This window comes from Diplotaxodon limnothrissa, linkage group LG8, assembly GCF_057381915.1.
Source record: "Diplotaxodon limnothrissa isolate DT_005_m linkage group LG8, D_limnothrissa_male_GT1.1, whole genome shotgun sequence".
In the NCBI taxonomy this organism is placed as follows: Eukaryota; Metazoa; Chordata; class Actinopteri; order Cichliformes; family Cichlidae; genus Diplotaxodon; species Diplotaxodon limnothrissa.
This window is the reverse complement of record NC_140603.1, coordinates 2,931,000-3,003,088: the sequence shown is the minus strand read 5'-3', so window position 1 is coordinate 3,003,088 and position 72,089 is coordinate 2,931,000. Positions and strand designations below refer to the sequence as shown.

The following is a 72,089-nucleotide window of genomic DNA, read 5'->3' as shown; positions in this document are numbered from 1 at the left end:
AGGGGAGGGGAGAGAAGAGAAGAGAAGAGAAGAGAAGAGAAGAGAAGAGAAGAGAAGAGGAGAGGAGAGGAGAGGGGAGGGGAGGGGAGGGGAGAGAAGAGAAGAGAAGAGAAGAGAAGAGAAGAGGAGAGGAGAGGAGAGGAGAGGAGAGGAGGGAGGGGAGGGGAGAGGAGAGGAGAGGAGAGAAGAGAAGAGAAGAGAAGAGGAGAGAAGAGAAGAGAAGAGAAGAGGAGAGGAGAGGAGAGAAGAGAAGAGAAGAGAAGAGGAGAGGAGAGGAGAGGAGAGAAGAGGAGAGGAGAGGAGAGGAGAGGAAGAGAAGAGGAGAGGAGAGGAGAGGAGAGGAGAGGAGAGGAGAGAAGAGAAGAGAAGAGAAGAGAAGAGAAGAGGAGAGGAGAGGAGAGGAGAGGAGAGAAGAGGAGAGGAGAGGAGAGGAGAGGAGAGGAGAGGAGGGGAGAGGAGAGGAGAGGAGAGGAGAGGAGAGGAGAGAAGAGAAGAGGAGAGGAGAGGAGAGGAGAGGAGAGGAGAGAAGAGAAGAGAAGAGGAGAGGAGAGGAGAGGAGAGGAGAGAAGAGGAGAGGAGAGGAGAGAGGATAGGATAGGATAGGATAGGAGAGAAGAGGAGAGGAGAGGATAGGATAGGAGAGGAGAGGAGAGGGGAAATCTTCAGAGTTACTGTGATAGTAATCACAAGCATTTCTTTTTTGACTTTATAAATTTGACTTTAATTTTACATGTAGAATATAATATATAAACGTGCATCGTGTACTGATTGTGCTCTTGTCCCCCTCCACACTCTGAGTTTGGCTTTAGTAGATGAGGCTTTGTTTTCAGTGGTGAAGTAAAGCTGTTAAAAAATGTGTAAATTGTTCTTGTGAATTTTTTGTGAATGTCTCTTTTTTATGTTATTATTAAAAGTAAACCATTTAAAATGCATTTAGATGTTAACATTAAAGCTGGTATGACTCAAACGATTTATAAACTGATTAAATTAATTAAACTAACCAATTAAACTTAACTCGTGCAGACACTTCCTGGAAGTTATAGTGTTTCAACTAATTACTACGTAGTAAATTACTGCAATAAATAAACTTCATCAAGTGCCAGTTATTCATTGTATTGATTATTTCTATTTAACAATCAAATATTGAGAGAAACAGATGTAATACCCATTCATAGGTAATAGTTTACGAAGGCGTCTGTTTTATTTTTGTTAAAAATCAGAGGCATGTGTTGACTTTTACAGCGACAAGCAGAGTGTCTGCCCTGTGCCAGGTGAGTTTTTACAAATCAGCAAACAAAATCGTTAATCAAAGCCAGAAACACAAGACACAGGAATAACTACTTGGCAGGAACGCTCAGAGGTAATATGATGAGAAGAACCTGGCAGAGACCCAGAGTCACAGCTGAGCTTACATCCACAGCCTCCTGATGAGCAGACGACTCGGAGGGTGCAGGTGAGGCAAGACCCGCCCACCGATCCACCTGCAGGGGAAAGTACACCCTGACATATACTAATGAGCATTACTGCTGAAGATGTTTAATGCTTGTCATGATCCTGGGTGTGTGAGCTAGCATTTTGGAGTTTTCTCATTTTACGTTCTTTTTCTGTTATTTAATGCTTCTGTCTGATTCTTAGTTTGTTGTAGTGTTTGCAGAGGAAAAAGACCCACTTGCTTTGTGCTCCTGTGGTCTGAGTTTTCCTGTGGTCACCTGGTTCACGCAGTACAGTTGTTCTTTGGGTTTTCCATCTTTTCCTGGGGTTTAGGTCCTAAATTGCAGGTCACACAGCAGACTGTGACAAGGCTCCGCTTATTTTAAACATTTCACACTTTTTTTACAGCTCATTGAACTTTGCACGTCAAGTCAACAAAGGGATTTCTCAAACACACGAACATATGAACTGTGATGTGATACAAAGTGTAAGATATTTAAAGTGCTGCGTTGTTTTCACTCGACATGATTTGTGACTCTTCCTTGCCTCAGTTGTAACTTTGTCACCTTCATTATGCAACAGTTAGGTGCAGTTAGGCACCACCAAGACACGTAGCTGTGTACGTGCACTCTGAGCACAAGAAAAACAAAACATGAGCAGAGTGATCTGCAAGGGAGAAACATTCCCAGCCTGAAACACTGTTACTAGTTCAGTGCGCTCCTGTTAATGGCCTATAAGATTACAGAGAATAGTGTGAATAATATGATTCCTGATGAACAAGACGTTGGAGATGCTGGGGAGGAGAAACACGAGGCAGACATCTAACAGGTTGGCATCGGTCAGGAAAGGGCACAGGGATGTTTGTGTCCAGCATAAAGAACACAACAGGGAATTGAAATATATCTTCACCGTCTCAAAAGCCCGTTTTGCATACATCTCCATTTTTTCAATTAGATCCTCCAAATATTAAAATTGTAAATATACAGTCTTTAAATGTTGTTTTTTTGTTGTAGTGCTGATTTCTGGGTCATTCCTTATATTCAAACCTCCACACATAATCTTCAAGTCAGTGTCTTTTTCTGTAGCAATTAAGCAACTTTTTTTTTGTCTCGCATAAATTTTATGGCGCTCGCCAAATCAAGAAAAACAAATCACCCTGCACCTGTGTCTTGTCATTAAGGAAGCACAATTATAGCATTTATTGGATTTCAGCGCCACTGGAGGACGAATCAAAAACCACAACAGTGGCATTAAGCAGAACTCGATCCAGCTGTCTTTATGCTCTTTAGCAAGTTTTAATTGGTGGGGAACACGAGAGAGGAGTGAGGCAAAAACATCATTACAGCTGAAAGTACCACAACAGGGTATTGCTGAGATTTAATTACACTAGGCTATTGTTTAATTTGCCTCTCAATGCTTCAATTAAACAAAAAAGGGAATGTGAGGGTTCAGGTTTCAGGCTCATCTGGGCAGGAGAGCAGAGAGTTTCCCCAGTGAAGTTCATATAACATCACACAGTGGAGATCAAATGGATTTGTCATCGTTTGACTAATGACAGGAAAGAGGAATAAACCTGATTAGAAAATCATCAAGAATCCCTCTGTCTCTGCTGATCATCTTTGTGTGTGTTGTGTTTCTGCTGTAGAGAGGCCTCGGAGCCCGTGCTGATGTATTTACTGTTTTATTGAATGGTGCAAATGATGTGATCTGAGGTTGATGGAAGCCAAATATAGCAAAAGCTCTCCCTCTCTTCATAAGAAGGGAATGTAAAGAAACTCCTCAAACCATTTCCCTTATTAGTTTTGTAGTTATTCAATCTCCATTCCCCTTTCTTGTGAATAATACCCTTTAATCTGCATGCAAAGAAACAAATTCACTCAGGGAGTAATAGGAGAGAAACTTTTAGTTCTGTTGTGTGAAAGTGAAATTTCAAGAATCTTGCACTCGGAGTCACTTTGCTCATTTTCTGCTCAATGGTGTTTAATGCTTGTCATGATCCTGGGGCCATCGTTCGTTTGTTTCTGTGCCATTAAAACAGCACGCAAGTCAACACCTTTAACTCCCAACTGCTTTAATCACAGCTGTAGATAAGAGTAGTATGTGGTGCAGTGCTGTCACCTCACACCAAACAGATTGTGGGTTTAGATTTGCTGCTACGGTAGAGTCTCTGTTCTCACAGTCCAAAGCAGGTATGTCAGTGATTATAAACTAGTAGATTTACCTGTGGTCAGAGATGTGAAGAAGAGAGACAAGTATACGAGTGATATGTGACAGAAAGATCTAGAAGATGGTAGTGAAGTCAGCATTTTGGACATAAATATTGTTTTTGTAGTGGTTGTATTAAAAAAGACTGAGGATGTTAACATTTTCATTGGGAGTGACCGGGTTAGGCAGCATTGAGCACGTTAGAGCGACAGGCTGAGGAGTTTGAGGAAAGAAGGAATAACACAGATGAGGTCATGAGAAGGCTTGGTGAGGATGCCAAGGCTAGGGCGAGTTAGAGGCAGATCATCTGCTGCGCCAAACCCGAGAGCAAGTAGCCAAGAGAAGAACGAGTACTCTGTGTATGTGAGTGCAAAGACAGACATGGGTAACGGTTTAAGTCAGAGTTTGGCCTTGTTAGTCTGCTGCCACATAAAGGACCCATACGGAGGAGACTTTAGGTTTTTCCCGTCTTAATCACCAAACAGATGGTCCTCCAGTTCATGCTTTGACGTTGTGCAGTACCTGTATGCTAAAATGACCACATAACACAGCCTGGCTTTGGGTGATACATGGTAGACAGTTACAGAAAGTTGTGCCATAGTTCAAGACTCAGTCTTCTCTTTAAATTGTCGACATCACTGCTTAAGAAGGATTTTAAATTCATACGTTTCAGGAAACTCTCAGACGAGCTTCACAGCGACGAGAAACAAATGCATTGGCTAGTTTTACATTTTAGCAACATCATGATATAAGTTTAATGTGTTTGTTACATATCCTGATCAAAATGACTGTAAGATGGGGTTCTCTTTCAGACGGGCCTTTAGTTCAAATCTAGCAGGGCATATAGAGAGGCGTCTACTGTCAGACGCCACGAGAACTTCATTAATTACATTGAAAAGAATTGTCCAAGCTATTGTCCAAGAGCCAAGGGCAACTCGTGGAGACCTGGAACCAGCAGGTACAGTAGTAATGCATTCAGCCACCATCACCATGCAAGACTCCAGTGCTTAAGGAAAAACATGTTGTTGCTGCACAACATTTAAACAAGTCTGTGAAATACTGGGAGAATCTAGTTTGGATGCTATAACACACACCATGTGAGCCCCAAAGGCCTCGCCCCAACAAAGTGGACGTTTCAGCGAGGCAGTGATCCCAAACGCCAATAAAAATGCCAGTCACCTGACCTGAATCCAGCTGAAAATCTGTGGAAAGACCTAAAGCTCACAGAAGGGTCCCACGGAGCATGCAGAAGACTGTTTGTGTGGAGCATGGTCCCTGTCTCTGACCCAGGGTTTGGGGCGTTTACAGGGTTTCGCTTTTTGTTCTTTATTCTGTATTGTTGTCGTTCAGGCTCTTTGTGTCAGTGTTAGTGTTATGTTGCAGTAATCTGTGTATTACCTTTATATCCCATTCTGTTCCCTCAGTCTGTGTTTCAGCTTCTGTGGGTCAAGCCGTGCACGTTGGCCACTTGTGCTTCATCTGTCCCTTTAGTCTTCAGTTAGTGTCGGCTGTGTTTGCATCTGTGGTCTGTTCCCTCATTATTCTCTTTGTGTGTCTGTGGTCTCAGTCTTCCCTGGTGGCTGTGTCCTTCCTTGTGAGTGTTTCCTGTGAAGAATGATCGTTTGGTTTTTTCCTCGCTGGTTTTCCTTGTGAAGAGATCAGCAATAAAACTGTTTCACCTTGTGTTTGTGGAGTCCTGTGTTTGGATTCTACCTGCCAGTCTCACAGTTTCACCGTACAGGAGGCCTCTTCAAACTGACAAGTATTAAATACATTTAAATAACCGTGTTCAGTATTTTCCCCTCATGTGATTTCTCATTATTACACATAACTTTTTCATGACTTACCAACAACATCACTTCCAGCTGCTGAACTCTAAGCACTGTACCATTGGTCAAATATTCTAAATCACAGTTTTGCAAATCTCTGAACACAAATTGCATCATTTAGCACATTTTGTTCACTTGCCTTCAAAATGCAACCCATCCATGACCACTTAGTGTTGTTGCACCTGTTCAAACTCAGTTGTGAGAATAATCCGATCGTGTGTCGTGTGCCCTCGAGCTCTGCGCTCATTTTCTGCGTTCCTCAGATGGAGATCGGCAGGAACACTGAAGAAAAGCAAGAGCGACGCTAAGAGGCGGCCTGGGCAGCACCTGACAGACGAGCACTTTGTATTACAGAAACAAATATTTCTTTTCCAACTTTTTCTGTGTGCAGTGAGTTGTTTCCTATTATTCTAACATTGCATGGCTGGACTTATTCTACATACTTTATAAAACAGGTATATACAGCATATACATATCATACAGTAAATGTTATTTCAGACAAAAAACAAACATGACATTTTATAGCTGTGTGTGTTTGTTTGGCTTCTCGAGTCATTTTAACCATTTATAATCCACATCATGCAGAGGGATAAGAAAATAACTTTGTCAGGTTTAAATTCAAGTTGAGGAGCACCAAAAAATCCCATGCCAGTCCCACTGATGAAGGTGAGTTACTCAGTAAGGAGCAGAGATAAAGGTGGAAATGTTTACCTGCTATAACTCCGACCAAAATGAGTGCAATGCTCAAGAACACACCGGCGAGCAGCAGGACGGAGACAACGGTGTCATTTCTGCAGGAGCTTCGCTCATAAAGATCAAACTGCAGATGAAAAATGCGGTGTGTGGGTGCTCTGTAATCACAGCACATTTTCAGTAACGTGGTGATGTTACATGTTACATGTACTAAGCTGTAATAGTAATAGTACATAATTTCCTCAGCGAGTAATAAAGTCTTCTGATTCTAATTACATTAAAGCTACCCTTATGCTGCGACTTGTGTTACTCTGGTTCTTCAGCTGTCGGTGCCCTGGGTGAATAGAAAGAAGGGAACATGCTTTTTCTCGTCCTGCACACTTGCACTATAACAGTCTGATTTCAGTTCGTGTCCATGGAAAACAGCGCACACGATGTGTCCTTTGGTTACGTGATGCACCAGTGCGGGCAGCAGTGAATATGGCTGTCTGTCAGCAACCCTTGGCTTAACCTTTAAATGCATTGGGTGCTCTTAAACATGATGTTTCAGTGTGTAGGGTTAATGTTGTCAAAGGTGTATTTTAGCCCAAACCATTAATACCATTACAGGCTAACAGCAGGTTCACAGCTGGTTTATAGTTTTACTTGTTTTAACATGTTTACTCTAAATATCAGTGGAAACTTTACAGCAACCCTCAAGACACAAACCACGCATTAACCATTTAGTAAGCTTAGAATTTAAATATCAGTCTATTAAGTAAATTAAGGCCACGTATGTAAATATATGAATTGAATTACATTCAAATTTTACACAGTTTCTTACAAACACTAAGCAGGTAGAAAGCAGTCAGAGTTGGTTCAGTGTTAGGTAAAATCCTCCCAGAGAGCCAAGACTGCATCAGTGCCACGTCCTCTGAACTCACACAGGTTTGTTTTTTATTCTCTAAGCAGATTCATTATATGACTTGTTGGTGTCAACGGTTATTAAAAAGGCGAGTTTGCACCAAGAGCTTTTTAGGATTTTCAGAAATTACACTTGTCAGGCTGTGATGTTTCACTGAAAAGCCTAAAAGGCCCTGTATATGAAATTATATGTATATGTGTATGTATATATACAGTGCTTTCAATTGTCTTGTTTACTGTCACCATCAGCTTTCATTTTGTGTGTCATAATGTAACACTCTTTGTAGACAGACATGAAAAGGACTGTAGTTAATGTAGCCTAGTCCGCAGTGTTAATTGTTATTATTATGTTATTACTATGTTATTACATCATCTCTGGTGCTGGATTGTGAGCAGTCCACTAATAGATTGGCAGTGTGTGCTCTGTCCCTCCTACAGTCCTGTCCTGCCTTCCTCATGTATCTACCACACTGTTGAAACTGTGCTTGGAGACACAGAAAACCTTCTTGCAAACTGCACCTCTGAACGTGCCATCCTGATAGACTTCCTGTGAAGCGTTTCACAGTGAACCTAAACGTTGTCAAGCGCACCAAGACTGAAACGTAACTCTGCTGTTTAAACGTATCCAAACATCTTTAGGTCTGAAGCACCAGGGAAACATGCTCTGTGTGAGGGAACCCTTCATTTGATCACTGGCAGTTTAGATTTTAACTCTGTTATTTATGGCTCATTAAAATCAGAGCATGTTTGTTTTCACAACAAACTGGTTAAAGTTTTCTGTTTCTGTCTATTTGTTAACAGAATTAAAAGTTGAGGCACAGAAAGTAAGTGTGTCTTTACCGTTTAAGATTTGTCATTGCAAAATGAATCTCGTCGTTCTCTAAATTATGTCATTATATAAAAAGATAAAGTCTCTCAGCTGCAGCAGTGTTATAGCATTACCACACAAAATAAAGCCCCTCCATCAGGATGCACTTGATAAGCTCTGTGTTTGTCATTATATTGTAATTATAACAGTGAGTGTTCTGACTTTGGTTTAATGAATCAGATTATTACATTATTATTACACTTATTGAATTTTCACATGAAATATAAAATAAAGCCAAACTAATAACAGCACTGATTAATTATATTAGAACAGCTGACCATGTTATTAGGTCATTTTATTGTTTTTACACATGTAACTACATTTTATTTCATATAGAAAAAATATGTTAAAACACATTAGATTTTATGTCAGTTAAAAACAACTAGGGTATTTTCATTTACTATTTATCATTTTACTATTTATTTGTATTAACTTTTACATTATTCATTATTACGTAAACTTTTTGTTTTTAGATCATGGAGAAAATTCTTTATTTTTATGGGATGGTACATTTCCAGTATAATTCTGGTGGCCCATGTGCCAGAATATTACAGGTTTTTGCAGTGTGGCACATCAATGTGGGAGGGACTACGAGGCTGATTCTAAACATTTTAACGTCTATTATTCTCCAATGAGCAGTAAAGGAAAACATTCAGAATTCCCAGGAGTGGACATTCCAGTAAATCTATCCAAAGATCAGACGGCAATGATCAGAGAAACTGCAAAATCACAAGAGGTCTCAGACTCAACAGACTTCAGTTAGCATGCCACATGTTTAAGTTCTGACTGAACAGGTATGATGTGTTTGGAAGGCCTGCCACTTCTCTCTACAAAGCACAAAGTTGCATTTGAACAAAGGACCAAACGTCTGCAACGATGTTGTTTGGACAGCTCACACCAAAGTTTGTCCGTGATGCACGGCTGCATGTTTGGAGGAAACCAAACAGCACGTCAGCAGAAACACCTTAAACCAATACCGTGCACACAGATGATGATTTGGACTTGTTTTGCAGCACCTGGGCACCATGCAGTCGCTGAGTCAATCATGAACTCCTCTGCAAAGCACTTAAGAGGAAAATATAAAGACATGGCTCTGTGAGCTACAGCGTGGCTGAAACTGCATCATGTAATAGGATGTAAATCCCAGGCACACAAATCTACAAGAGAATGTCTAAAGAAAAGAAAAGCAACAAGGTGCAATGGCCCAGTCAGCCCAGTTGAAATGTGGTGGTGGGTCGTCAGCAGAGCAGTGGAAAAACAAATTGTGACAACAAGCATCTTGATGGAACGAGTCTAAAAGCTCAGCATAATGCTTCTCATCTGCCTCCCTGCTTCCTCTGTCACAGCCAGCCGCTGACTGAGTTCCTGCTATAGCAGAAAACTACAAACCAGGCTATTATGGCTGACATGTTGTCATCACTGTCTTGTCCTGTCCGGACAAACAAAGACGGATGTGGCTGAAGGGCTCAGTGGTGTCGAGACACCAGCAGTGTCCTGTCTCTCTCAGCAGGGCCTCAGGATGCAGCAGAAGAGCAGGAGCTACATTCAGTCCTATTCACAGCCTGTTAATGTTCAACCACAGACAGGAACTGATGCAGTGTTTCTGCCGGGGAACGATACTGTACCCGTTTCATTTGTGTGCTCATCACTGGGTAATCCGAGTGGACAGAAGATCTGAACAGGATCAGTGTTTTATTCTATTTGACAAACACAAATCAAAATCTGGTGTTTCTGTGTTCACAATTCATCACTTTGGCCAAAAACCAAAGCGCGACAGTCTCATACACACTGGCAATATAGAGCATCCAGAGCAGGTCGGACAGGCTCCTGTCTCCTCACAGAATCCTGGTAGTTTATTTAATCAACTGAAGTCTGATCTGTTTACTAAAGTCATCATTTATTTTCAAGTTTAACAGGAAATTTTACAAAAACTATTGAGACCATTATGATTACTAATGAAATGATAACTTTATGGTACCGGACCAAATCGCTAGATCTTTAGATATCATTGTGCATCAATAGAATTTTATGAACCAGGAAATAATGAATAAAATAGGCTGTAATCACGAGCAGCTAATTGTTTTGATTTTTCAGGCACAAGTGAAAAACTCTCTGCCTCCTGTTTAAAGAGCCCACCGAAACATTAAAGCTTTTCTGAAAAAGTCAGCATCATACTGTAATACAAAGATAATCCTTTGGTACTAAACCTGTGAAACAGAAGCCATGAACCGTCTGTAATGAAGGTCAGGAAGCTCTCTGCAGGTGAAAGAATGATTACGAGGTTTACATACATGCTGAAAAAAATGTGTCACGGGTCTCATAAACTAAACCGACACAGCACATTTTCTGCACATGTCGTGCACTCTTTTAATGTGCCGGTGCTACGCTACAAAACTGCAGGTATCCATCTCCAAGGTGATGGTCAGTACACCCAGCCTCCGCACGGCCGGTAGCTCCATACGATCTGTCAGCCCCGACTGCTCCTTCTTTCTTCTGTCGGAGGTGATTTGTCCATCGTGTAGAACCAGATACCATTTCTGATGATATTTAGATATCGATGATTTACAGAGAACAGTTCACGTCTGCAGTTACGTAGACTGTCGTGTTATTACTGTCGGCTTGAGCAAGAGCTGGATCTCATTGCTCTGTTTAGTTTTGGAGTTTAGTTTCTTTGTGGCTCTGATGATAGTGTTGATCACTAAAAGCTTAATGTATTTACTGTGTGTGTGTGTGTGTGTGTGTGTGTGTGTGTGTGTGTGTGTGTGTGTGTGTGTGTGTGTGTGTGTGTGTCCAGACAGTCACCAGTGTACTCTTTTACCCCCTGCTGTTTCTTTTGTCCCCAGCCCCTCAGGACTGCTATTCCCAGGCTTTACATAAGTAAATTCAGACATCTCATTTCTCTGTGTCAAAGAAACTCTGTCAGTTTAACTTTTGTTCTGGTTTTAATCATTTAAACGATCTTCCTGAGCTCAGCTGACGTGTGCTGTGATTTTCCAGGGATTTTTGCCCACAGTTGATCCAAAGTAATGTGTAAGACTGATTAAAGAACCAGCAGTATGTCTGCCTGCAGTTATCTGATATTTGTTTACCTCCTTAAGTGTAGAAAGAGCGCCATCAGTGTGCCATCACATGTACAATGCCACAACTCATCCATCTTCCCGTGTCTTTGTGTATTTGACAGGACATGACAGGACTGACGACACAGCAGCAGTAATGTCCATGCATGCCTTTAGCTTTCTGCTACAGCGAGAAGTCAGTGAGTGGGTGTGAAGTGATGGGAAAAATAATCTGCATTTTCAAGATGACTTTATCGGAGCTCGTCGTGCTGTGTGTCAGGAGGTAGAGCAGGTGGCTCGATCCTTTGCTGCTCCAGTTCTACGCGTCCAAGAACAAGATACCGAAGCCAGAGTTGGTCACTGGAGACGCCGATAAAATGTGTGTGAAGGTTTAATAAACTGCATGTGTGGATGGGGGAATGAAAGCGCTTTGAGTGCTCGTGCAGAGCAGAAAAGTGCTTACCACAGACAACTTTTGTATGTAATAACATGAATAATGTCCCACTGCATCACACAGTGTGCTGAATTCAATGCAGTGTCAATACAACCTCCACATTCTACTGCAGATACATGTACAGGTAGAAATGGAGTTCACACTGCTATAAACTCATCACTGCTTTTGTTAGCAGGCTGCATTAGTGTGCTGTCTGTACAGATGCTTGCAAAGAGCTGCAGCTGTGTTAGTGATATAGCTGTTCCTGCCCTGCACACGGTTTGCACACATTTCTATCTGCACAATGGGCAGATAGAAGCTGTCTAATATTTAACTGAGTGAAAACAGGTAATGTTTGAATTCCTCAAAGTCTTCATTAGGCAAAGAGTGAGGCAGACGTGGCATTTAAGTAAATTACTTTCCGTTTTAAATTCATGTCACATCTGTCAAATCAAGACGATAAAAACAAACAAAGAAACCCACATACAGCTGTCCTGCATGGCCCTGATGCATCCAGCGCACGTTTCAGCAACTGAAAATAATTTGTCACACCATCAGAAATGATTACACCACACATATATACAAAATAGATTTTTAAAAAGTAAAAATGGATGTTCTTTCTACCCTCTGCGAGATTAAGACATGAGCAACTTCATATTGTATCAGTTGTAAAACTTTATAATAATGAATGCAAATTATATAAAAGTTTAGTTACTAGTTTTTACTGTTAGACGAGGAAATGATAAGAATAATGTTCACTAATAGATGTGAACCATTTATGATCATTATCTGGATGTTTTTAAGTTAATAATAGTCATTTAACACTCAGACACAAGCGTTTGGCAGGATTCTGATGAAGTTGTGTTTGATCCTGGTTACAAGATGCAGCCGCAGAGCTGAGCGCCACTGCTGTCACTGAAACATCAAACTAAACACTTTGATTTTAACTTGGTAACATTTTTATTCATTTTCCTGACCAGGTTTTTAAAAAGAGGGTGGAGGGGGGACTGCTCAGTCCTTAATATGACACGTTTAACAAATGAATAGCTCTAACAGGGAAGTGCCCTTTGTGGTGAGTGGAATCCCTCCTGGGTGTGCGTGGAAGGTGTGTGGGTGAACTGTGTGGGCTTTCCCCATACAGAAGGCCTCTAAAGACCAACCTACACACTCAGGATCCCGCCTCTCTCCGAGCCATGACATCCAGCTGGAGCCTGTCAGCAAAACAGCCAACGAGGCAGAAACCATAAAAGAAGAGGAGAACAAGGAGAACAAAAGCTGTATGAGAGTGAGAATGCCAAGCAAAAAGAAACGTGCATGATAAGGAAAGTGTGATGCAGACGCAGATGCACAAAGTGTGTGTCGGTGGGACCATCCTGGTGTGCAGAATAGGACAACTCCTACACTCACATTCCTTTATATTATATGGAAGTCAACAGGAACGACACACACATCCCCGACAGCTGCACGCTGATCGGGAAAAGCAGAAGTACCTGTCGCAGGAAGATACTCGCAGGGGGCGTGAAGCTTCCCCCGAGTGAGAATGCAGCGAGAAACCTGAGGAGCAGCAGCAGAGAGCGTTGTGTTTACTCGTCAGGCCGAGGTGGTCACGGGGCAAGAGCAGCAACGAGACTCGTCCACAGAGGATCGAAGAAATCCCACACACTCTCTTTCATGTTATTAAATGCATATTTCAAATACTGTCAAATTATATATTATACTTCATGTTTCTATTTACTTTACTAGATTCCAGAGTTTCAGGGTTGAACGTTTTCTTTTTGTTTTGTTTTTCAAAAGAAAAACAACAAAGACAACAATAATAAACCATAAAAATCCTCCCTGTGTGTCCTGTGTTTGTGCTCATTGTTCCACTGAACACAACATTAATTAGTGCATGCAGTCCTTTGTATTCTATGACTAGCTTGATGACACTGTAGAATTGTATGTATTCTAACAAATTAGCAGTTGTTTAAGTTAATAAAACCAACAGCATTACTAGCACTAGGATTACTAGTTAGCGCTGTGAGACGATTGTCCAAACTACTGAACTAGCAGACAGATCATATAGACTAGCAGGATGAAATATTAATATTACCCTGAAGAAAGCCAGCTGAGTTACATAAAGATCAAGAAATGAATGCAATAGCTCGTATAATTACCTGGCAGGGTAATTATACAAATTTTGAGCATTTACTGAGACTGAGGTGCTTGACTGGAAATGAGGTCAGAAGGATGAGCTTTGTAGTTGCCTTCAAAGAGCTGTGTTTGTCCCAGAGGGAGAGGATAGGTCAGATGGCAGGGTCTGCAGCCTGCCACAGTCTTTATTTAAAATGTGCCGCGAACGAGACGTTGTCTATACATGTAGAAAATGTAATATCTAAATAAATTAAGATGAAATGATCAAAGTGAATCAAAGGAATTGAGACTCATGATTTCTGAACCCTGACCTTACTGAGACGCTCTGGCTCTCCTCTGCGGTACCATCACAGTGCCCAGTGCACAGCTCCTAGCGCGGGGCTGCTACATCTCTCTGCGCTCTCCTCGCCCGTCTTCTCTTCTTTCATTAGTGCTCCTGTGTTGAGAGGCCACTACAACGGGGCAACAATGACCCCACTGTGTTACCAAGCTTTGTGTGGTATTTTATTCATCTGTACCCCTTCATCTTCCTATCCATGTGACCCCGTTCCCTCTCACACACATCTCGGTATAGTTCCCCTTTCTTCCCCGAGTCCTCCCATCTTTCTCTGCTCTTTTCCTGAATCTCTCTCGCTTCTCTCTTTTTATTCAATGAGGCATTAGTCAATTCACATTTTTCTGTTGTTTGCATGGACGCCTACAGAGTTCCTCTAAGACACTGGCGAGGGCAGAACAGTACAGAGAGCACTGTTCCTTATAGGTCAGGCTGTTATTCTGAACACTAACCTCAATTAACCTTTTTAAAGAATTAAACAGCCTGAACTTGGACTTTTACTGTTTGGCATGTTCTTTGTTTGTTTGAAAGTATTTTAGTTGAGCACACTGAGCACCGAGGCTCCAACAGCCCCGGGTTTGCTGCTGTTTGCAGAATGTAATTACAAATATTGCCAGCACCTTTATGTCCCTGTGTTTTATGTCCCCAATCATATTTTGAAACTTTTAACAACGTTGACATTATGTTGGTGAAACCAACAGTTATTTTCATTGAAAGTTTCTCTTACAAATAATTTTAATAACTGAGGATGAAATCAGTTGGGAAATAAGCCCAAATGAGCATTAAGGCTGAGGTTAGCACATTTTAATAAAATCAGCATTGTTCAGTTTGACCTACACGAGGTGCTTCTACCTCTCCTTTGATATCACATGTGCTGTTGCAGCTGAACAGTGTCTGTTCATTCAATGCGTCACACACCCATTCCTGTTTCTAACAGATTCCAGGCCCAACACAAAAAACCTTGCAAACGTGCTTAAACTGACCCCAGGACAGCTTCCTCGTTACTGAGAGACTCTCGTGTGTTATTCAGTCAGAGGAAAAAGGTTGTTTACAGGCCAGAGTGTGGACATGAATATGTTAGTTAGTTCCTTCCTTTCAAAGTGAATCAATAACATTAATGAAGGATGAAGAGATTCATCATGCTGTATTTCTTTATTGGCGTTCAGCTGTAGAAGCAGGAGAGACGTACAAACTATGTGGATACAGCTCCACCTAGTGGTAGCACCTAAACACAGTCCACCAAAATAAAAGCGCTTCAGACAGACAGACAGGGACCCTTACTGGATGCTACTTAAAGTGACCTGACACCTTTGTGTGTTGTTTGATGTGTTGATATTCTGCAAATCAATTTCCCAAATACGGACTATTATTGAACGTAAAGGATTTAAATTGTAGTTGCATTTAGAGCAGACAGTAATACATGTTTGGATGAACTCAGTATTGGAAAATGATCTTTTGAAACTACACAGACCGACTGTTTACATATTACAGCAGTCTCCAACAAATCTGAAAATGTGCCTCATGGGATCACAGATTAATGTCGTAAACCAGTGAGTGGCAACGGTTCTTAAACACAATGAATATAAACAATGATTGACATTTATAATGAAATTATGGAAGAAACATAGGTGATCTACGAGTAACCAAAGCAGTAGAGGCTGAGATATTCTGACTAAGATTCAGACGCACTGATAGGTTTGTAGCTTGAACCCATCCGCTGGAACGTTGAAGGCAATATAATTACACTGCAAAGCAAGACACAAGTAGGCAAGCTTCTTCATGTTTCTCGTGCACGGGAGAGAACCGGACAGGCACCGTTCCTTCGCTTGACCCCAGTTGCTCTCGTCCGTTCTCCCGTAACACTGTCCTTTTATTGAGGTTACATGAATATGCATAAGTTCATTAACATATGACGTCTACATACACACAAAGAGTACCTTGCCTCTGTGTGTGTGTGTGTGTGTGTGTGTGTGTGTGTGTGTGTGTGTGTGTGTGTGTGTGTGTGTGTGTGTGTGTGTGTGTGTGTGTGTGGACTGCTGATCAAAGGGTCAAACATCCTTGGTCAGGAAGAGGGTAGCCTCCCCCTCACCCTAGATGGTTCATCCTAGATAACACGGTGAGGAAGTCCTGCAGTTCATCTAAACAAAGAGCACTTAGACTAGAACAGACGCAACTACGTTAATCCTACCATAAAACAATAAGACACGGTATGACCTCTCATGCTCCCAAAGTGCTGTCTAATACACACAAAGTTTGCAGACTATCAAGGATCAAAACCTCTACCAATCTACAACTAATTACAAAACTCTAAGCATATAGAAGTAAATATTTCTAAGCATAAATGACAATCAACAATACAAATCTAACACGCACTAAATCTGATTTCTGACCCTGCTCAGTAAACGTGTTCTGCCTGTTTGTCAGCCATGTGACTGTAGTCACCTGACTTATGCAGTCACCTGTTCCTCATTCCCCCGCTGCTCAGCAGTGTATGTTATAAGGCTCTTCCCATAACCAGACCCTTGTTATGGATCTGCATTATCAGGCTGATTTTCCTGATCAAATCCCGACTGCTGTCACGTTCTAATGTATCATTGAGTTGTTACTGGAAGAAGCCAAACAAACAAAGTCAGAACGTTAAACTGCCCATAAATCGTATTCCATTGCACTGATGTACAAGCCTCCACAAACAGCTGCGGTCGATGAATTTTATGAGGGGAGAATATATACAACAATCCCGTTACTCTAAACACTAAAGCATGTCTCATCTGAGCAAAGCAGATTCTTGCACTGCACGGTGATGATGGTGGCGGGTGACTATTGCCGTGCAAAGCACAGCATAACTCAAAGTGAATGACTGTGGAGAAAAGTCTTTCACAACATTTAGCCAAGTCAGAAACTACAGTTAGGAAACACCTTGATTCTAGATGTACAATCCTGTTTCCAACAACATGCAAACCACTCGTTGTGCTCAAGGAACAGAGGCCAGATTAGACTCTGACCACGTGATGGACACAGCTTTATGGCTGCTCGTGTTCAATGATGAGTGCTGACAGCATTAGGATGGATTTTAATGTAAATATTTTGCAGCATTTTACACATCTGCTGTGTCAAAAAACACAAATCAATCATACATGAATTAACAACATTATCAGATGATATTATCAGAACAGCTCCAGCCTTTTGCCTGAACCAGATTCTGGTTCAGGCAAAACACACAAACTTAAAGTGTCTGCAGCAAAGAAGGAACACATCTCAGAGAGGCTCTGATCTGCTGAAACAGTGCAAAATCAGAACATTACAAATGGCACGTGACTACAGCGAGGACCGACAACAACAGCCTGATAAAACAAATCACCATGATACTCTGTTTCACCTTTATCTTATTTTGACAAAAGACAAAATCTGAAAAGTAGCTGAAAGAACAAGACGTTGTTGTAACGCAGGATCTAATCATCAGTGATTAACTCTGGCTCGAGTTTGTCTCTTTGCTCTCTTCTCCTTCAGCCGCCGGGCCGGAGGGGCCTGGTTCTGCCTGCTCAGAGGGGTTTCTGTCTATTACTGTCATATCGTTTTTACATCACAATATAAAACACTCTGAGGCAACTGCTGTTGTAGATTGGCACTATGTAAATACAACTGAATTCAACTGAAGTGAATCTGAGACCAGTCTTTGCTTAAAGGAGACCTCATTTCATCTCCCCTCTTCGTGCGTGTCTACAAGACTAAACTGTTTGTTCACATTTAATGAGGACAGGCTTCAACTAAGGAGGTAAAATTAACTCCACTGAGCAAAAGGCTGTGAAATTGTACTACTTTTCAGTTTTAAAGTTCACTTTAAAATAAAGGGCAGTTTCTTTAACCCTCTATTAGTGATTGGACCCCAAGTCTAGCCCTATATTCTAGAGAACGTGTTAGTTTGTTTTTGGTGAGTGGTTTGTTCCCTGATACTCAGCAGAACATTTTCTAAACCACAGAAATATCCGGACTGTCTCCGGTTAGAGTTTAAAGTTGGGGCTGTCATGGATTAAACTTGGGCCTCAGTGGGCTTACTGTGATCATGCAAAGCTGCTGTAGTGGAGTCCCAGAAAGAAAAAGAGTTGTAAAGTACACGATAGAGCCCCTTTTGATTTTTGATTCAAGCCAGCTAATTAAAAGGATTAAACATCCTGTTTGTTGACGCTCGATCATAAACCGTTTATGATCAGTCAGGCTGTTTTAGCTTGTGTCACAGGAAGTTTTCACCCAGACTAAAGGGGGTGAACTTCTGTGCTTGTTGAGCTCCGATCTCAGCCACATACAGAGCCCCAGTTTTCAGGTCTAGGTCTACCAAGTGGGGCTTCACATCATCAGCCAACTGGATCACACTGACCACTCTGCACTGGCCAATCATGCCTACAGGCGGCGCATCCAGCAGTGAAATCTGATTGGTGTTGAGCTGGACAACAACAAAGTACTTTTTGTCTGGGGTAAGGCGCACAGAATAGGGTGCATCTTCAGTAAAGCAGCTCCCCCACGTCCCCAGCCACTCCCCGGTGACAGAATTAAAAACCTGGATCCTCTTGTTTCCTCTGTCAGCCACCCACACCCTCTGGGCCGTGTCCACGGTCACGCTGTGTGGGATGTAGAACTGAGCTAGGCCTTGTCCTTTCTCTCCATGCATCCACATCACCTTCTGCTCTTTGGACAGCTTAATGAGGCGGTTGTTCATCCCTCCATCACCGTCCACAATATAAATTTCCCCAGAGTCGTGGACAAATATCTCGGCGGGCTGATCAAACTGCAGGGGGTCCAGTCCAGAACCTGCTTTTCCTGGCGTTCCAAGCACCTGAGACGAACAAATCGAGAATCAACAGGATGTTTTCTATTCCTAGAATCACACTAGATACTTCAGAAACAGCTTTACTTAGCACCAAATCACCTGTAGCAACTTTCCTGATGGCGTGTAATGTTTGATGCAGTGACCATACGGGCCGTTCCCCACATCTGTGATCCACACGGTGGGGTTCGATGAAGCTGCATCTGCTAGAAATATTCCATGAGGCTTCTCCAGGGTGGTTGTATTCCAGGACATGAGGTAATCTCCGTCTGTAGTGAACACCAGCACCTTCGGGGCGTTGTCACCTAAAGGAAAGCACAGTGACATATATGCTGCACTGCATCAGACTCCACATGCAGCCAGCATTTAACAAAGCTTGGTGTCCTTTAGTTTTAGTCCCTGCTGAGGACGTATGGCTGTAAAAGGTCAATGATGTGAGCTGGTGTTTGTCCATGAGGAGCTCTACAAGTCAGCTTGATGCAGCGACTCTCTTACTAACAAGATCTGCATGTGAACTGTATGATGCTGTGCATGTGTGAGAGAGGGAGAGGTCGCAGCGGTGTGGGATAAGCTGAAAGATGTGCTGACATGCTGGGTTAAATGGACTGAGAGCTGACATGTGCTTCATTTAAAGGAGGAGAAGAGAAATAACTGCTGATTATTACACGACTGACTCCTGACCACAAAACTGTGACACTGCAGAATTTGTTTGTCCACAAACTGATGCACTTGTTAAACAGAGAACTGCAGCACAATGTCAAACCCCTCGTGTGTACTGACGTTTTGTAATTTTCTGAGTGATTTTTTCTTTTTTAAAATCATCTTCTTCTTTCGGTGTATCTACTCAGATTACAGATACCTTGATAATACATTCACAGATTCAAAACTGCGCTGTATCATGTACTAAATACCACACACAGATGTCCCTCCACACCACAGCTGACCAGCCTTCGGCCGATGGTGATTTTTCGTTTTTACGGGCCAAGGTTTTTTGGTTTTTGCTTATTTTGTAATGGCATAAACAATGAAAGGTGGTTGATTGGACAATGTGCCATGATCAATTCTGAAATGGACCAATTACAGCCGAGGAGGTCAGATGCACCCGCCCCCTTGTCTTATCACAGATACACAGAAGAAAATAGTATTGATTCGTCCCAGACTTCAGCTACAAAGCTGGAGTTATTCTGTCTTTACGCTGCACAGCTGCCTCTTCTCTTATCTCCCCCTCCCTCTCCTGTTGCTACTTCAATCATGAAACTGATCAATGATCAGCTGATCGGCTTTTCTCTCTTGTTTGTTTATCGCCCACTCTGTGCCAGAAAGAGGAAACCAGCAGATGTCGCGCTAAACAACAGCAGCACGTTTAAGCTTGATCAGCTGTTGTTAGAATTTATTTAATATTAATTTCTAGTATCAGCTGATGTTTGCTGGAGCCACAGCTGTAAAGCTGCTGGTCATGATGTCGGTTTGGTTATCTGGTGAGAGGGAAACATGAAGATGAAACCAGGAGATGTCCTTACTGGATCATCAGAGCTGTGATGGAGAAACAGGTTTACCTTTTAGGTGACATGGATGAGTTGAAGTTATGAGCTGTTTCTGAGAGACAAATAACACCAGGATCCTTTTCTAAGTAGCTGACAGCTGGTAACTGTGCAGGGGCGGGTCTAGCAAAGTGTTGCTAGGGGGGCAGGTAGGGCATTAACAGGGAGAGGGGGGCACAAAGAAATACTTTTCTGTCTTATTCTTATTTAAAATGTCTCACTTTTAATAAATATTTATCTGAATCTTTAAACTAAAGTGGTCATCTGATGTAACCTGTATAGAAATCATACATATACCAACAAGACTGTACATCACTGTCACTGCAGTGTTTCATTCAAAGGCTTTGTAGCTTTTCCTACAATACCTGGGGGCTCTACTCAAAATGCCTGGGCCCATTTTGTGTCCCAGTCCAGCCCTGCTCCACACTGGGTTGCGTTGGCAACATCTATAAAAGCATCGCTGCCACCTGGTGCCCTTACACTCTGATACAGTGAGCTACTTCATCTGACCTCAGCAGCACTGTTTTACTACCTTTATTATATTTGTTGTGTTTAAATTAACTTCTGTAATGAAGCAGTTTCCAAATGTCGACCTTATCGTAACAGATAACAATTAAGATCATCTTCATCTGCACTGACACACTGATGACGCAGTCACCATTATGATGTTTGACTCTGAAGTACTTTACCAACAGAGTGTGATTACCTCTCTGAGCCACATACACCACCCCAGCATACTGGTTGACTGCCACTCCAAACACGTCTCCGGTGTAGAGCTCCGGGTTCTTGGGCCAGCTCAGATCCAGTTTGTACAGGGGTCTGCCCAGCAGCTGGTAGTCGTGTCTGAGGCTCGAGCCGCCCGGCTGCTGGCTGCTCATGGTCCCGTAAAGCACCATCATGAGCAGGACCAAAGAGGCCATGCTGGAAACTATCAAACACGTATGACTTGTCTTTGTCATCAGCATCAGTGGTTTTGCTGTTGGCGTGTACTTCATTTAACACTCTCGTTTTAAAGCTGCCAGGATGCTGCGTACGTGTCCGCGCAGGACGCACAGGCGGAAGTCGGCTTAGCTACACGGGCTACGGAACAAGCAGAACCTTCGTACGATACCTGCTAAGATATTATACGGTTAAAAGCTCGCGATTGTCTTATATATTTGAATCCCACCGACCAAACAGAAAGACACTTCCTCTTCAGCACTAAACGAAAACAAAACAGGCTGTCACGTGAGACAAGCACGCAAAGCATTTCTGTTTATTATGTCGCAATAAAACCGCGTGAAGAAAAAGAAAAGAAAAAACTAGATTCATTCGAGTTCAGAAATAACCACTGAATAAAGATGAATTTAAAAAATAGACCCATGAGATTTAATATATAACGTAGCATAAACAAGCTAACATATGAATATCGTTGAGGTTTTATTTTTACAGAAACATTTCTATTTCCGGTCGCTTGAATCAGCAGCAGGAGGAGGAGGATGCTCGGTGATGCCTGTGTTTCCCTGTCTGGTTTTATGTGTAATGAATGAGCTGTAGTCAGCGGGATTTACAGACAGCGTTAAAGAAATGACCTCTTTTGCGTGTATCTTTATGACTCTGCGTTATTTACATATCTGTGTTACAGCAACAGAAGACCACAGTGGGGCCCCCACAGTGGGGGGCACAACTGTCAGCTAAGAACAGGAAACTGACGCCACACTTCGGACTCACCAAAAAGAAACAGAAGATTGAAAAACACTCAAAAGGCCTCCGCAGTAAACAGATCCGTGGGATGTGCTCGGAAGAGCAGCTCTCACACAAAACTGTGACTCTGTTTGTTGCAAGGAAACCGGGTGTTACTGTATTTGCTGTTACTGTTTAAGACAGGAAAAAACAATACAATTATTATCTAAGGACTACACTGTGAAACAGTAGAAGAATGTTAAATTCCAGAAATACTAACTTTCTGTCAAGGTCTGATGGCTCTTCGTGTATTCACTGTGGAATTCAATGAGTCTTGAAGCCAATGGACAAGAATTTTACAAAATTGTTTCAGAATTGTTAGAAGCGCCTAATTTAATATGTATTCAAGAAATATGGTTGAAATGACAGTTTGATTGTGTCAGATATTGGTATACAATCAGGAGTCACAGACAGACTAGAAAGGTGAAGAATAGGACATACATGTGGTATGTCTTATCCCAGAATAGGACATGGTATAATATTATGAATGTAATCAAGGTATGGACAGATAAACATAGTGTGACGATATCATGTCATTGTGTGGTCTATTATCATAATCCTAGCAACACACCGAGAACTGATATACTGAATGACGTTGGTGTCCCCATCAGAGGAAATGTGATGTGGGGAGTCGTAGCAGAACTCGTTCATGTGAATGAAGAGATTGAAAAAGTTCATAAATGATCATGATTGTGTGTATATTAGTAAAGGGCACAAGCTATCCCAATCCCCTCAATCAAACCAAGCAGTTATAGTGTAAATAGTCAATTCAGGTAAAGACCCAACAAATCTGTTAAGCTATAGATCCATGGCATTAAGATCAGGGAGCATAGAGTTGATGATAACAGAGGCTCCTCATCAAATGTGGTGAGGGACTTCTGCAACTCAGAAAACAAGCAGTAAATAGCAAATTGTAAAAGTTGACATTAGAATTCCTGTTTGGTAGGACAAAAGAAGTAAAAATAGGTGCCGACTGTCGTATGATGTGTCGTATATTACTTAACATAAAGAATAATGACGTTTTTGAAAAGACTGAACAAATGTAGGAAAATTGCGTTATGCTAAAGATGGGGCGCACTGGGTAGAAAAATGGAATGTCTCTGAAATAAAATGCAGCCTGCAGGAAAGGAAGTAGAAGACTGTGCAAATAAGTCGGGATTTATCCTATATTTATTTATTTTATCAGTTAAAAAAATCATGTCTTTTTAAAAAAAATACTAAAAATCAGTACATTCATGGTTACAGGTGCACGTGGTGAGATTTCTACATGCTTGTTTGATGAGAAGCTAAACTGGTGTTAAAGAAAGTTAGACACAAGTCTAGTTTCTGCTTTGTGTGTCTCTCAAGTCGAAGTAGACGGGAGGAAAGAAGAGCTTATCTGCCCGTACGTGTATGTGTTCAGGGAATATAAAGGTGGACTTGTTGGCAAAAATGAATTCAGTTTATAGAAAATTAGCACCAAAGGAAAAAATATAATTCATAATCATATGCAGAAGATTTGATATGAATGTTGAGATAGTGGACACACAAATACATCTACAGAGAATCCATTAAGTAGTAAGTAGTTTTGAACAGCATGCAGGGCAGGAACCCAAAGCAGGAGATCATATAGGACTGACCCATACACTACACCCATTAACACCCCGTCTTTACTCTATTATGACAGAAAGTGTTAAAAATGCAATAAGTGCGAGTGGGGAGAGATTTAGTAGCGTGATTGAAAGGATCGTAATCAGAGGAAGCACCACAGATTATGTTATTATTACAGGAGCATCTTTGAACTACAGGATTGAGAATACAGCTCGTTTCCTCTGCTAATCTGTCCACACGCCAGTGCAGGCGGTGATGCTGCTGCATGCTTTACCGACGCCGTTAAAATAATTAACAGAAGAAGAAGAAAGCCGACCCAGCACCACAGTTGACCAATCAAGATGCAAGCTAGCTGTGATGTCACGACGCTGCTGTGGCTGTGCAGCGAGGCGACTCTTGCTTCCTTTACAGTAATTTTCTTGTAATTATTTTATTCGAGCTTTTGAATCTCAGTGCGAATGACAGTCAGTGAGGGACAGAGGCGCGTTTCATGTAGTGTAAGCCGTCGAAGGATCGACTCCATGGAGGTCGTGGACAGCCCGCTCAACCTTGTAAGTTTGATGTTGCAATAAGAGGCTATCTTTACAGCAGCTAGGAGCTAGCGGCTAGCCGCTTTGTTGTTAGCTTTGCTGCTGTTGTGCTGCGACCCATTTGCTTCGTAAGTCAGATGTTGGAGCAGAGACTGGCGTTACTCTCAAGGCGTAAAGTCGGGAAAAACAAGAATATATGGATCTGTTTTACTCGTTAGCAGAGCCATTCAGGCATCACTAGCAACATAGCGCAATGCTTTTATGCCTCATAACACACCGCTGCAGTCCGTTCACGAACAGAGGCTAACCAGCGCTCTGCGCATGGTTTATTTAGTCGGTGACAAATACACAACCGTGGCCGAACAGACCGGCACGGTTGGGTTGCTGTTTACACTCATTGGTGGAGCTACTTCGACTTTCTGAGTTGGAAATCCAATTTATGGGAACGTTTCAGTTACCTCGGAAATCAGAACCAGAGCCGCGTCATCCCCATTCACTCCAACGGAACGTTTCGTTTTTTACAGCAATGGCGGATCATGCAATAGTTAGCAATATACGCTAACCGCACCATAGAGATGCAGAAGTGAAAGAGAAGATGTTTAAAAAATAAAGTGCACCCAGGTCAAATTTACTCGTGGGGCACAAATCATCAGGAGATGTAGGTGCTGTATGTACACAAAGGATATATATCAGGATACTGAAGCAGTGGACAGAGCCTGGTCAGTTTCCTTCGTATGGTTTATGTAGTGAGTCACAAATACAATAGTGGGATTACAGATTAAAATCTTTACCTTCATTGTCACGATCCTTGTTTGTTAACTTAAGGTTCTTGTGGCTTCTCCGACTTTCCAAGTATAAATTGGTTGAGGAGGCGTTCCAGATGAAAACGGCACCTTCTGACGTCAGCTGGATGCTGACTCTGGCCCGCTTGTCAGCATTTAGCAGACACATAGGCCATCCATGTCAGCAATGCACAGTCAGGGTTTTAGATGATTGATCAGGAGCATGTCTGCGACACATGAAACCCTTCTCCATTTGATCTTAATATTTCCTCCTAACTTAGCTACAGCTCTGAAACTCGGTCATCCAGGATTACAGTAGAACTACCAGCTAGTGTAACATGTCAAGAACAAAAAACACAGTAAATCACATAAAATCCAATTTATCGGATCTGAAGACTTAAAGTCTTCAGATTCTATCGGATCATCAGTCTCATTTTCATAGCATTAATGTTCATGTATGACAAGAAGTTTTCTTACAGTAAAGAGGGGAAGCTAGTCTCTGTTTCGTATTTTTGCTTCATATATTATCCCTGGTTTCATTCCACCACCTCTTTAACATTCTCGTAACACATTGCATTCCCTGTCTTACGTTCTTCAGGCTCACCAGCAGTGCAGACAGGCCGACCGTTTGGTAGCTGCTGGGAAGTATGAAGAGGCCATCTCCTGCCATGGAAAAGCAGCAGGTAGTCTCAGTTTCACACACACACTCCTTACAGTCTTCTTCGACCACAGTCTTTCTCCTTACAGTCCTGCCATGTAGTGCATTGCTCCTCTGTAGATGCTCTGCAGAGCGGAGGTCGTTCACTGAATGTGCTTTGGACTCTTTCTGGACTTGATCTGCTTTTATGCAGAATCAGGAAGTAACCAAACAACGAGTAGAACGTTACAGTGCTGACTCTCCTCACATAAGCAAACTGCATTTCACTTCCTATATACTTTTATGTTGTAGCCATGGTAACATCTTATAAGAAAGCGTCTGAGGAAGGGTGGTGTTGTTGGGTTTGGGGTTTTTTACTACATCCACTTCACTCCAATCCAGCGCAACAAATACTGTCCCTGTCTTATTGTGATGACCATACATTAAACTGATGTTTAATCCAATATACTGTGTGTGTGTTAGGTGTGTATTCTGTCTCATCTCTCTCTCTCTCTCTCTCTCTCACTCTCTCACACACACACACACACACACACACACACACACTGTCTCACTACCAGATTTTCTGACTGAGGCAATGAAGGCACCCGTGTGTGAGCAGGTGAGACACTCAGTTTTATCTTTTTATCTCTCTGTGTTTGATCAGTGATGGAGTGAAACATATTCTCTGTCATGTAAACATGCTGATTCAGATTCACACACAGTTCTAACACCACCTGTAGCATGCTGTAGATCATCTAGACCAGCGGTCCCCAACCTCTGGGCCGCGGACCGGTCCGTGAGTCGTTTGGTACCGGGCAGCGAGAGTTGAGGCTCGGGTGTGAAATTTATGGTTTTCAGGGTTTTTATCGTTAACTCTGTTTCCCCGGGTCTTTTCCCGTGTTGTAGTTGTGTCTTATTTTGAAAGAAATATTTACATGTTACCATAGCGACCAGAGAGCATTAAGGGGCAGAGAGGAGGATGTTACTCTCAATGTTGTTGGCGCATTTCAGGAGGACGCTGCTAAAAAAGTTACACAATTACACAGTGAATTCATGTTTATTATTATATTTACCAAATACCAGTTTTTGTCTCGGTCGTGTCATTTTATTTTGTTCTATTTATCCGCGACACCTTGAAGGCCGATGAGTGAAAATATTGTCTGACATTAAACCGGTCTGTGGCCCAAAAAAGGTTGGGGACCGCTGACGTAGACCCCAGAGGAAAACTGAAGCCATGACAACTCAAGTTTGTTTGTTTTTTTTAAAGCAGCAGCTGAAGTTAAGGGTCACTTCCTCTAAAATGTCCATCTTATCATCAAAGAAAAATTTAAGGGGAAAATAAACTTAATGTAATGTTGAACATGTAACATCAGGAAGACAGCGAGACAGTGGGTGAGGTGTAAAAGCAGGAATGACAGACGGAGTTTCAGGCAGGAGTACATCAGTAGCTCTGATGGTCAGTGGTCATGTTGACAGTTGAAGAAGAGCAATGAAAATAGAATAGAATAGAATACTTTTATTTAAATCAGTAGACGTGAGACAGAATGCATGTGTGAATGAGACGGGTGTAACCGCAGACCCTGTACATCACACTGCTGTGATGTATGGTTTGGAGACAGCAGCACAAACAAAAAGAGTTGAAGATGCTAAGACTTCTCATTAGGCCTGACCAGGACGGACAGGATTAGACATGAGGGTGTCAGAGGGGCAGAGCAGGACCACAGAGCAGATTCAGGGGTGTAGTGACAGAGGTGACCTGCACATGTCTGCTGTAAATAAAAACTACATTGACATGTGGTCTCCGTGGCCTCTTCTTGGTTGGATATGCTGAGGATTTTTTTTATTAGCACTACTACTGTTAATCAGTCTCTGTGCAAATCTCAATAAGTAGTAATCTGTAGTAGTCTTAAAAACAGACAAATCTTAAACGTAGGAAAGTCAGAAGTCACTCACCCACCTGCCTGATCGTCAGAGTTTCAGAGCTGATTGTTTGTGTATGTCTTGTATCAGGAGAGTGATTGTTTGTTCCTTGACTGTAGGCTCGTTTGTCCATGGAGCTGCAGAGGGACAGTCACATTAAACAGCAACGGTTAATCCAAGAGCGCTGGAAGAGAGAAGCTCGGCGAGAGGCGGTTAAGACACGACTTGGTCTAGTGCAGGCTACCGGGCCAGGGTTCTTTTCAAAATCTCCGTCCACGGGCAGCAGCCGGCCCTATGCCTCTCCAGGCGCCTCAGCTGCAGAGCTTGGAAGCGTCGGGGAGAGGGAGTATGACACCTTACTATACCAGCTTCAGACTCGGCAGACTGGAGGAACACAGATTTTAACTCCAGTGTGTTCGGGATCTAAGACCACCAAAGATGACAAAACGCGCCTGGAAGAACAACAGACGACCATCGAGAACTTGCGACTCCTGGTTGACGGCCTGACGAACGAAAACCAGCAGCTGAGAGCCGAGAACGAGCGGCTACGACTGGAAAACATGAGGCTGCACTCGGAGGCAGCCGACTTTGTGGAGCGCTCCGAGCTCTGGGTGCTCCCACAAGCAGGTGGTCCTATGGGAACCGGAGTTGGACAGGGAGGGGAGAGTAAAAGGAAGGGAAAGGAGATCGCAATCCCTCAGCTGCCACCGTTGGAAATGCCAGCTCAGGAAGACCTGTGTCTGGATGACCTGCCTCCTCTGGAGCTGCCAGAGGACATCCAGAATGAACTGCAGGAGCTACTAGACAGGGATAAGCTGTAATAGAACACATCACACACACATACACACACATACATGTGGTTCAACCAGTACGACTTTGAGTTCAGATGCCAAAACGTTATACAGTGAAAGCTACCGGCTCGACCCACGAGGCCTCTGCTCAGGTGGAATCAGACGACAAACGGGAACATCAGAGAGGGAGGAAGTGATAACGCTACTATCACTGGTGCAAGGCAGTCCAAGCCACAGATAAAGGAAACGTTCACTAATCTGTGAGAACAGCAGCGAGGCTGTGTGTCAGCATGACAGGAATACGGGCAAGGTTCAAGGTTTTCCCAAAACTTTCACTTATGTCTCAGACTTCTACTGTGTTATCACATGACCCAGATCTCATACAGCATTCAACGACAGCTTAGTTCTGTCAGCAGCAGATCAGCTGATGTTTCCCACAGATTTAGACTTTATTTAAGGTGTTGTGGAAGCGGGGGTGTGTGCAAGTGTGTGCATTATTATGAAAGGACACACACACACAGCTTTCCTACAAGAGTTATGACATAATTCTGTGTATGTGTGCTTTGTGGCTCCAAACTCAGCTGTTCTCAGAATAACTGGTCCTGCGGATGAACTCCGTCCTGGACGTTTTGTTCCAGGTGTTCGGCACCGCAGGCCTGAGCTGGATTTTAAGTGACATGAGAGGTAAAGACTGAGTGTCGATTGTCTGGATGAACTGCTCCTAAAATTCTTTTGTATCCACACAGATGCATTCAGATCATGTGTAACTTAATTATAAGAAAGCATACTGGTGTTAGGGAAAAGCTTGTAATAGACTCATTGATGTTTTTCTGAGCAGATACTTGAAGGCTTATAAAACAAACAAGCCTTCTGATGTTCTTCTTATTCCCCACCAGAAATGTAGAGACACACGGGTTATCAATGGGTGTCAGTGGGGATCAATAGGAATGAGGGCTGACGCGCACACAGTGTCATCAGCGAGCAGATATGTTGATCTATTCTGAAGAGTTGATACATTAAGGTTTCCAACAAACACCATGTGAATAATGACAGTGTTCTTCAAAGGTCAAAGGGCAGAGTCCATCAGATGCTTCACACAGTTCTTCAAAAACAAGTGTAGTTGTGGGTTGTTGTGTCTCAGGATCTTCATGTCTGTACTGTTTATGATGTTGACGTCATTCATCGTGTCTTGTTGACTCTGCTAACAAACTGTAGTCTGCATTTTATTTCCTGTTTTGAAACCAAGTAATTATTCATTAATGGAAATGTTTAGTCCTGAGCGTTTGCAGTACCATATCATCTGGTGGTCACGCATACATTAAACTACAGTGTGCTCTAATGGTAACATCAGCTGTGTTTACTGTAGACCACATGTGAATACAGTCAGAATACTTGACTTCTTGGACGGGTGCATCTCAGCAGGCCTGGTTTCCAACACACAAAGAGCATGAAGGCAGCAGAGCACTCAGCTCAAATAAACTCATCTTGACTGGGGTGAGCAGACGGTGACGGGCTGACTCTGTGTCAAGCCCCAAAGTTAAGCCTCACCAGTATCCAAATAGCAGAGGCATGAAAGGCTGCTCACTCTCCTTATAGCTGTGGCAGGGTAAAACTATTGTTTGAGGCCAGTGAACATGCTTTCTAAGATAAGATAAGATAACCTTTATTAGTCCCACACGTGGGAAATTTGTTTTCTAATGTGGGTAGCTGGGCATTGTAACGTGAGTCTAAGGGGAAAGAGTCTCTCTTGGCGCGAGCTTCAAGTGGCCGGTGGAGGAACTACAATTTATGTCAGTTACACGTTTTTAGTCCCAAATGTGGCAGTTTGTACATTACCTGCAAAGCCAAAAGAAGCACCTTCGGTAATCTGAAGCTCTCTTAAATGTTTGGCTCACAGTCATCCCAGGATGTGACTTTGTGAATTTCTTTTTGTTTGGATGCCTCAAATAACTGAAGATATTTTGATCCACATCATAAAATCTGATCACAAACATCCATGACAACAGAAGCAGAATGCAGCATAAACTGCAGGCAGGGCACGTTTATATTATCATAGGCCGTCAGTGAACATCCAGCGAGGCTAGTCCAGCTTAATCACAAAGCCATCCCTTTAAAAGATTCTTATTGATGGATCATTCACGTCCCGACACTCACCGGCTCCTGAACTGAAGCTGTGGTGCAGCTTTAACCGAGCTGAGCAAGCGTTTAGTCCAGCATGTCTACGAGCAAAGCTGATCGTTTATGTCGGCACAACAGAATAAAGAGGACTCGAGGCAACTTGTTTACTGTGTTGCTTGCAGTCTAATGCATGCAGCACGTGCAGCACGTGCATGCATACTATCACATATTTCGAGGCACTTGTACAAACTCGTGTATTCACTTAAGAGAGTGCATTTCCTTCCTGGATCCACTATGATGAAGATGAAGACGTGGCTACACACAGGACACTTTGCTGCATTTCCCAGCTATGCAAAACTCATTCATTGTAAGCCACGTGTTTGGCTTAGCTGGCCTTTAAATCGATGGTGATGTGAACAGTTGTACAAAATGATGTTCTGTTTTTGAATAAAGCTAACTGACTGTCAGTCTCAGAGTGTCATTTGGACTTCATGTTATTCATGTGTTTTTGAAATGAGCTTTACAGAAGCTGCTTTATCATTCTCACAGGGCATGAATGCAGCATGACAAACCTGCCAGATGGTCAGCTATCAGAATCACAGCGGCTGAAAAAGCTTCAAGTTGTCTTGTTTTTGGACAAGTTTTTGACTCATTGACTGAAAGCAGCAGCTCTAAAACCACCTCAGTTCTTCCAAATGCCCAAGCGCTTAACTAAGGCCCACACATCTGTGTCCCAGCTCGCCACTTGTGGCCGGTTGGATCAGAGATTTGTTAAAACACCACTGAAGACATTCTTACTGCTGATGCTTCACTTTAAGGGTTTCACTTGCAAACCACCTAGAGCTGTCGAAGCAACTACAGGGAAATGTCAAGTAGTATTTGAGCAGTTCAGTAAGCACTGGTTCTGAGAATGGGCCACCAATATAGGTAAGTTAGTTGAGCAGGTGGCTCATATGCTGCTACTACAGAGGCCTGGGACCACACTGGGCCATTTTCCTGCAAGTCATTAAGCCCATCTATAAAGGCTTAAAGCCAGAAATAAAAATCTTATTTTAAATCTGGCTGATCTCCTTTTCAAGATCAGTGAACAGAAGCACATCTTCTAGAGCTCTGTGTGTAATCTCATTTGGTTCCATTGTTCTTGCAGCTTTGTAACTGATGTCATAAGGAGGCAGTTCTGGAGTGTCGTCCAGGTGCTGCATGCTCGCTGCATGCTCAATCATCCAGGTAAGTAAATCCTAAAAGACTGATTCTGTTCATCTGGACGTTTTCAATGACAGAAATGTTTCGTCACTCATCCAAGTGACTTCTCTGGCTTTTCAACCCCAAAACACGCTGCACCAAAAGCTGGTCCACCCCAAGGATCGGGTCCCCGACACAGACAGAGTAACATAGTGTACGCTGTTAAGTGCCAGGATTTATACATCGGGGAAACCAAACAACCTCTGGCTAAGAGGACGGCACAACACAGCAGAGCCACCTCGTCAGGCCAGGACTCTGCAGCCTATTTACACCTACAGGCCAGTGGACACTCGTTCAGTGATGAGGATGTAACATCCTGGACAGGGAGGGACGCTGGTTTTAGGGCGGAGTCAAGGAGGGAAAGACCATCTCTGAATGGAGGAGGGGCCTGAGGGTACATCTGTCACCATCTTACAATGCTGTGATTGCAGCCATTCCCCAACTCTCTGCGAATGGGACTCATGGCCATTGATCAGTGGTTGTTGATCAATGGTCATCAATTTGCATGATTAAGATTAAGGACCTGACCTCCCAGCCCATTGTTCCATCAGTGGGCTGGTTTCAGTCATTATGCAAATGTCCTGTTTATAAGATTGGAACCTGCAGTCAGCTGAGACTGAAGACGTCACCTGATGATGAAAGTTTCTCCCTCTGAAAACGTCCAGATGAACAGAATCAGCCTTTGGGATCAGACTCTTGGCTTTACTGCTGTCAGTGACGGGCAGTGTTCTTATATTGACAGAACCACATTCATGTGCTGTTGTCAGATTCATCTTAGCCCTATACAAACTCTGTACTGTGTGATTTGCACACACTTCTAATTGCTGTTGGTGTGAACTCTGAGCAGAGCAGCTCTGGCAAAACGGGTTTTTCTGGCAAAGGGAGAAGTCCAAAAGCTGCTCTGTGGGCGGCTTCAATCATCAGCTTCTACGTAGTTTATTACAGTTTTTCTCAGTTGCTTTGGTGCATTTCTCACAACAGAATTAAACTTTGCACAATAGTCAGTTCAACCTCCACAACATGTAGTCGTTTTGGCACAACCTTGTGGCAGTTTCATGTTCATTTCGTCCAAAGGCAAATGCCTTTGGACATGAAGCAGTTGAATAAGTACAAATATCTAAAGAATGGTCACTTTTGACTTGCTGTTCATCACCATCTCCTTGCTTTGATCATGAATGTCACAATTATTTATACTTGTGCCGGCTGAATAGTCATTGTCCTTACAACTAATAGTCTTCATTTCATTGCTTGTGTCAGTGCACTCAAAATTGTTGAACATCTTGTCAAACAATTTGTACACCCATTTTGAAAACCCTATTTTTAAGGAGTTTCCATGAAAATCTCCATAAATTACTTTTCTCAGGTGAACCTTATCTCACACTAATGAATATTGGTGTGTGTTACTCTTACTTGCAACCAATGAAAAGCCTCTTCTACCCAGTCACAGGTGAATCGCGTTACAGGATCCCCTACTCTACAAGTATATATATAATGTAAACCAACAGACAGGATTGGCATGAGGTGCATACTGAATCTACAAAACTGCAGAACATGGAACGTCAGCCTTGTGGAAGAGGGGTGAGGATCGGTGGAGGACGAGGACAAAACCGGGCAAGAAGAGGCCAACCACATAGACACGTCCCTGACGAAATCAGGGCAACACTTGTGGGTCATGTGATAAACCATGGCCTCACAATGGCCGAGGCTGGTCGAAGGGTGCAGCCAAATGTTGGGAGAACTACTGTAAGTTCCATTATTCAGACATTTCGTCGGGAAAACAGGCGAGCATACTGTAATGTAGTTATTCAGCACAAACTAATTTGCTCTGCACTTTCATAGACATACAGGAGATTTGCATTAGGACATGACCTTATAGATCTTTACATATAGACGTACTGTAACTGAAGCGCAGACTTGGTGTGGCATAGTGTGCTGTGGTACAATACAGTAATGCTGTAAAGAAAGGAGTTTAGAATGATAGTCCTGTAACCATTACTGTAAGCATGTTTGCGCTTAAAGGACTGCTAGACAACCTAGAAGAGGTGGACGAGGTCCACTTTTGACTCCGCAGCAAGAGGAAAGAATTTGTGCAATGGTGGCTGCAAACAACGCTTTGAGACTGAGAGAAATACAAAGAGCTGTCGTAGAAGATGACACAATCTTTGGAAATATTCAGTCAATATCAATGCCCACCATAGACGGAGTCCTCAGACGGAATGAAGTGTCCATGAAGCAATTGTACAAAGTACCATTTGAACGGAACAGTGAAGGAGCTCCGTCACCAGTATGTACAGGTAAAACATGTTTGCATATGTACCTCTGTTTACTGTAAAAGTTTAGGCCATGTACTGCACTTACATTTATGCATGTTACTGTAATCCTATTCACAGTTCAAACTGTACAATCTGTTGTGCCAAATGCACCATTACAGACTTTTTTATTCTCATCCTTTGGATAGCGTATCCTGGAATTGGAGGCCAGGGAACCCCTGCACACGTTTGTATATCTTGACGAAGCGGGATTCAATCTCACAAAAGGCAGACGGCGTGGACGAAAGAGCCACCATTGATGTCCCAGGCCAACGAGGAGGAAATATTACAATGTGTGCAGCAATCTCAGAAAATGGCGTTCACACCCATATTCCTCACATTGGTGCATACAATACACAACACCTGTTGGCTTTTCTGGACGCTCTTTATCTGGCCCTAATCCCACAAAATGAAAGGGATGATCCTGGTGACAATCGGACAATGTATGTAGTGGTTTGGGATAATGTTAGCTTCCATCACTCTGCTGTAGTCGGGCAGTTGTTTGCAGCACACGACAGGATGCTTATGGAGTTTCTTCCTCCTTACAGTCCATTCCTAAATCCAATTGAGGAGTTTTTCTCTTCCTGGAGGTGGAGGGTATATGACAGGCATCCACGTACCCAAATGACCCTGCTAGCAGCTATGGATGCAGCTTGTGATGACATCACAGCAGAGTCCTGCAAAGGGTGGATTCGACACTCCAGAAGATGCTTTCCCCGATGCATCGATAGAGCTGACATTCGCTGCGATGTTGATGCAAATATGTGGGCAGACAGACGGGAGCGTCTAGATATCAACGATTGATATGCAGCAGTGTCTGTTTTTCAGGTTTTTGTTTCATGACTACTGCAGTAAGGTTTACTGTCTAAGTGAGTTTGTTTGCTGTAAAATGTTTGATTTGCTGTATTTCCCCAGTTGCACAAAGCTGTGAACAGTTTCAATTAAATATTATCAAGAGTGCAGAGGAAGTGTCTTGATTTTCCTTTGCAAGTTATGGTTTTCAACATGCCGTGCATGCTGTCCAGACTTGACATGTCATTGGGGAGCACCTACAAAGAACTCCGTCACAATGAGAACATGTTCAAACCATTTGATTTTGTGAGCAAAGGTGCTGGTGTAGTGACTTGTAATTGTGACGCCCTGACACTTTGGATGGATATATTTGTTTTGATGAAGTGACTCGCTTTTGCAAGTTATCCACCATGTTTTGCAGTTTGCACTAATTGTTTTGAGAAGAGCCTTAGTAGTGGTGCAGAGATCAATTCTGTTGTGAGAAATGCACCAAAGCAACTGAGAAAAACTGTAATAGTAGCAAATGAAAAATGATCTGTCCACACTTTGCTCCTGAAAAAGCCCGAGTGGCACCACACACTGAAATATGAATTATGACCATGGGCCAGAGTACTGTTACAGCGCCCAACACCACAGGAGTACAGTTCATACATTTGTATAATTTTGTAATAAAATGAATTGTCTGTTTCACCTGCGGTTCTTCTGTAATATTAACACTGTACAGTATTGTTTCATAGTCTCACACAAAGATTTTAACAGGAAATATGGGCGCTACATTAGATCCACTGCAAACTCTCAGAACTGAATAATAATGGACAGACCACAGGATCTGTTGGCCTGACTGCAGTCAGACAAACTTTCTTTTATTACACCTCCACACACCAGGTATCTTCCCCACAAAGGTCATACAGCCACAGTGCTTTGTGTGGATACATAAAGCTTTGGTATCATTAGTCAGTTACAATGGTTACATGGACCCGCTGATGTGAATACGTTTGGCTTGTTGTTGCATCAAAGCAAATAAAAACAGGCTGAAAATTCCTCTGCTTTAGGACGACCTGCTGAACCAGGAGCACGATGACACATCGACATCGTTTCTGCCAGAGAAACGCAGAAATCACAACGTCGCTCAACCAGCAGTGTGCGAGGAAACGAATGCTACGAGCAGCTGTTATCAGCATCCATCAGCCACCTCGTGCTCTGCATCCTCTCACAGCTAGTTACATTAAAATTGAGATGACAAGCAAGGACAGCATAAAGATAAAAAAGTATAAGAGGAGGTATATGTGCAAAACATGTGGTTGCATACAAAACACCTTTTGATCACCTCACAAAAAAAAACACCATTCAGAAAGCAAAACTTGAGTAATAGCACAAAACACGACTTGAAATTTACAACCAGGGAGTGATCGGGACACAGTACAAAGTGCACCAATAAAAAACAGAAAATAATCATCAAGAGTGGGAGCTGCAGGCCTGCACAAGTGCTGACACTCTCTCTTATTCACGTTGTTTCCCCCCGACAGAAGAGTCTGAATATCAGCTCTGTCAGGCCTGCTCTCCTCAAATGTTCATGCTTTCACATTGCTCTCCACTGGTACTGTAAGTGGGTACCAATTAGGCCACAAGTCCAGACTCCAACAATAGTGGTACGAGCAGGTAAAACAGCTAAAAGGCAGCAAAAGCAGAACTAATGCCAAACTTTTCGAATAGAGTTTGAAGCTGAACTGCTAAATAAATCATAAAAACATATATAATAAAAACAACTTTGGTTATTCTAAATGCAAGTTCAACATTTTATATTCCACCACGAGAACAGTGATTTTTCACTCTGAGCTGAAAGTTGGAATGAAGTTCAATCCAAATCAGGATGATTTACTCCTGAATGCACTTAGTAACACAACTGTGTTGTTGTTGTGTAGCTGAATGTGCAGCTCGCTCATGTTTGCTAATAAGACAGACGTGTTATTAGACATTCGCCCTTCTTCTGCTGCTCTTACAACAACTGCCTGATAAAGCTTTAATTAAGATTTTTAACAAGCTATTTTAAAAGCAATGTAAATGTCTATGTAGAGTATGAGTGTTAGCCATTAGTGTCACGTGACTCCAGCCAAGCACACAATAGTTGAAGGTTCACTCAAACTTTGAGATTTTGGTCTTTTGCACAAGAAAAATCATTGATGCAAAAAGTTGACAATAGTGGAGAAACCAAAGCTTGTGCCTGTTGAGGGGTTACTGTTATGCTGTGATGCAACAGCATGAAAACTAGTGAAGCATGACTTTATGAACTCCTCACAGAGGACGCCTTAGGTGGCATGTGTCCTGTAAAATTACAAACAAATCAACAGCTCATCTAAAATCTAGACACACATAGAAACATGTCTACAATGCTAACGAAGAAAGAAACAAATCACACGTCCCACAACAAAGTCAGCCCGTGTTCGCTGAGAGCGAGCGCTCTTTGAGCCACTGCGTGTAATAAATATGTCAGCAGAAAGGTGATCGTCAAAGAGCTCAGCAGAGTGAAAAGTCAGAGCTAAAAACAAGCTGACAGTACCATCCACCAACCAGCAGCCTGCTCAGCTGTGTGTATGTATGTGACAGCAGTAATGTCTTCAGACTCCGTAGTTAACGGCGCTCAGCGCTGGTCTCTTCTTGCCTTTAATCTTCAGTGATCCGTAACGAGCCTGGTGACAACGTTTAAGAAAAACACTCATCAGTGTGCATGCAGTCCAGAGATTCAGCACTACTGACTGTGGCAGAAGGATGTATCGACACACTAATGTGCGTACTCAGTGGAACAGAACACTCACGTCTTTGCGAACTCTGGATCGAGACAGTTTGACGCTCTGCGATCGCCTCAGTCCTTTCTGACTCACAGCCTCGTCTTCAGAGAAGGTTGGCTCGGCCTCTTCGTCCGTCCTTTCCTCCTGATCATAATAGTACTCTGGAGAACAGAAACACATACGTCAGGAATCACCAAGACACACAATGTTTGCATCCATCTGTTCTCCTCCACTTAAGAGGTTCACCCTGCACAGGTGCCCAGTGCTAACACACAGAGATTAAGACGCTCACATTCACAGCTGTGACAGACTCAGAGTTGCATGTTTGGGACTCTGGGCGGAGCTGGAGTGCCCGGATTTGAACCCAGGACCTTCCTGCTGTGAGGCGTCCGTGCTGACCAACACGTCTGAGTTTCAACAATGATCACCAAATTCAACGTAAGACTTTTTATACTGTTCTTACTATTAAAAGGGCCCACAGTCAATAAGCACACTCAAACTGAAATATTCAGTACAGTAATATAAACAGGAAACAGAAGCACAAATCAAATACACAACGATACTAAAACAACAACGAGACACAAAACCATCACAAACTGGTGAGGTCCTGTGAGGACCAACAACAGGAAAACTGTAACACTGAAGAGTGTGAGTAGGGATGGGTACCGGTGTCGGTTCTGACATAAACGGTAGTAACCAGACCGAAAAGCAGCGCACATTTCGGTGCTTTTTTTTCCTGAGCTGTGATACACTTTTAGCCAATCATTTTACGTTTCCGAGGATAGTAGGCGGGGCCAGGTACGTACGTTCTGTTAGAGCAGAGCCACAGATTAAAAATGTCCAAGGCGAAGCGGTCAAAGTCTGGCTCTACTTCACAGCAAAAGATGCAAACTCAGCAGCAACAAGTGCTTTAAGCTGATACTGTGATACTGTCAAAGGAGGTAACACCAAGAATCCGATTAAACACCTGGCGACGCATAGCGTTTTTTTTAAAGCCGAGAAATGCGCCGTATTTGATAGCTTGCTGCGAGACCTCACACCGAGCACGTCGGGTGGGTTGCCAGTTATCGGACCCGGAGCAACATCCCCCAAAAACCCGAAGAATAGAGTCCTGGCCCCTAGCCCTGCCAGTGTAGCAGAAATGATGAGGATGATGATGCAGCAGCCGTTCTTCTCTGCGTGAGTAGCTTCATGTTGTTCGTGTGTAATTTACGTTGAGCAGGCTAACCACGTTATTACATTAATGCATGTAAGGTGAACTAGCAAACATCATCATAGATACATGCGGCTGTCTTCTTGTTTGATGGCAGATGCTCCCTTCACCCTGGCCAAAAAGGCTAAAATGACCAAAGAAAAAGTGGGAAACAGCTGAACATGAGAGGTTTAGGACAAAGTTTGTGTTTTTTCCATTGTTTAAGCACTGCTTCCAGCCAAGAGTGATGCCATATATGCCCCATAGCTGCAGAAAAGGCTAACATTGTTATCTTTTTACAAAAAAAAAAAACAGCTGAACATGAGAGGTTTTTGGACCAATTTTGTGTTCTCCGTTCTTTAAGCACCGGCACCGTTTCAAAAGTACCGATTTGGCACCGGTATCGGATAAAACCTAAACGATACCCATCCCTAAGTGTGAGCGATGACTGTGAGGCGCATGTGTCCCAGCAGAGGGCAGCACACACCAGAAGTGCCGCCTCTCTCTGGCTCCACTGTCATAAACACACAACAGCACAAGCTCATTATTAATAACATCTGCAGCTTCACTGCACTGAGCTTATCATTACGAGCTCGTGGACATCACATCATGGACAGGACTGCCTCACACTATCGCACTCTTGTATCCAGGGATAAATATCGATACATTGGAATATTGCGATGTTTCGTGTTACGATACTGAATCGATATTCAAAAGCAGTGTTATCGATTTTTTTATTGAGAATTTACTTGCATTTACTGTGTATTTCTTTTATGTGTAGCAATTCAAACTCCGGCCGCTAGTGTTTACCGCTTTCACTATGATGGAAAAACAAGGTCTCGCGATAACACTGGATGTGCCGTAGAAGCGTCTATTTTACCAAACCTAAGAAGTGGACCAGCGGACGTGTGGCAAACTGTGCTAGCTCACTGATGACAGAAGAGGAGAGGACACAGCAGCTTTCAAAGCAGATGTGTGGACTTCTTTTGGATTTAGGACAAAACAAGGCAGTAAAACTTTGACAAGAGCTACGAAGTCCGTAAAATCTGCACCGCCACAGTCAAATACTCAGGTAACACAAATTTACGAGTACCATAGCAACGTAGCATCAAATGCTAACCTTAAAACTACCAGCAACTGACTCGTGCAACAAAACCAGCGCAGTCGGTACTTGTTTCTATTTGCGCTGTCTGAGCGCAGTAGAGAATAAAGGATTCGGTGATATGATTACAACGCTGGAGCCCCGTTACACCGTTTCTCCGGACAACATATCGCAGACATCGCTCTCCAAAGTTGTACCAAGAAGTCACAGCGACAGTCCTGGACTCCCAGCTCAGCAGACAGCTGCTTGGACTTCGAGATCACAGCTCATCACATACTGATCCGTGGAACCTTCAGTCACAGACGAACAAACTCCTTTTCAGGTTGCACAAAAAGTGTTCCACTGGTGGACATGGCAGGGCTTCTTTTATTAGCACTTTATATTGTTTACTTGGATGAATTCTTCAAGCAATTTCATTTTTCATGTATAGTTGTTTATGTTAAGGTCACATAAAAGTGCTTCTTTTTGATGCTGCAGAGAGCAGTTTTTGGATTAGTATTTTAAAATGATAGTACTCACTAAGTAAGACCTCAGTGTTACATTGTTTACTTCTATCAGTAAAGTGGTTTTTGTTTATCTTCTGATAAGACATTTCTCCATTCATTTTGAACTTGGAGAGTGAAACGTATCCCTCTGTTTTAGTTAACAGCTCATTTAACACTTTGGACTGTTTACTGTGAGTTCTCATACAATCAACACAAACACAAATATCGTCTGGCTTTTAGTATCCCAATATATTGTATCGTGACACATATTGTATCGCCAGATTCTCGCCAATACACACTCCTACTTGTATCAACTGTATGCACTATACTTTAATATTAGTATGACGACAAAGTTGATTTGGACTGGATGAATGAATCGTTACCAAACACACTCACAATCAGTTACTAGCAGAAAGAAGAAACCACATCATGTGTTGTGACAGAGAACGACACTCACGACTGCACAGCACGGCTCCGGCGCTCGCACAGAAACATCCTGCAGAGCCTTCAGTTTTCAGGAACCAGCTTCCAGTTTGGATTCGGGAGACAGACACTATCTCTACTTTTAAAGCTTCAAACTTTCCTTTTTGCTAAAGCATATAGTTAGGGCTGGACCAGGTCACCCTGAATCCTCCCTTAGTTATGCTGCAATAGGTGTAGACTGCTGGGGATTCCCATGATGCACTGGGTGCATCATGGGAATCAAACACCCTAACCCTGTGGTCAGTGCAGATCCAGAACAGTGCACCATGCCTCAGCAGTGCTCTGATCTGTAGACTGTCCAGTGGAACATGTTCCCTGCTCTTCAATTAACTGACAGCAATTTTCATAGCAATGATGTCATCCTCAATTCTTCTTGTCGACCTTGTTGTTATTTCTATTGTGTTTTTGTGGCAAAGAACCACAGACAGTACAAACCGAGGCTGTGACTTCTGTAACCTGCATTCTTCCATAAAGACGATGGTTACACAAAGACTTCCAGTCATGAAGACGTCAGTGAGAAAAACCTGGCTTCTTATGGTCTCAGTCACTATTTTGGGTCATACACAGTTTGTGTACAGTTTACAGTCACAAACCATCCCTCCCCGTCCATATCTTTGCATCCTTCCAACAATGGAAACCAGTGGGTGATGCCACAGAAGCTCCACCCATCTTTTATACTGTGTAGGCTCTTAACACAGGACTGAAAGCTTTCAAAGTATGGACAGCTACATGCATTTTCCATCTGGGTGGGTCAATGTGAAGAAGGTGAAAACAGGTATTATTCATCGTTAAAGCAAAATTAAGTGTTACATAGCTGGTTTAAACAAACTACCACAAATCTTATGTTTTGTTGACTTGGACAGTGCAGGACCAGCTCTGGTAGTGTTCTCGTTTGTCACCCGATGTCGGGTAAACTGTTCCTATAGTTTACATGAGCCGCCACTGACAGCCGGGTCGCTGTGGAGAAGCAGGGATTGGTGCGAGCCTATAACGCAGGGTTAGGGGAGGTGTGTTCACGTGCTGGTACCGTACTCGACGCTCTCGTGGCAGCTTTAAGTAAAGGCTGATTAGTACGTCTCACACAGCAACTGTCTGGTATTTTGCTTAAGGTAAACTCAAAGATATTCAAAGGATGGCTGGAAGGCAAAGGGCCGCAGTACCGCAGCTCTCGAATCACGTGAAAACTATGGCTCAAGGTATTCAAGCTCATTCACCTCTACATCCCCGACTCCGTGCGTCTCATCCACACGTGGTCGTAACAACACAAAGGTTCTATGCAGGATTTATTAAGCATCAGATCTGTTAATAGTAAAATGAATGTGCAGTAGGGCTGTGCCCTTTGACCACAGTCTCATATCCTGATATTAGACATTTATCGTCCCGACAACGATAGAAATCACAAAAACATTTTCAATTCTGTGAATCTCGGGCAGCTGAAGTATTTCCAGCCGGGCGTCGTGTACCTGGAGCTGAATGTTTTGACTGATGCATGAAACTATATATTTTTACACATAACTTATAACGGCCGTCATTTTCTTTGTGAGTATTTATCAGACGGCGTGCTCTAACGTTTAGTCTAAGGTTTATGTTGAGCACCTGATGGCTCTTCGTTGCTTCTCATCCGTAAACTCTCTCCACACTGTTTCACATGATCCTTGCGTGGGTGGTAGAGGTTTGTCGTGTTTGAGTCTGAGGTGGGGACCTCAGTACGCTTTTCTGGTCCGTGTCAGACTTTTCATAACCAAACCATGTCCATGCTACAGAGGTAGCCCCTCGTTTTCACTGGTCCTTCTGTTTGTCATCACTTCAGTTTATTTTGAAAAATCTCAACAGGATCTTCAGCTTTATTGTGAAAGGTTTATGTGGAAAATAAACAAGCGGAGCCAAATGCAGGGTTTACCATTGCTGTGGCTAACGACAACGCGTAAAAACAGTCGCTTATCTGTCCGTAGTGTGGTTATTTTAAATATAAGCGAAAGAGAGAACCTTAAGAAATTAATACAGTCACTATAGCGACCATCAAAACCATGAGAAAATAAACCATAAACAGTTTATTTTGTGACACCACAAAACAAACGATAGTAATATTAAACGATAGACGTTTTCATATCGTCATCAGATATACACCGTTATATCGAACAGCCCTAATGTGCATCATCACCAGTCATTTTTAAGTCTGTTAAAAGGATGACAGACATATGAAGCCTCAGAGGCAGCGAGGAGCACACACAAAAGAGAGTTGTTAGGCATAAACATCTCCGTCTTCATCTCTCTGTAGCTCCTCCTCGTCGTCTGAGCTGAATACATAATACAGTCTCTCTCTCAGTATCCTGATGCTGTGTAGCAGCCTTTCTCCCTTACATCCACCCATCCGTCTCTACATCTCCATTCATCTTTGTCCTCGCCTCCTTCATCTCACCCCCCGTTCTGTCTCTTTCCACACCTCACCTACTTGCTGTGTGTGTGTGTGTGTGTGTGTGTGTGTGTGTGTGTGTGTGTGTGTGTGTGTGTGTGTGTGTGTGTGTGTGTGTGTGCGCGTGCGCGTGAGAGAGAGCGCGAGCAGGAGAGTGTGTTTGACATTCCACTGGCATCCCACACAGCCTTATCTCATCCCCTGTGTCTGCTGGGAAGTCATCTCACACTCAGTGTTTTCATTGAAATCCAACCAGCCTGCAGTTGTCATCACGCTGAGGACAAACACACACAGAGAAGTGCAAAGGTAACAATGTAGCTGTCTAACAAAGTCCTGCTCATGTGTGCCTTATTGTTCTCTTCTGACCATCATCATCATCATTATTTATGATGGTTGTCATTATTCTTAATTATTATTAGTCAACATTGTAATAAAATAATGTTCTCTCATTCATCACCAGCGTCAGTCTTCATGGATTACTGCTTTGGCGTTTTTTGCCAAACTCATAATAAAATAAAAACGTAATATCACTGGAAAGAGTTTCACTGATATCTTTCCAGGAGTCATGTTTGGGATTCATCCCTTCATGGCATGTGTGAGGTTTGCATGTGCTTACATGACTGAGTGTTGAGCACATGTGCTCACTGCGCACATCGTTGCTCACACAACAGTCTAAACGCTGAGCTCAGGCTCTTCAGGGTCCTGGTTGGTTTTGAACTGTGCACAGCAGGGAGACACTTTTCAGGGGGAACATAAAGGTCCAGTCACCGGCTCACTGCAAAGCTCCAAACCCCAGCAGGCTTCCTCAGATACGAGACGTTTTGTAGTTGTCATGGAGACTGTGGCGAGAACCAGTGACAGACAGAATGACGCCACCTTCATCCACCACGAAGGACTGACCTTTGGCTGGAAATCTCATCTTAGCATTGTTTAGAAAAAGCTACCATATCAAACATGTTATCAATCAGCTGTCAGGGTTCTAGTCAAACCTCTAATCACAGATTTTATTCTTTTAGGTTTCTGTTTACAAACTGTTTTCTCTTTCTGTTTCCATCCATCCATCCATCTTCATCCGCTTTGTCCGGGGCCGGGTCGCGGGGGCAGCAGCCTAAGCAGAGAGGCCCAGACCTCCCTCTCCCCAGCCACCTCCTCCAGCTTATCCGGGGGAACACCAAGGCGTTCCCAGGCCAGCCGAGAGATATAATCTCTCCAGCGTGTCCTGGGTCTGCCCCGGGGCCTCCTCCCGGTGGGACATGCCTGGAACACCTCACCCAGGAGGCGCCCAGGAGGCATCCTTGTCAGATGCCCGAACCACCTCAGCTGGCTCCTTTCGATGTGGAGCAGCAGCTGCTCTACTCTTTCTGTTTCCTTTACCATGAATTGTTGTGATTGAGAAGTTGTGTTACGTTTATGAGAGAAGCGCACGAGTGTGTGTGAGTGTGTGTGTACCATCTCCATCCGGAGCGTCACTGCTGCGAGACCTCCTGACAGCAGGGTTGGAAGAATGGGAGCTGTACTGGTACAGCTGGTTTCCTCTGTCGTCCTGCTGGTCTATCTGTGTGAGGTCATGCATACTCAGGCTGCGCAGCTTCTCAGTAATGGCCCCCTGACCCTGCAGCACACACAACACTCAGCATTACACCACAAAAACATCTCAGAGATCAGCAGTGCTGATGTGTTACAATCACAGAAAGAGCCTGTAGTTTATCAATAATCTGAATCATGTGGTGATGCTTTTGTTTCCAGGTGTGGCAGTCATCTTTCACGTGAATGGCTACAGTCATACAGGTTCCTGATCCCATCAGTTGTTATAACAGACACTGTAGACTTTAATTTGTCTAAATTAAAAGCAGACGTATTTGTGTGCTTGCAACTAGTGTCAGATATCTAGAGTTCATTACTCACCAATCAAAATCCTCATAATAACTATTTTGTATAATTGGAAATATTTCTTTGCTTATCTGTACCTTAGACACACGTCACATCTAAACAGCTACAATTCAAATTTGATGCATTATAATTCCACATATTTATGCATCATTGTATCCAGAATGTCATCGTGTAGCTGTGACTGATTAATATCAACACTGAGCTGTTCAGATTTTACTAGTTCACTGGGAACACTATGATATATTAATACAGGACAGATATTATTGGAACGGCAGAAATCTGACAGTAAAAACAGACACTGCAAACTACAGCACTGTGAGCTGCTGTTGAGCAACCCTTCACTTCTGGAAATAGATCCAAGTTTACTGAAGTATGGAGGTGGAGGAGATCGTTCATATGTTGGACTATCAGTATCTTACATGAAGAAGAGAATATTTACATTAGAGAAAACTAAACTTCAGTCCGCACTGCTGCGCTGTTACTGTACAGGGCTTCATGCAGCTTTAAAGACCTGTGAGACAAACCGACGGTGGAGCACAGAAATGCAAACATGTCGTTTAAATGACTTTGCTGTGACAACATTTTTACATTAAAAAGTTTAAGAAGCATTACATGTTTTTCCACAACACTCATTTCTTGTTGTGCTGCCGATCTGTGTTTGTCCTTCATCATTGCTGTATTTTTAGAAACATGAAATACTGGGAGACATCATGAAAGGAACCTTCTGCATTAAAGGATTAGTTCACTTGTTTTTCAAGCCTCAGGAACAAATAAAGCCTGAAACAGGCTTCGTTTGCCTTCGTGATGCCTCTCATCCACACTGGACTCTCAGAGAGGGTGCAGAGTCATTAACAAGGCCCAAAGCCACAGTCACAGCACCACAGCTTCAACAGCAACAGGCTTCAGCACTCTGAAGCTGCATTTCCACTGTAACTAGACCCACTAGTGTAAATGATACCTAATGGAATTGATTAAATGATACCGTCTGCTTCAGATCTGGGAATTAAAGCTTAAATCAATTAAACATATAACGAATAATTGATGATGACAAGAATACGCTAACTGTGAATAACGAGGTACAGAATACATTCAGATCAGGGATGCTACTGAATGATGATGAAGATGTTACCACGGAAACACTTCACAAAGAACATGAACAGCAGGGGGGGGGGGGGGGTATTGTTGTAATGTACAGCAGTATATTTGGGCTATTACAGGTAAACGCTAATACGAACAAAATGATGAAGTCAGACATTCACAGGGACATTTTCACCCTGTAGCACCAATGTAAGCTCATTTATTATTATTCTTAGAGCTTTGTGATTTAGAAGGTTTTGATACATAATTCTTAATTTCTTTTTGTTTGTTGTTTGTAAACATAAAGCCCCGGCATGCTGCTGTAACAATGAAATTAATGTCAAACACATTAAGGGACATACAATGAAAAACAAACAGTGTCGTAAATAATGAGTGACATGTATCTGCAACACCACCAAGTCCATGTCAAAACCAAAACCAAAAAGAAGAATCAAATTAAAACTGATGTTCTCAAGCAGCAGGTCTGGACACAGATGATAATCAAAGGGTGGATGCTGAGCTGTACGAAACAGAACATTCTGTCCATGCTGCTTACACTGACTGGTTTTTACCTCCCAGAGCAGCCTGCTGAACCACCGAAACCCTGAAGACACAAGGATGTTAGTGCAGACAGAAAAGAAACAAACGTCAGAGGGAAGACAGGAGGCAAGTTGGTGCAGATGCAGAAAACATCATCTCAAAAGCAAACGTCCAGCTGAGATCTGCAGTGTTCCCCCAGGATCCAAAACATTCACAACCCTGCATGCTGATGACCAACAAACACACAATATCAACTCATATTTAGTCGAGTTTGTTACACTTGCAATCAGCAAATTCTTAAAAACACAACCACAGAGGAGGACCCTTTAATCTGGACAGTGGTTGGGTTTCTCTGGGGCACTCCGAGTTAACAATAATACAGTGAAGCAATTATTCTGCTTACATTTCGGGTCAATGATGCTACATTTTCATACTACAGTGTTTTCAACTTAAATGCATGTCTGCACCATCCTGATAGCAGTGACAGGAACATCAAAATAGTCCCTGTTTATATTGTTTGCATCTGCTTAAAACTAGCAAATTGTTAACCAAGAGTTGCCTAGATGATGGTTAGAAAGTACTCGGATCTAATCTGCTGTGATGTGACCTTCATTACCTGTTCAAAGCTAAACTATGTTTATGTGATCTTATTAGCAATAAGTTCTTCAGTCCCGTAGTTACCAAGAGCAATGCAAATGTTTTATCAATTATCAGTGTGGATACAGACACATCTCACAAAAGGAGCACTGCGAGCTGTAATACTCATTTGGTAAACTGGTTGGTTACCAAACCAGCCAGGACTGCAAGCTTCCACATTACAACACATTTTAGATTTTACTTTGTTTGCTATGACTTCATTTATTGAATCTTGGTCCCATGCTGTGAGATGGACAAAGAAGCAGCTTTGAACTGTAAACTGGACGGAGGAAAAAGCTCTGAAATGTCTTTTCTTCTCAGTCTGTGACAGCAGGTACATGTGGTGTAGGTGCCAGGTTTGCATGTCTAACCACAGCTCTAGGCTCAGCTAAAATATTTCAGACAGATTGATTTTATGTGCATTTCAGATGGTTTTACTGTAAAAGCCAAGGTCAATCAAATTCCTAGTAAGATGCAAGCCTATTTTAAAGAAATGAAAAACTGCTACTAACCCTGTGATGACAAAACATGCATGCGGAGAAAAGAAGAGAGACTGTAAAGACAAACGGGGAACACAAAGATGAAATATGTAAGAAGATCTTCATGTCAAGGAGGAACCATAGGAGACTCAAAGTGAGGCAGCGAGAGAGAAGTGAGATGCAGGGCAGTGACAGAGGCATCGCTTTGATTAACAGGGTGTTTCAGGTAAGTGGAGACAGGAGGCTGCACTGACACAGCAAGGACACAAAAACAACCAGACCTGTCGTTGATCCTGCTGAGTGCTGCCTCTTTGTGTTAGAATATGCACACCTGACCTCGTTCATTATGTGAAAAAGCAGGTGCTCTTTCTCTAAAACAGAACATAACACTGTTACTCAGCTGAAATCAGCCACAAACTAATCCCACTGAAGAACTTCAGTTACGCTTAAATGAAGTATGGCCTGTTAAAAACTCCATTCAGAGTCGATGGGTAGCACGGTCAGCAGAACCTTGTTCAATGCAGTCGTGGAAATACCACTCAAGAACTCAACTTCCTTCAGTTTGAACTCATTAACAACATTCAAGTTGTTTAGTTTGACACGGCCGACACCGCTCCACAGGCTAAAGTGTTAGCAAGCACTGGATAAATGCTTAGGCTAAGGTAACATAGCTAATGTCATCTTATAGTAACACTAACAGAGACCATCCTAACATAATGTTAACATTTTCTGATACTTGAACTTTGCACCTGCTAAATCCTGGCTGAGCGGTCCAATCAATTCAGATTAATTCTGAGTCTTTATTTATTTACACACACAAACACACAATAGAATTGTATTATAGTTCGATATTATAATAACTACATACTATTAATCATTAATAATGTACTAGTTAGTCATTATTCCTCCATTTCTGAACATGGGCTTCAATTGTTCAGTCTTGCTTAATAAAGCTGCTTTCAGCTGCTCCCATAAACAAATAAAATTACTTAATACCAGACTAATCCTTGATCATCATCAGCATCATAATAATAATGTGAGCAGTTATTAATTTGTTACAGGGGTTCACTGTTTTGTAGTGTCTCACAGTTAAATACTGCTGTACTACTGTGGATCTAACCTGACACCATTCGCTTTTTCTTTGTAGTGCATCCCCACTGCTCAGGTGCTGTGAAGCGTGAGATCAACTGGGTGTATCTGAATCACTCAGGTATTCAAGAAATGCTGAAGAAACCAGTTCAAATGTCATTTATTTATACTGGCTCTGCAGGAAGACCATCTGAGGCACAGACATGCACAGAGGATGTGTGAGCATGTGCAAAGGCTATCAGACACATCGTCAAGTGAAGATCTCGTACAGGCTATCGATTCATCTCCTATGCACTCAGTCATGCACCAATGCCACAGTGACTGTCTATATCGGGGTCAGCAACCTCAACACCCAAAGAGCCATTTGGAGCCGGTTTCCACGCAAAAGAAAATACTTGTTGACATCTAAAATGAAGATAACACTGTGTATATTGTTTTTTACCTTTATGCTTTGTGTGAACAACTAAGGCGTGTTGCTTATGACATCCATGAAGTGCTACAGAGAAAACTACATTTTATTCATGTAATGAACACATTTTGAACTCTTAAAGAAATACAACAAAAGCTGAACTAAAATAATCCAGCAAACAAAAACTGCTGTGAGCCGCCCCCCTCATATCACCTTTGTGCTTTTGGAGCCTTGACCTGACTTTTAATAAATAACTGGGGAAATAAGCACTATGCTGCTAAAAAATGAAAAATATATATTTGCAAAATTCTGCCTAAATATGTATTTTACCTGGTTAATGCGTGTGGCGGGGCGTGGTCTGCAGCGCCGCTGCAGGGGAGGCGGACGCACCTGAGCTGCACCCGCAATCAGGCCTCGCCGCCTTAACGTCTGGTGGTATGTGTGGGGCTGTGAGCTGCAAAGCTACAGCCGGCTGTGTGTGTACAGCAAGCGTGTGTGTAAGGTGGTCAATAAAGAGATGCTGAAAAGCGCGTTCATGCAAACATCGTCGGGTCTGCTGTGATATGTTTACAACGGGACTTCTGCTCCTGAACCTCTGCGCACAGCGTCTGCAGGTCGGGGCTGTACGAAGTCACTTTATCTTTACAGGACTGTAAGCTGTCATCTGTGGGGCGTGAGCGTGTTTGTTTTAACATAGTTCACGGTGGAGCTGCTGACATAATGTGGATCCGAAGGTCCATAACTGGCCTACGTGGGGCTGAAAGTCTCGATAAATGCACGCCGTTTCAGCTTCCACGAGTGTGACGCTTATTTTGAGCGATGAAAAAAATAATAGAATTTTATTTTTATATTTCAATATCACAATAATCTTCCAATTTAGAACTACAAGTTAAAAAAGAACTAATATAAATAAAATACACTTCATCTAAACACTTCTAATTTATTTTCCCAAACCACGCGGAGCCGCACTGTAAGGACTAAAGAGCCGCAGGTTGCCGACCCCTGGTCTGTATGCTCTTACGTCTGATTTAGCACGCTAAATAAGGACATTCAGTGCCCACAGGCGCTACTGTAGAACACAGACAAAGGAAGCTGTTGCAAGCAAAGAGAGCTGAAGCCGCAGACTGGTATTTTATTCCTCTGTAGTAGGGCTGTTCGATATAACAATATATATCGGATGACGATATAAAAACATCTATCGTTTCATTTTACGCTATCGTTTGTTTCGTGGTGTCGCAAAATAAACTGTTTACAGCCATATTTGTTCATGGTTCTGATGTCACTGTAGAGGCTATGTTCATTTCTTAAAGTTCTCTCTCTAATATTTAATATAACCACACTACAGACGGACAAGCGCCTGTTTTTATGCGTTGTCGTTAGCAACAACGACGGTAACACCATCGTGTGTCCGTTTGTTTATGTTCCACTTAAACCTTTCACAATAAAGCTCAAGATCCTGTTGAGACCTTTCAAAATAAACTGAATCACATGAAAGAGCAGATTATTTACGGATGAGAAGTAAAAAAGACGCCAGGTGCTAAAAAATAAAGCTCAGACTCAAACGTTAGAACAGGCTTTTCCCCGCAGCACGCCGTGTAATAAATACTCACAAAGAAAACGGCGCCGTTACAACTTCTGTCTAAAAATGTATCGTTTCATGCATCGGTTAAAACACTCGACTCCAGCTACACGACGCCCAGCAGGAAACACTTCACACAAGTCGAGCTGCCCGAGATTCACAGACTTTACAGAAAATGTTACATTTTTGTGATTTATATCGTTATCGGACGATAGACGTCTTATATCGGGATATGAGATTTTGGTCATATCGCACAGCCCTACTCTGTAGCAACGTAGTGAGAAAGAAGATGAAAACTGACTTAGCCATGCTATCTAACATAAAACTGTAGTGCACTCACGTGAAAAATTAAAAAAAGAATAACTTGCCTTGACGGCTGCAGTGACCGCAGCGGTGGCTGCAATGCTCAGGCCCTGCTTGCCAAAGTTCACCATGGTCTCATAGCTTCTCTCTTTGGCCTGCACAATGTACTCATCTATTTCCTAAAGGAAGACAACAATTACATTTTAGAACACAGTTGAACTGGGCACAAAGCAGTGTGACCTGCATTACACGTGGATGTACGGATGAATGTACCCTTTCTCTGGAGGACAGCAAAGGATGCAGACACTTCCTGTAAATAAGACTTGCTCCTCTGGTGTAAGGGGACAGCAGCCAGACCACAAAAGCTATCTTTAGCTCGTAGTAGAGAGGAAACCTGGATATGGAGACACACACACGGTAAGTTTAACCCATGGTACATAATGATGCTTTCCACTGCAGAAAAACAGGTTAAGAGATATGCACCCACTCCCACTCCTGTTGTCAAGTTTTTGTTGCACACAGCTCTGAAGGTTTATTATGGTTTTTTGGACTGCACCGACATGTTCCAGCACTTTCTGTGACTGTCTGATAAAACATCAGCTGTAGGGCTGCAGGTATCGATTATTTTATTAATGGACTAATCTATCGAATATTCTATCGATTAATCGAGTAACCGGGTAAGAAATTATTTTCTCTTATTAATGAGTAATAATAAATATTCAAAAACTTCTCATTGGTTTTAGAAATGTCAGCGTTTTAAAGTTTAACTGCATATAACATCTGTAAAAAAAAAAAAAACATCGTTCTCCATCAATTCCTCAAAATCGTTACATTGTTCCTTCGAGCTAAATGTTGCCACATGAGAGATTCATAAAATCACTGAAACTCGACCTGAAGTTCCTGCAAATGTGACTCTGTTCCTACACAGTGCACATCCACATTACCACAAGTTTATTCTAGTTACACTAGGAAAGAGTACATTTCTATCATTATTATTCAGGGTAGCGAGGAAAACAACTTCTTCCACTCACACAGTCAGTGTAGATGTATCTGTACGACATGTGAGTTCACGAGGTTTACATAATGTTTGATTCACTGCGTTTGTGTTTAACATTCATGGCAAACTCACCATGCCAGTGTTAGGTCAGTGATCGTCTCCACGACAGTGTAGAGGGCAAATACAATCCAGTACATCATCCATCGCACCTACAGGCAGAGAGACATGAATCATCGTTTAAAAGGCTGGCTGAGCATTAAACCATGCATCACCTCTTAACATTACTAATATTAACACTAACATTAAAAATCTTTGTTATACGAGGAGGACAGAGAGGGAGCATGTCCACCGAGAGCAGCAGCGTCTGAACCAGCATGCTGATCATGAAGAAATGATGACATCATCCGTTTGTTTTAATTCAACTGTAATCTAAGCACCTCTGTCTGTTAGGATTCTTTAGATTTACTAAAATAAAAATAAAATCAGATTAACATCTGATTGTGTGGGGCGTGCTTTTTTATGTCACGTTACGTTTCACTGTTAGAAACTATGAAACACATCACACACTTCCAGAAGGAAACTAATACGACTGAAGGCAAGAAGGATACGAGCACCTACAGACTCATATCACAGTTTATAATACAGCCTCGCAGCAGCCCAAAGCAATGGGTGTGACTTCAGCACTAACCCCGCCCCTGACTTTGATGGGCTGAAATTCATTCATGAACAGCCACAGGGCCAGGACTGCCAAAATGAATGACATAAATACGTCATTAAAAACCGGAATAAATAATTAAATGTGTAAATAATTAAGCAATTATATAATTAATTAAACGTGTCATTAATAAAATAGGAAATAAATAATTCAATGTTTTAAATGGAATGATCGTGCCTTTAATTAATTATTGATAGATTTATTCATTCAATCAATTCCAATTTTTAATTAATTAATGACACATTTAATTAATTACTTAATTTGTGTATTTAATTAATTCATTTTGTCACTCCTGGCCCTCCATAGCCGTGAGGATTCATACTGCATCCCTCGTTTCCTGCGCACAGGAAGTTAAAACCAAAAGCAGCTCACATTTTGTATATTCTGGTCTGTCGGGATTAGGATTCCACTTTATTGTCATTGCACATGAATGAATACAGAGTAACAAAACACACTTCTGATTAGATGCAGACTGCAAGAGCAGCAAGTGCAATAAGAGCAGAGCATATCCAGATAAGTCGAGTAGAGATGAATACAGGTGATCTGTACAGCACACAGATGTTCTATCTGTGCAGACGGGCAGATATACAGGTGTACTATGAACAAATATAAAGATATGCTACATATATACAGATGTGCCGGTGTGTGGTAAACAGATGTCCTATGAATATATCTACAGTAGTGGAAGCGTAGCTCTGAACAGTTAGAGTTAGTTAGTTATAATAAGCGGCTCTGGAGTGCCACCATTTTGCATCATCGACCCAGAGTGCATCACTTTGTGTAATAAACACAGGCACACTTCCTGTATTTGTGACAGCGTCCTTCAGTAGAAGACGTTTATAGCATAGTAATGCCCACAACGTGACATACTTGGGGTTTCTTTTGACTTACATTACATGCCCTGAGGCATAATGGGTGCTTCTAAAAAGCTGCATTTTGAAAATGGGTAGAATTGATCATTTTTGATGATCAACCACCTCAGCTTTGACTGAGCAGAGCATTCAAAAGTTATTCTACTAAGAACCCTGCTCCACACTGGTGTAACAAGCGAACATGGTCACGAACCCCAGTGGACAGCTTTGAGCTAATAAACTCGTTTTTAAATGATGTTGTTCTTTCTCTAAGCCTCTGCCTCCTTCGCAGGCTGGCAGCAGTGAAACAAAGGTTGAGGACGTCTGTGAAGGTTCTCAGTCATCCAGGTCATCGTAGTCAAAGAAGCTTCTTCTAAGGTCTAAGTTCTAAGGTCATTTGCCCTTAGAACTGAAGAAGCTTCTCGGATGAAAGGTGAAACGTCTTCAAGCAACTTAAAGAAGTCCAGACGCTTTTCTTTCCAAGCTCCTTAGACAAAGGTCCCCCCCCCCCCCCCCCCCCGGCGGTCTGGCTTCCTTCGTCCCTCTTTGACGGCTTTCCAGTCCCGTCTGACTGGATTTCCATGTTAAACCAAGCAGTAGGTGTGTGTGAGTAAATAAGTGATGCTTAATTGTGTCCCATTTGCCCACAGAGGGGGGTTTTCAGCTACCACTCCGTCATGCTGAACAGCTGTTCACCATGAAAAACATCCAAGATCAAAAAATGCAGATTATGGAAAGTCAGCCAAGACTTCTCATCGTTTTTAATGACATTACTTCACTCATCTCTGTGAGAGTGTGTTTGAAAGAGAAACAACAGGGAAACACATTCACCCATCTCTCACACTCACACTAAATGTAAAGAGTGAGCTGACACTGAGAGGTTTAATTTATACGTTCAGTCTCCCTCTGCTTCAGACATTTCAGCTCCCAGCTTCCTTCTGCTTTCCATTTCTGATAGAATATTTGCTCCTTTCCTCCTTCATTCATTTTATCAGTACAAAGGACATTAAGATGTAACCTATACACCAGCCTTTTAGCTTCCTGGGGCTACAGTAGACATTTACTGACCCTGTCTTTGAATAACTGCCTTCCAGGGGGGGGGGGGGAGAAGAAACATTACATTAGACTTGCACAGCCACTACTGCTAAGGTTAAACTTGGATCAAAATTCTGGTGGCCCGACACCTCAGCCTCCTAGTAGATGCTCCACACTGCCAGCCCCACTGTGTGATAACACCCACGCTTACAGCTAAGAGGTAAAATGCTAAAAGGTGGGCAACAGTTACGACCACCCGAGCTTCAGTTGTGCCTCTGAAACAAACTCAAAGAATTTTGAGCAAACTTGCATCCAAGCAGCTGATTAACCATCCATCAATTCATCCTGACTAAATGAAAGAAACACTAAAGTTTTATCGATTAGTCATCAAATTGTCATCTGTCATCTATCATACCAAACTCCTAAGGTGCACACAGAGCATCACAACACTTTTCTCAAGCACTGACCCACATCTTATGTTCCTCAGCTGCAGAGACTAACAAGCTTTTATTTAAAGTGTGTTTGCATCGCTCATAATGTTTGGTCTTAATTTATTTAGTTCTTGGGCTTTGCAGACAAACTATGATTCCTTATACGGAGGCTTTATGGCGGTTTTGAGTTCAATCCTCCGAAAAGGCTCCAGCATGTTGGCAATGACATTCAGTCCAAAGAACGCTGACTGGTTGAAAAGCCTGTAAGTGAAGCACAGACAGCGACTGCAGCTTTTTCTTTTACATCGGTGCTAAAAAGTTCTCTCTCTCTCACGACCTGTGCTGGAGCTTCTCCCAGAGGTTTTTCTCCCCACCTCACCAAGCAGTGCTGACAGGGCACCACTCGATCAATACGCTGATATCTAGGGATTAAAAAGAATCTGATGTATGTAGTTAGTTATGAGATTTGTGGATTACTTGTTTACACTCTGCCAGACTATACTTGGATCAGCTGATTTCTTTTGGTGGTATTCCAAACACATGCTGCCAAAAGGTAAGTTGCTTAAAACCATGCAACATGATTTAAGGCCATCTGTCACATCTCTGCTTTACTATGTTCATTGATCAGCCATCAAAAGTGCAGATACGCTGAACTGGCAAATAGCTGATACTGGCCGATATACTGGCCCCACTGAAGCACCATAAAGCAACATCTCATGTGCTCAGGTCTTTAGTCATCCTTCATTTCATCCCAGACCTTCTTAAAATGATTTAAGTGGTCTTGAGCAACAGCTCTCCAAGCTTTCTGGAGGTCTTTGAAAGCTGTTATTTGGTTATTGGCTGTTTTTCATACTCATTTACAGTTCAGTCCTTGTACCGGAGGACTGTTTGGGTTTTTGTAGCCACCTAACACAAACCTTTCTGAAAGTACAGCGTCTACAGCCATCTGTAAACCACAGAGTCCAATCCACCGTGTTAGAGATTGTCAAAATTAATATAAATTTAAATCAGGAAACACCATCTGGAAAGCATTTGATGCACAACAGCTTAAGTTTTCCAAAACACACTGCAAAAGATATGTTGTATGTACTCACATGGTGGAGCAGACAGGCCTGCTCAATCATGGCAGGGATACACACGGCTGATCTCAGACCTGTTTATCTACAACTGAGTGTGGTCGACTGTACATGGATGGACAACTCCGACTACAACGCTGCTGGAAACTGAGCGACATCACTAACATCAGTCAGTGAGCGCAATGGTACGTGCACGTTTTCATAAGCAGTGAACAAAGAAGAAGGCTGGGACTTGAATCTGTTTCAAGTTTGTCATGAACTGGAGTAACCTCTGCAGGGTGAGCTGCAGCTACAAACAAGCAGCAACGAGACGCAGAATAGCTGCTGCGCTGCACACAAAGTATTTCTCCTGGTCAGCTTAAGTACAGCTTGCTTCATGAAACAAGAAACAGTACTGATCTTCATTTCCAACCATTCCTTTATGAACCTCTGCAAAAGCAAAGTAAAAGCAGAGGTCTAACAAGAAGAGCAGATAAGGATAAAGTAAGTGGGTGAAAGACGCAGCAGTCTGAGACAGGGTGTGTTAAAGCTGTATGTGAATGTGTTACTAACTCAGCAGACTGGAATGTCACTCTCACTGGTATTAGTTACATCACCCGACTCCTTAGCCAAAACACCTCTAGGGCATATCGTCTATATGCATCCAGCCGTGCTTCAAATGTGTAATCAGTCCCAAGACCTGTTTAACATTCTGCAAAAGACTTAAAGAAAGCAAGTTGGTATCTACCAGAGGGGCTAGTCCCTAAGACAAGGACAAGAATGTCTGAATCGAGATGAAAGATCAAATCATTCGAACCATCAAACGCATTTTTAAAACTGACAGAGAAGAAAATATTTCAAAGGATGGAGGACTGTAATCACAGATGAAAGTGAGCTTTGGTAGGCAGGGTGACTCTAAAGTCCTCTAATGGCACAGGGGAGAAATAACTCACTTCAAAAGAACTATTAATCTACCAATAGATTTAATAGTTAAGCAAGTCGGCTTGCTTAAGTTCAAACTGAGGTTCAGGCTACGTCCACACGTACACGGGTACTTTTGAAAACTGAGATTTACCGCTTTCTTTTTTTTTTTTTAAATCCCGCCCACACGTAAATGCAAAAACGAAGGAAAACGCTGCTAGGAACATGCCAAAGCAACAGGTGGCGATATATTCCTAACCGTGTAGAAATGTTGGCCAATCAGAAGTCTAGAAGCCTGGGTGGGAAAGAGTAAACAAAGATGGCGCAGAGAAGCAGAACTGAGCCCTTTGTGTGGAGGGACTGAAACTGTGTTGTATATGTAAGCATGTAAACACTGCAGAGAGTCAAGTTAAAGGTCCGCCATTGTAGAAATCCATTTCTACATTTCTGAGGACTGCTTCCATCACCTCGCTGAATCTGCGTCGATGCAGTCATGAAGCAGTTCTGAAGTCAGACAGAGGCACACTGAATGATCGATTCATACCTAATAAAGTGGTCAGTAAATAGGAGAATGTATACGGGAGAACATCATGAGCGCTGGCTGCTTTCACACCGCTAACCAGCACAAAGATGCTGTTGTGTAACAAGTGGAAGTTGTCAAGTCAAAATAAACAGCATCAGCAGCCTGAATGTAGAAAAATGTGACACGAGCTCCTTTTTCCATCAGTACCTCCTCGGATCAACTCCCCACGGATTGACTGGTCGCCCAATCCAGTACTACCTAACGAGGTTGTTGTCATAGCCCCCCCCCCCCCCCCCCCTCACCCCCCCACAGTGTGTCTGTGTGTGAGATGAAGTCATGCAGGAGAAGAGAAGTAAATAAAAAGTAATATTTCTGAACTTACATATTCCTTAACATTTTTGGTCTTGACAGCTTTGTAAGAGTAGTACGCAGGATACAGAGTCCCAAACAGCAGCCTGCATGGAGACAGAACACATGACAACTTCTCTCAAATTTAATCAACACAAATACAGTTTCTCTAGTAAAGTTTAACAGGAAAGTTCTCTGCACTGTAACATCGCTGGTATGTGGAAACACAGCTTTGCCTTTAAACCCACACCCTATTTCAACACGCTGATCAGCAGGCATACATAGCGAAGACGGGCCCGTACATGGTGTATATGATACAGTAGATACTGAGTGGTGAACCAGTGCTGCAGGTTTATACATTCTGTTTCACATGTATACAAGAAATTATTTTTATGTTGGTTTGTTTGTACCAATGCATACACTGCTGAAAGCCTGCAGTGCCACCATGCAAGCTAAGGCAAACGTCCAAAACTGCGTTTTTATTGTTAAAAACCATCATTTCTTGCATCTGAACAATGTGGGGACTCATTTATATCCCACTTTCCTCTGTCATATAATGCAACAGTTTGGTTTCTATGCAGTTTTCAACACTACCCCAAAATACTGCACTGTTCACTCAGGACTGTGTGCTAAGATTCAAGCAGAGAAAATCATATGAAGAATGTGAAGCTGGGTTTCTGAAGCTGAGGTGCTTTTGACTGTGCAGGCCTCGTTTTTTTAATTATATACTGAATTTCACCTGAACGAAAGAGAAACTGCACAACGAGCAATAAAGGATCAAGCGTTTCAGATGACGTTAGGAGAGCTCTCGTTACACACAGCAAAACAATGAACATCTACACACCCACACTAGGTAAACACCATATACTGTTCATGGTAGAAGCCTGTGAAGGAGTGACTCACAATGCAAGATAAGCGACTCGATAAATTTAAAGTGGGACACTCCTTTCCTCCAATCCCTCTTCCTTAAGCTCCTCTTGCACTGAGGTTACTCTGTCTACAGCACAGTGTGCAGGTCTCTCCAGTATGCACAAGCTAGATATACCCTGACTGTGCACCACATAAGAACACACAGCTTCTTGGGCGGCATTCAGTTTGTCAGCTGCCATCAACATTACTCAGCTGCACAGATTACAGGAAACACTGACAGACAGGAGAAGCACAGCATGGCTACAGCACAAAATAAGTGCTTTAGTATCATTGCAGTTTTTGTACGTCACATTTAACGTAAAAAGTGTGGAAATTGTCACCAGTCTTTTCTTAAAGCTGTCTGACTCGTCGATAGGACAGAATAAAACCAGTAAAGAACTTTTACTCTTTTAGCTAGTTAGCTAGTAGCCATCAGCAATGTTGTGGGTTACCTTGTTTTACCCTGCTTACCTTGTCTAGTTTTACTGGACTGTTTGGTTGTTCTTGGGGGTTTTTCACAAAAATGAATAAATAACTAACTTATGTAGTGGCTGAGAGGTCGAGCATGGACCAGGATGCAACAGTCTCACCACTTTTGATCACAAAGCAAGGTTTAGGTACACAGCTGGAACATAGCTGTCTGATTGCAATCACTCTCACACAGATTGGCAAAGGTTTGCAAATAATGTCTGTCTAATTGCAATCAGCAAACTACTGCAATCTGGCTGTCCCAGTACCTGCGAGCGCCTCTCTGGAAGAGGAGACTAAACTAGTCGCGCTCTTTTTGTTCTTTTATAAAAGTGAATTTGCTGACATTATGTAGACATTTTGTAGCAACTGCATGGCTCTTTGTGGGGGCATTTCTGTTGTAAGTCTGAAGGTTCTGGCTAGACTCTGAATGGAAGCAACTACATTTGTGTAGTTGTATTTTCTATACATGTAGATGGAAACAGAATTGTGATTTTGTTCATTTTAATGGTTAATCGCTGTATTATAACAAACAGAATCGATGTAATTGCCAAACTAGCCCCATATCAAACAAAAACCAGACGAATGATAGACTCGCCGTGTCTTACTGCTGTCGTCTGAACGCATTAAAGTTGCTTTGAAGACTGCAGCTGACTGGGAGTGGTCATGGACCTGCTCCCTGTCTTGCAGAAAGTCCCAACATTTTTGTGGTCTTCAATTTGTGCTAACTGTGAGAATGATTCATGTTAACATCATAAAGATTTCAGTGCTTTAATTCTGCGGATGTTCACGGGAAACGATTAAAACACACACGTTAGAAAGACGGGCTTCATGAGTTTTACCGGACTGCCGCTAGCTACCATGACAACAGCAGCGGCTACAGCGAGTCCAGACATGCTCGCATAAGCGTGGGACGATCCTCTCCATCCAAATCAAATAATCCTGATCTTAATGCTGTAGTCTGTTTGTGCCTCCACTCAAATACACCTGACCAGTCTCACAACAGCACTGCAAACACCAGAGAAAACCAAATGATAAGAAGCCTGTGAGAAACTCTGTACAGAGGAAACAGCCAAAGCAGATTAAATGGTATCTGCTAAACACAGATTTGGACTAAACAGAATCTCTCGTACCCAAGTGTAGCCTGGATCCAGAGAAATACCATCATCCATATCAGTGCCATCTTCAACTTCTCCAGTTAGCACCCAACACAATACAGCGCTGCAGCCACAGACAGGCACACAGCCTCCTCTCACGAGCAGCTGGAACAGGAACTGATGTTCATAATACCGAACACGCCTCACAAGGAAGCGAGAACAGGCCGGAGACATCGATCATTCTAATCATCCAGTATTGGATCAGATTAAAAGAAAAACAAGACTCCGCCTTCCAGTGCCCGATCACTCTGATCACTTACATCAACAGCAGTGATGGGATACAACATAAATACTTTCATGTTTGCAAAATGTTTCGACATTTATAAAGACAAAAATATCAGATAATCTCATGATGGTGTAAGAATAAAGGAGCTGATTTAACCCTTCTGCTACATGTTGAGGATTTTACCAAGAGCTCAGCAACCAAGAACGGATCCTTTGAGTATTTACTGCCCCGTGGCTGTAAATAATCGGCTTATTTACTGATTAGTTATGAACAACTTTCAGACTTTTAGGAAACATGGAAGCCTTTAAATCATTTTTGCACTATAAAAATCTCTAACCACAGACTTCACGGATACAGTATCGTACACAGACACACCGCCTCGGACCACGGTCCCCTCAGTAACCAGCGAGCTGCCAACAAACAGAGCTGTTTATATTCCAGCTGTCGCTATAGAAACATCGAGGTAACCAAGACTTCACACGCTCGTCACGTCTCTGCGTCATGTCAGTGCAGGTTCAAAAATGTGCTTTTTGTTCGATAAAGGGCAGAGAAGCACACAGCCGAGCCACCGACGGAAAACAAAACTCTGTACCTGAATCCTGTTTCTCTGTTCTGGTGCTGAATGGGTTTTGTGTGAGCGTTTAAAGCAGACAGGAAAGCTGCCAAGATCAGACCCTGGACTACCCAGACACACAGGGACAAGAGCCTGCAAGGACGTCCTGGTCTCGCCATACCAAGGGTGTCAAACATAAGGTCCAAGATTCAGAATCAGCCCAGAAAACACTGCAGTCAGGCCCACTGATTTCTTCTTCTTTTAACTGTATTTTCACACATTTTACAGCCTGTCCCACTGATAAAAATCTCCACTACAGCTATTGATGCTATACGAAAATAATTCAATTAAATGACTAGTAAATGGACTGGTTCTTATATAGCGCTTTTCTACTCTGAGCACATGCTTTACACAACCTGCCTCATTCACCCAGTCACACAAGCACTCTTCCTGCATGTAAGATATGTTCTATAATCTGACGGTGGAGCAGAGACACCTTGGGGTTAGTATCTTAGCCAAGGATACTTGCCATGCACTGGAGCAGACGGGGACCAAACACCAACCTTCTGATTAGCAGGTGACCTGCTCTACCGCCGCAGCTACAGCCACGCCTTGTACCGACTCCTGACAGCAGCAACGATTAGACGACTCGTCACACACACTCTTACTCAGAGATTAAATGTGCAGTTAAATGTTTTTAGTTCATTGGGAATTTACTTTCCCAATGAAAGTCCAGCCCACTTAAAATCAAAGAGAGCTGTATGTGGCCGAAGATGTAAAGTGAGTCTTCCACATCTGCTGTCACGTAGGCAAAGATATTACTTGGTAACAAATCCATGAGTACCCATATTGGTGGTGAACGCTGTTAAACTTAAAGGACGGTATGTTATGCAGGAAAGTGAAGGCGGGTGTGGAAGGTTCCTCCAGGAAAGTAGGACAATCACAGGCAGGAAAATCAAACCTTAAGAGTGGATTTGTCTCAGCAGGAGTCACCTGAGCTATTTCATACATTTTATTATAAAAATATTTAAGCCACACAAAATCAAAACATCAGCAGCCAATCAATGCCCATTCCAAGATCAAGAGCAATAAAGCTTTATTTCAAACTTTTTTTAAGAACTGGAGGGAAAATAGTTCCCAGAGATTTTCTGGACAGGTCATGCACATACACTGTACTGCATGTCTGTCTATAAATACATGCTGGCCCACCCTTTGCAGCTATATCAACTTCAAACTCTTCTGGGAAGGCTTTCCACGAGGTTTAGGAGTGTTATTGGACATTTCTGACCATTCTTCAAGAAGCACATTTGTGTGTTCAGGCACTGATCCCGAGAATTCCTGGCTCATCTCAGAGAGGTTATATTGGATTGCGCCACACCATAATCCACCTTCCAACAAACTTCACATTTGGCACAGTGCAGTCAGACCGCTAACCTTCTTTTGGCAACTGTCAAACCCAGACTCATCTGTTGGCCTGACAGAAGACGTGTGATTGTCACTGCAGAGAACATCTCTACTGCTCTCGAGTCCAGTCACGACACGTAACACTGTGGATGCAGCTGTTGAGCTATGGAAAGCCACTCCATGAAGCACTGTTCTGAGTGACTGATGCTTGGCAACTCTGCACACGCTGTCTCCCCACATCAGCTGACCCCACTTTGTGACTGAGTTGCTGTCATTTCCCAGTTGCTTCCACTTACAATACCACCAACTGTGGAATATTTAGCAGTAAGGCAACTTCACAGCTGTACTTGTTGCACAGGTGGCATCCATCATGTTTGTAGAAGCAGTCTGCATGGTTAGGTGCTTGATTTATACACCTGTCACAATAAGGGCGATGAAACAGCTGAATTTGATGACTTGGAAGGGTGAGTGAATCCTTCTTAATGCACTTGCAGCTTGTTTCTCAGCACACTGTCTTACATTATTAAATTAATGCATTTTAATCTGTCTTTTCTGTAATTCTCTGCAAACTATTTATAAAAAAATAACTGAGTAATATACTCAGCCAATTCTTCGGGCAGTTTCTCATTCTGCAGAGTCACTGCTACTTCACCCTTTCAGACTGCAGCAGCCACAGTAGTCTTTGTTCTGCTCTACAACTACACTGAGCTCAGCGCAGTCGCACCAGTCGTTTCTTCACCTGGTGCAGGTTCTGGTTGGTGATGTGCAAAACAAGAAACTGTGAAGAAGCAGCTACCGTACGTGCTGCAACAGCAAACCGGCCAGTGAATCTGGCCTCCATCCCCATAGCTATCAACTTTGATACGTTACCTAGTAAAAGTAATGTTCTGTTCCTCTATCGACAGTTACTGTAAAGTGGGTGAATTTACTTATGACGCTGGAGTGCAGCCACTTTGATCTGACACGGCTCCTGACTTGGGAACTTTAGCCAATCGTCCTGTTTGAGGCTTGAACTGGACCTCTCCACTGTGTTTGCACCTTCTTCAGTATTTTTAATGGCATTTTAAAATAGCTTCTGTATGAAACAGAGCCTCAGTCTTCGTGAATGAAAGTCTAGTGTTAGCACTAATTAGCACATGTGTTTGTGTTTCACAGCTTGCTAACAACTTAATACTGTACCACATCATCCAAATATGGTCCCTTCTGGTTTTAGAAAACTAACATGCTAACCAAGACATTATTATTTACACTTAAACTACAGTTACTGTGCAGTCCTTTACTCTGTTTAGCCAAAGACCTGTGCAAACTAACACCAGAGCAGAACCTGGCATAAGACGAATTGAGGACAAATCTGAAGTTTGAAAAAAGTATCAAATGTCCTCCTGTCATCGAGCTTCACATGGCCTAATTAGATTACTATGGGTCATGTGACTGTGCTGATTTATGTACTAATATTTATTTTAAACTGAATCATTCAGGATCAAAGAGATTCCTTTAGACTTTCAGCTGTGTCCCATCTACACGGAGGTCTATCGTTCCCAGGCTGGACTCCTTGTTTTGTATGTCACACCCTTGGCATGCTTCTGGTACAGACTTTACATAGAGGTTTCATCTTTACTGATGCCATGGTGTCTGACCTCTGTGAGTACCACTTTAGTACAACAACAGGAGTGTCGTATATTTTTATATTAAAAAAATCTATTAGGAAACATTTAGATAGTTACTATGGTAGCAAGAGCACGTTGACATTTTTCGTGATCTTAAACGTATCCTGTGCACGAGGATAAGAAAGAAAACTACAAATACTCACAGAAAACATGTTGAATGTCATCATGCCAAAACTAGCATCTGTCCATTTCTTTATATTCCCTCTGATTTCCTCTTAGCTTCATTTCAGCACAGCCCCACCCCTTCCTCTCTCTGCATGCAGCTGTGAAAATAATGCTTTCAGATGGGTTTTGACTCTGGGCGACAGGTCAGTTTCCCTGGCTTCCTGACATCGTACACCACCAAAAACCAGATGGATGGAGGTGGAAGGAAAGAACAGAGAAACACAGAGCAGTGTTTAAAAAAAAAAAAAAAAAAAAACACAGAAGAAAAACACACAGGAGACACACACACAATGAAGAGAGGAGGAGTGGGAGACCCAGAGATATCCAAGATTTTAGCTCCCACCATCTGGTTTGAGCCTTAGGAATAAGAACTTGATTACATGACTTTTCCACTAAAAACACAGTCAATGGCTGTTTCTGGGTCCAAACTCCTCTTAAGTTCCCAAACTCAAACACTGCTGAGTCAAAAACCGTCCAAATGATCAGTGTGGCTGCTCTAAAAGGTGTGACAATCCAGCTGAACACACAAGCATCCATGAAAAACAGGATTTAAGAAGTTTAACAGCGTTACAAGTTAGCACAGAGTTAGATCACTAGTTTCTATCTAAAGATGATGGACGTTTTCTGACTGAGGGAGTTCTGAAAAACTAAAACATACAGCTCTGCTATCACTGGATATAAATAAAGACACAACCACACAGCGGCCTGATTTGTAGGGTTACTGAAGTTGGCTAGCTGGCATGTAATGGTGCGCCACATGGTGGTTAGCTAGAGAGCTATGGTTAGGATAATACACACACATTAGCACAGTGAAGCTGGTGCATGAATATTGACTTTGTTCCCCTCAATACAAGTGAACGTGAGGGTCTCAGACGGGCAGAGACAGGCGAGCTTCTACAACAAAAACTTTCTTTTGAAGGAAAACTTTTTTGGACCTGTACAGCTGAGCATGCTGAAATCCCACTGTGTCTTTTAATCACTGCTTCCTTTGTTATCTCTGAAGCAGGTTATCTCTGAAGCAGGTTACTCAAACATCTTTGTCGCTAAACTTAAAAGGACGCGGCAACTATGAAACAAGCTGAATACACAGACTTGAAGAAAGGCACAAAAATTTGGCACATTAACTTGCAGACTTGTGAGGGTGCTGCCTAAAATTAGAAACAGGTTGAAAATCAGCCTTTGATTTATTTTTCTACTGCGGCACAATCAGACGAGGGAAATAGCTGCTGAAAGGGAGATACACTGAAGTGAAAAGGAAACGCGTAAGAATGAGGTGCTGCTGCTCTTTTCCTCATGCTGAGTTCATCACCTTAAAATAGAACAATGTCAACTCTTGGATTCTATCCCTATGTTACGGTGACACTTCCAGGGTTTCCCTGTGCACTACAGAAACCGTTAGTTATACCTACATGTTCTCTTTGCAGAGTGACAGAAGTCCTTGATCTCAAATTGAAGACTTGCTTTCCTTTTTTGGTGGTGACCATGAGGACACTGCTTACAGAGGGGATGTTTTCCTGCATTAGCCTAAACACATAGGTCACTTGCACAGCCTAATGGGCTAAACCAACCAAAGCTCTAGCCTGGGGTTTGCCTTAATCAAACTGGGCCTGTGGCAGTGACTTTGACTGATTGCTGTTACTGCATGCTTGCCACGTCATCTGTGCTGTTGCCTTATTTCACAGTATTATATCCTTGTGTGCCGTTCTTTATGGCTTTAACATATAGATAACATTAACTCTATATGAAAATGAGTTAGAGCCAAATAAAAGCATAAGGAAAAAAACAGATAGGAAAATAGATGTGAAAAGTAAGCAATGTCCATAAAAATGGATATTCACAAGTAGGGACATCACAACAGCAAACATGTAATAGTCAGTACCAGTACCACACTGTTTAAGCTCTTTTACTAAAAAGTCGTTGTGAATCAGTCACATGCTGGTGCTGACTGTGGAGGAGGCAGTAGTGTTAAACGCTATTAGATACATTATGTTACCTTTAGCATTTCTACAACATTAGCAACTGCAAACATTTTAAGCTGTGGCACAAAGCTGATTCCAAAATGGTAACATGCATCTGAGGATACCAACACAAAGTCCTTCTATACACATTTCTGACTACCTGTTATCAATGAGTCGAGGCAGAGCTGCTGTGGCAGCTGATTGACACAACGTGCAAAGGAGAGTCTGAAACTTCTGTCCTCTTTCTTCTCATTTAATGACTTTCAGCAATTGTTCATCTGAGATGTTGTCCTCCACTTTAGATATGCTGAATGTTCCACCAACAGCTTTTTGGAATCATCTTGTGGGAGCAAAAATACAATTTGATGCCTGTTAAACTGTTACCGCTGGCGTTTCTTTAGCAAGTTAAAGTAAAAATGGGGTCTAAGTACAGAACTTTTTTAACAACAAGTTGTCTGTTATGTGTAGACACAACCGTATTTATTTCAGCTATAATAAAATACACCAGCTATGAGATCGTGGAGAGATGCAAAAAGATGGTAACACTCGCCACATCATCTGTGTAGGAGATAACAGTCTCTTTGTGGCGATGCATAAGCATATAGCAGACTGTAATAAATGTGTGACTAAACAAAATTACACTGAATTTCAAACCAGCAACTGGAAAAGAGCATGTGTAATGGACCGCATGCTGATTTAAAGGCTTTTTCTCAGCAGGATTGGGATAAGTTATTGTCCAAGTAAAATGAAAATTATCACTCTAGCTACAATTTGTACAGGCGAATGTGGTTTGTACACTTGGCTATACAATTTTCCTTTTGTTCAAATGAATCTAAAATTAGAAGGAATGTGTGTGCATGTAATTATTGGTCTAAGACAATAACACACCTTCTTTCTGTCATAACTGCCCAAGTGCAGCACCGTCAGCCCATGACTGTGTTCATTATACAGTAACAGGCTGTACTAGTTAAAAATGAGGAGCATTTATTCTCTCCCCAGAGGGCTTTTGGTGTTCCTATCCGCCATTACCCTGTGGACGTATGCAGACACAGGGAGGAGCAGACGGGAAGAAAGGAATTATGTCGACTCCCAAGTTACTGTTTTCCTTACCAGATCAACATGTCTCTCATGCTCCCAACACATTAAACACCTGCTTTAATCATACGTAATTTCAACGTAATATCCAGTGATATGCCATTGGATATTTAATAACTATCCAGTAACCAAATCCGTCCCCCACTTATAGCAGCGCACTTCTTCATGCGTCTTGACAACATTGTGGATAACAGGTTGAACCGGGCATTGCTGGTTAGTTATATCTCCAGGCTGACAGCTGTACCTGACACTCCTTCACAGTGGAACATGTAAAGGCTTGTAAAGTTCCACTTCACAATAGTCACAGTTCCTTAGGACTGACTCACCAGCACCACGGATGGCTATGACTCTGTTAGCATTAGCTTCAGACAAGATTACATACCTTGCGTCCCCACAACACTAGATTTCACAAACAGAACAACTTTGTAGCTCTGCATGGACGTAAGCGATGTTGTTTTAGAGCGAATGTACAAGTTTAAATGACTCGAGCCTCCACTTAGCTTAAGCACGACAACGGGTTAGCCAAGCAGGCCAGGCAAACAGCGGCTGCTCATAAAACGAGGAAAGTTCTCCTTGAGCGGTCTCTGTACTTACACAACGCATCTCGAAATCATCCAGGACACCATGTCTTCTGTATCTGTAGGTCTGTTTCAGCAGTAGAACAGAGCCAATAATAGTGTTAAACGCCGATCCCGCACCGCCGTGAACTTTTCAGCCCAAACTTCGGTAAACAGAAACAGCTAGCTAATCTCGTCGTACATCAGCTAGCCAACACACCAGGAACACCTCACTGCAGTGTCCTTGGAGTCATAGCTACACGACGAAGCGCGTATCCTAAATATTCCTGCTGTAGTCGCTCCCTCCCATCAGATTTCCTCCTTCCTTCTCTGCTTCGCTGCTCAGTTCCTGGCACAAGAAAGGTGCTGTCGTCATTAGGGAAAATAAACACCCTCCCTCCGCATATGCTATTGGCCAGTGCAGTCTGTTTACGACGAACCTGAAATTGTAATTGGCTGGCCACGTTTGGCTAGCCAATCACATCCATTTGGTTAAGCAAGTGGCATTTTAAACTCAGTTACTGTGCTCCGATTGGTCTGCTGTCGATTCGTGGCGAGCTCTAGCCAACCACGAGGGAAATATTTTTCAGAGCATGAAAACGGCAGGTGCGCGCCCTTTGACCTCCACCTTACGTTCAGTCTTCATGTCTGTAGCTGTTATTATACAAAATACATTTTGAATAACCTAAAAGTGAAAGCACGATTTTTTAAAATAAACAATGCCTTTAATCGCATAAACGTTGGAAAGCAAAGGGTTAGGTGGTTACTGTACATCAGGGTAAGTAATATTGAAGCATTTCATAAAGTCCAATGGGCCAAATAAAAAGTGTCTGTTTCTTGTTGTTATGCAGAAAAGTGTTTTGTCATGTAATGGTCAATAAGCACTAGTGACCTGACTCCATAGGCACTCGTGCATGCCATAACAGATCATCAGCTGTTCTTTTCTTTCTTCAGTCTTTTTGGTTCACCTGGTACCAAATTCATCTTGGTCTCATCTGTCCAAAAATATTTTACAGAACTGTGCAAGCTCTGTTTTCTGGCAAAGCCTAATCTGCCCTTCCCATTCTTGAGTTTAACCAGCGGTTTGCACTTTGTTGTGAAACCCTCTGTGTTTACATTCATGACGGCTTCTGAAGTCATTTTCTTAACCACAGACAGAATTCCACACGTTAGCTGTGTTTCATCATCTTTGTGGTTACATTCATTGTTGATTTGGCCTTTTTTTTAGTGATGGCCTTCTTCACTTGCACTGACATCTATGTGGACCTCATATTGAGAGTTCCAGTAAACAGCCTCCAAATACAAGTTCAACATTTGAATCAACCCCAGATTTTTTTTTAATCTGCTTAAGCCATCCTCAACCATGAAACTGCTTTTTGGTCAAATGTCCAATTACTTTTGATCACCTGAAAATGGGGACTATGTACAAAAACACTTTTGCCATCCCTTTGAATTAAAGGTAAGAATCTGCAATTCTTGATTGTTTGATTTAAACTCTACCGTGGTAGTGTACGGAGGCAATATAACACAAACTGTGTCATCGTGTAAATACTCACGGACCTAACTGTAATCAGTACACACAAACCCCATCTGTCAGCTTTCAGAATGGCGCTTCTTTGTGTGTGTCTGCTTTAGGTAATAATAATAATTTAGGTAATAATAATCTAAGTAATAACAGCATCTGAGCTTGTACAATTGCAGCTATGAGCTTGTGCCTTTCTGTATCAGGATATTTGTAAACCCATGCAGACATGTTAGTGTATTGTGCAGGTATGTTCAGGCATGTGGGTAAGACTGGGAGGGGGGTCTGGTTTTATAGCTACTTGTTATTCATGAAGGCGGCTGCTACAGCGTGTAGCTCAGCGAGGAGATTCCCAGAGGAGCCTGTCTGGTCACACAATCCGTCTGGGAAAGCATCAGAGGCTCAGGGCTGAACAGAAAACACCTCCTCACCCTCAGCTGCTCACTGGTCTAATGTCATAGAGAGCAACAACATTAATTAGAAACATACACATTTGCAGACAAACCAAACAGAACAAATATGCTGTATTCTGAAGATCAGCCTCTGGTAAAAGGCAATTCCCATTACGCAAGGTGTTTGGGTCTTTCTTTGTTTGTTTGTTTTTTTGTTGTTTTTTTTTGTTTTTTTTTTAAATGACATCAGAAACAGCAGTATGCGACATTACGTGATGGCAGAGCTTCAGTTCATCCTTTGTCTTTTTTTTTTCTTTTTTTTTTAATAAATAGGACAGGGGGAATGAATGAGAGAAAGAGGGGGAGAGAAAGAAAGAAAACCAAAGGGGAGAAGAGACGGTGAGAAGGGGGGGAAGAGAGAGAAAAAAAAAAAAAGAACTCCTGGGTCACCTGTATGGAGAAAAAAAAAAACAAACAAACAAAAAAAACAAACAGAGGAGACAGCAAACAACAAAGAGCAACATAATAATAGAGAAAACAAAGCACCATCACAATAAACTAGCTAGTCATAGATATCAATATTTACTAAATAATAAACGATATTGTGCAGCACGCAAGATAGACAGCGCACAGTGTGCTTTGAGGCAGCAGCCAAGAAAGCTTTAGTCCGCGTCTGTGAATACCCATGTGTGCATACCTGTGTGGATCAGCATGCTTGCATTCCAAAGGTTTCTCCATGTAATGATCTGCTAGGGAGTGTGGGGGGGCCACAGCCCCGTCCTCCAGGGCATGAAGCAGGTATGGAGGAGATCAAAACTCCAGACATCCAGAGGCCCCCAGAACACAAGAGACCATGGAAGACCAACAGAGGGGCAGCCGCGCCACTGTTCCAGTAAGAGCTGAGGAGAGTCCCAGATGAGGGCTCGCCCAGCAGCCGCGGAGCAGAAGTCAGGGGGAGTTGCAGTGACGCGCCCGTGAGCTCCGCCGGCCCCCAGCCGCGCCTGAGTGACCGAGCCCCAGGCCGAGAGGCCGGGGGCACCCCACCTCCAAAGGGGCCCGAGCGAGCCCCAGGCCCCAGGCCCCGACAAGCGGCCGCCAAGGAGTGAGCCGGTGTGTACCCGGACGCCCACCCCCAGACACAAAGAACCACCAACACACCGACACCTGAGGGAGTCCGCCACCGGCAGGGGAAGTGGTGGTGGGTGGAGATAGGCCTCCAAACCTTGGAGGGCCTGAGGTGTCCCCAGAGAGGTGGCGTCTGATACCCAACCTGACATATAGACACAGACATACAGGCACACACAGACACAAACATCCATTCCCACCCTCATGCTCTCATATGCACTCACTCCACACTCAACCAACGTGGAGACAGACATAAAGAGACGCTGTACACACAATCACACTCCCCAAGCGTACTCTACAAACCGGGTCTAGGTACCCTTGCCCCTGGAGGGGGGAATTGCACCCAGACCCAGGTGGTGTTACCCTTTTCCCTGCGGTGGGGAGAGGCAGACCACCCCGACTCCGCAGCAGCAGGGAGGCCCCACACCCCAGACCGCAGTCGGACGGCCAACTCCTCCTACTAGCCCTCCCGCTAGTAGGAGGGTCTTTCTTTGTGAGTACACTGCAGTGGTGGCGGTTGAATTTTTACTTCTGCATCCCAGTAATTACACCAGGCAACTTTAAAATGAAATTAAAGCAACAATCTCTCTTTGTCCCAATCATTCAACTGAAAGAAGTCAAAATAGAATCATAGACATACATAATACATATTGTTTAGTGTGTGTGTTTTTATTCAGAGTGTGAAGCCTGTAAAAATGAGTCAGGAAATATTAGCAGAGCTTTGCTGCTCAGATCAAAGTGTAAATTTCACTTTATCATTACAATAGTGACTGCCAGCTGTAAGTGTTTATTCATCACATTTTCTCGGTCTTAGTACTAATCTGGCCTGAACACACCCTCAACCAGCCATCGTGGCCCCCAATATACAGGAGAT

General features: G+C 42.7%; 3 protein-coding genes across 3 annotated transcripts; 1 reads left to right on the top strand and 2 right to left on the bottom strand.

Annotated features, from left to right (window-relative positions):
• Window positions 1-17,066: 17,066 nt before the first annotated feature.
• Window positions 17,067-21,445, bottom strand: LOC146626114 (NHL repeat-containing protein 3-like). Its single transcript, XM_085360325.1, has 3 exons — window positions 20,952-21,445; window positions 18,807-19,009; window positions 17,067-18,713 (listed from the first exon to the last, which is right to left on the bottom strand). Exons 1-3 carry the CDS (start codon window positions 21,238-21,240, stop codon window positions 18,114-18,116), a joined length of 1,092 nt encoding a protein of 363 aa, XP_085216451.1. The 5' UTR covers window positions 21,241-21,445; the 3' UTR covers window positions 17,067-18,113.
• Window positions 21,446-23,923: 2,478 nt separating this feature from the next.
• nrbf2b (nuclear receptor binding factor 2b) lies at window positions 23,924-30,791 on the top strand. Its single transcript, XM_085360324.1, has 4 exons — window positions 23,924-24,108; window positions 25,468-25,552; window positions 26,085-26,125; window positions 27,546-30,791. Exons 1-4 carry the CDS (start codon window positions 24,016-24,018, stop codon window positions 28,245-28,247), a joined length of 921 nt encoding a protein of 306 aa, XP_085216450.1. The 5' UTR covers window positions 23,924-24,015; the 3' UTR covers window positions 28,248-30,791.
• A 4,764-nt stretch (window positions 30,792-35,555) lies between these two features.
• reep3b (receptor accessory protein 3b) lies at window positions 35,556-68,503 on the bottom strand. The gene is made up of 8 exons (XM_085361163.1): window positions 68,214-68,503; window positions 58,052-58,124; window positions 52,271-52,347; window positions 51,415-51,535; window positions 51,207-51,320; window positions 44,589-44,751; window positions 37,492-37,625; window positions 35,556-37,365 (listed from the first exon to the last, which is right to left on the bottom strand). Exons 1-8 carry the CDS (start codon window positions 68,243-68,245, stop codon window positions 37,294-37,296), a joined length of 786 nt encoding a protein of 261 aa, XP_085217289.1. The 5' UTR covers window positions 68,246-68,503; the 3' UTR covers window positions 35,556-37,293.
• Window positions 68,504-72,089: the final 3,586 nt, after the last annotated feature.

Bases quoted from the DNA above. Each gene is read 5' to 3' on its own strand.
- LOC146626114 (XM_085360325.1), bottom strand. From the start codon at position 21,240: ATGAAGTACACGCCAACAGCAAAACCACTGATGCTGATGACAAAGACA. The intron at 19,010-20,951 runs GTAATCACACTC...GCTTTCCTTTAG, and splicing joins GGTGTATGTGGCTCAGAGAG to GTGACAACGCCCCGAAGGTG. The intron at 18,714-18,806 runs GTGATTTGGTGC...TGTTCGTCTCAG, and splicing joins CATCAGGAAAGTTGCTACAG to GTGCTTGGAACGCCAGGAAA.
- nrbf2b (XM_085360324.1), top strand. From the start codon at position 24,016: ATGACAGTCAGTGAGGGACAGAGGCGCGTTTCATGTAGTGTAAGCCGT. The intron at 24,109-25,467 runs GTAAGTTTGATG...TACGTTCTTCAG, and splicing joins TGGACAGCCCGCTCAACCTT to GCTCACCAGCAGTGCAGACA. The intron at 25,553-26,084 runs GTAGTCTCAGTT...TCTCACTACCAG, and splicing joins CTGCCATGGAAAAGCAGCAG to ATTTTCTGACTGAGGCAATG.
- reep3b (XM_085361163.1), bottom strand. From the start codon at position 68,245: ATGGTGTCCTGGATGATTTCGAGATGCGTTGT. The intron at 51,536-52,270 runs GTGAGTTTGCCA...CTCCATATCCAG, and splicing joins ACTGACCTAACACTGGCATG to GTTTCCTCTCTACTACGAGC. The intron at 37,626-44,588 runs GTACACACACAC...TCTGTTCTCCAG, and splicing joins TGACGCTCCGGATGGAGATG to AGTACTATTATGATCAGGAG.